Source organism: Acartia tonsa, chromosome 9 (assembly GCF_053477335.1).
Source record: "Acartia tonsa isolate MP-2025a chromosome 9, ASM5347733v1, whole genome shotgun sequence".
In the NCBI taxonomy this organism is placed as follows: Eukaryota; Metazoa; Arthropoda; class Copepoda; order Calanoida; family Acartiidae; genus Acartia; species Acartia tonsa.
In genome coordinates, this window is record NC_137268.1 from 15,388,531 (window position 1) to 15,452,476 (window position 63,946).

The 63,946-nt window shown below is 36.5% G+C and overlaps 2 protein-coding genes across 2 annotated transcripts; one reads left to right on the top strand and one right to left on the bottom strand.

The window, feature by feature from the left end:
* Nucleotides 1-451: 451 nt before the first annotated feature.
* Nucleotides 452-6,255, bottom strand: LOC145328305 (snaclec 2-like). The gene is made up of 8 exons (XM_080171932.1): nucleotides 6,212-6,255; nucleotides 2,159-2,215; nucleotides 1,658-1,712; nucleotides 1,434-1,582; nucleotides 1,129-1,368; nucleotides 1,004-1,065; nucleotides 791-875; nucleotides 452-606 (listed from the first exon to the last, which is right to left on the bottom strand). The coding sequence occupies exons 2-8, from the start codon at nucleotides 2,199-2,201 to the stop codon at nucleotides 602-604; spliced, it is 639 nt and encodes a 212-aa protein (XP_080028058.1). The 5' UTR covers nucleotides 2,202-2,215; nucleotides 6,212-6,255; the 3' UTR covers nucleotides 452-601.
* A 32,298-nt stretch (nucleotides 6,256-38,553) lies between these two features.
* Nucleotides 38,554-57,320, top strand: LOC145327737 (carbohydrate sulfotransferase 11-like). The gene is made up of 15 exons (XM_080171293.1): nucleotides 38,554-38,646; nucleotides 43,005-43,067; nucleotides 43,757-43,805; nucleotides 44,279-44,317; nucleotides 44,825-44,917; nucleotides 47,703-47,754; nucleotides 48,421-48,496; nucleotides 49,140-49,193; nucleotides 53,060-53,122; nucleotides 53,754-53,837; nucleotides 54,232-54,298; nucleotides 54,641-54,712; nucleotides 55,961-56,007; nucleotides 56,434-56,493; nucleotides 57,221-57,320. Exons 1-15 carry the CDS (start codon nucleotides 38,585-38,587, stop codon nucleotides 57,276-57,278), a joined length of 939 nt encoding a protein of 312 aa, XP_080027419.1. The 5' UTR covers nucleotides 38,554-38,584; the 3' UTR covers nucleotides 57,279-57,320.
* Nucleotides 57,321-63,946: the final 6,626 nt, after the last annotated feature.

Below are 63,946 nucleotides of genomic sequence, written 5' to 3' on the forward strand. Positions count from 1 at the left end.
GTTGGTCTATCTATTTTACAACATAAAGAAACTTTGGATGAATACAAATGTTTATGTGAGGCTAGTCACACTTCTAGGGTTGTATACCTACTTTATACCTTGTTTATGTCCTTCTATACGTGAATACACTAGTTTACAAAGTACATTACTCTATGTAAACTCTTTTATCAAAAGCCCGGTGCTTTCTCTCAATGTGCAATAAGCACATAACCCACTTAATTTAAAATAAAGAGGAAATGAGTGATGGGATAGTTTATTCTTTTTTCCTAATATATTAGGAGGGTGGTGGAACCCCTCCCCCCCCCTTAAAATAGCAATTACCTTCCCAGGACCTAAATTGTAAAGGATAACTATTACGGTTCAACAATTACTTTATCCTCGTTTCCACACACACACATATACATCTAGTTACTTTTATATTAGCATTGAAAATAATTATAATACGTTAATATTGTAGCTTTGAAAAATTTATTAAAAAGATTTAACGTTGCTTTTACAAAAAATAAAATAAATTCACTAATACAAGTTTTATTGGTGGCTGTTATCATGATCCATTTTCAATTCTAGGTCAGGCAGGGTAGTAGAAGACAAAGAATACAGTTTAAGCTAAAAAATACGATTAATATAAACAAAAAATATGATAATTATTCTAGATTTTGAATGCTTTTAAATGTTTTTAATGTTAATCAAATTAAAGTTGCTGCTTATCTTATGAAAATAATTTGTTCTTTTTCTACATTGTTATGATATATAAAAATAACAATAATAAAATGATAAAAAAAAGTATTACCTTCTATTTTGCATAAAGCCTGCCATACCCTATCACGCCAAGAACAGTTGACATTATTCCATTTCCAGCCATATACTCTCCTCCACTAAAAATATAAAAATTATATATATTTTGATTCATTCACTTTACTTAGTGGTGATTTCCATGTAAGTATTCAAATATTGATTATTTAAAAAAATATTGGTTTACAAAAATAGTTTTTTTAAATAATACCTCAATGCATCTTTCACCTCCAGCATTGTTTGGTTCTCCAGCTTGCCAGTCAGTGAATGTTACTAAATAATTAATACATAACATAACATAGCTAGCATTATCTCAAAATTTATTACAGACTTTACCTCTAGTGTTATCCAGCCATTCATAATTGTTAAGGGAATACAGATCAGTTCCACCATTCAAAACACCGATATATCCAAGTTGTTGGTCAACTTTGAACAGCCATTCCAATTGATACTTGAGGAAGTCATTTTCAGCTTGGTTGCGTACAGAAGTAAGTTGAGATTTTGGGTCTTCAGAGGCACACTTGCTTTTAGCTGAATCCCAGTTATATCCACCCCTCAACAATCTGTAGCAATTTCCTACAAATATTAATAATTTGATATTTGATTTGATTTATTCTTGATTTTACTATTGTTTTCAATACCTGTAGTCCTATCTAAAAACCATCCTTCTTTACAGAAACAGAAAAATTTGGGGCAGATTTGATAAGCATCAATGTTTTTAATGCACTGGGTTCTTGGTATTCCTGCAGGAGCCAAATCACATAAGAAACGCAGTGCCATGCGACAATTTCTAAAAAGATTGATCATACAAAAATATTATATAATATTAAGAATTAAATATAAAAGAATATTATATGCTACTTACAGAAATCCATTGTGATCCAGACAAGTACCACCAACAGTTAAATTAACCATGCAACCTTGTAAAAATTTTTATTGGAAAGATTAATTACAGTATGGATTGGAAACTGATTAATATCCATAGGATTAGAACCAGTTTCCGGCCATATTTTACACAACTTACTATGCATAAAAAATAAAACTAACTGCAGTTTTTTAGTATGGCTCCAAGGGCCTAACAAAACTGAAATTAATCTTATACTTTTTATTTCAAAATTCCTGGAAAGCTTTCAATACTACAATGCGATAAAAAATTGTTACAACATTTAATTTGGAGTTTTCCCTTGCAGATTATTAGAAACCTGTGCTAATCTTAGTGTTCTGGGGTGTAAAATATGAATTTTTATCTACTGTATGTCCCTCTAGTAGACAAAATATTAAATTATTAAATTTACATTCCAACTATTTATATAAAGATATATTATTAAAAGTATATTAGATATTTACAAAAATATCATGGTTTTACCTAAAAAGATGACAAGCAGCAAACACAACTTTTTGTGTGGCATTTTAGTACCAATCTCTTGAAATAATGTATAAATGTGAAAAGTCACTTAGAAATAAAATAAAATATAAAATAAACCTCATGGTTTTTAACCAGGGAGGAAGGGAGGGGACAATGGATCGAATATTCATATTTTAGGAGTCTCAGACTTTGGGGACTGGCTTTAAGGGAATGTGCATGAATTTAGCAGTTTCTGACTGACTTTGGGGACTAAAATATAAATGACGTCACGAGAAATCATGCAACATGACGGGGCATTCTTATGCTAACTAGCGCAATAATAAAAATGTAAACAATAAACAAACAGACAGAATAATATAATATTTGTATCCTTTTATAAATAGTAATACGTTTTGTATGTTGATATAGTTCTCCATTTTAGAGGGCATTACATTACAAAATAAAATTTAGTCTAGTGATGATTTTATACAAATTTTAAAAGCGAAGCTTTTTATAATTTAAGGGTCGGTCTGTCCGTACGTCTGTCCATTACGGTTAGCTCATTTTGTTAAATTAAACAGATTAGAATTGTCCTATCGATTTAAAACTTTACATGATGATTTCTATAACAATTAGGTATGACTTGGAAAACGAAGCAACTCTATAAGAATCTTTAATATTTTTCAGATGAAATCTTGTATAAAATGCAAACAAGCAGAAAATGTGATACTGCCTAGGTTTCCAGGAGAACAACAAAATGGTTACGGTATATATACATTTTTATCAAAACAAAGTTGACAACTACCAAAGCATAGAAATTTAAATATTAAGAAAATATGTTGTAATTAATGAAATGTTAGGAAGGGAAAGACATACAGATTGACATTTTTAATCATACTGTACCTTTGCCACTAATTATTAACAGTTAGAAGATTGCTTTTCGGTTATCATTTCATTCTTATTAGGTACCTAATTTTGAGAAAAGTAAGGGAATAGTGAACAGTCCCTTACGTAACATTGCCCCATATGGGGCTATTCTTCGTATTCTTAAAATGGCTTTTTATAGGTTATTTTGGTTAGGCTAGGTTAGGTTAGGTTATATTGGGTTAGATGATTGCCCCACAGGGTGAGGTAATGGCCCGTTGGGTTAGAGCCTCCCGCATGGGCAATAAATAGGAAAAAAGCTACTGTGAAAAATACAAAGAATCGCCCCATATGGTGCGATTTTACGAAAGGGACTATATCCAAAAGTAATTTCCAGTTATGGTTTTTTAACTAGGTAGCAGTAGGTAATAATTTCATTATCAGTAATATTTATATTAGTGCCGAATTGATATTTTGGCCTTTCAGTTCAGCCTATAATTACTAAAAAAAACATTTATTTCAGATGACTAACAAAGAGAAAATTAGCTTTCCTGAAAGAAGAAGTTATTGATATGGTGCGAACGTGCGAGAAAGAATTTAAGTTATATCACGGAGGGTATCTGCAGCGTGTAGGGGTGGTCCGTAGTTTGACATTTACATAATTTTTTTTTTTTTTAAAGCGAAGCTTTTCTATGATAACGGTCGGTCCGTCCGTACGTCCGTCCGTACCTCAGTCACAGAGAGTTAGCTCTTTTTGTTAATTTAAACAGGTTAGAATTGTCCTATCGATTCCAAACTTTGCATGATGATTCCTGTAATAGTTAGGTACAATTTAGAAAGCGTAGCAACCCTATAATCAATACCAGAATGTCCGTACATCCATTTGAAACATGTCGATTTTTAACTTTTTTAATAACAAATTATCCGATTCTTCAGATTTTTTGAAAACTGATTCCTATTACAACAAGGTATAATGTTATAAGCAAAGCATCTCTATAAACAAGTCCTAAAAATTTAAGTATGTCCTTAAACAGTATTATCTATTTATGCAGTTTTGCAACAAATTTACTTACAATATTGTTTGTAGTGAAGCATTAATATTCTGCTAGTTCAGTTCTGACAATCTACAAGTGTTTATATTCGTTTGTCCTTTCATTTCAGAGCTTCGCTTTTATGGATGTTGTCATCCTTGTTTAATTTTATTTAAAAGGGGGTCATTTAGAAGTTTATTTGGTACTTGCTTACATGTGGTAGACTGGAGCACCGAAAACCCCCCCCCCCCGCTTAGTTTTGACAAAAATCAAAAATAAGGGGGGGGTAGTTTTTTAATGTCTGGAAAATGGCAAGGAGGAAAAGTGCAGGGAAAGGCAAAGACTTTTTGTTCAAAACCCCCCCCTTAATTTTGAAGAAAATCAAAAATAAGGGGGGGGGTAGTTTTTTCACTGTACATTACGCCAGAAAGTTGAGTGAGGTAAATCAAGTAAATCTAGTATACCAGAAGGGAAACCTTATTACAGGGATATTCATGTTTTGGGGCATAATTTCCTTATTTATTTATTTATTTTCCCAGTAAAAGGTTTTAATTTTGTGCGCACAAAATTAAAACCTTTTACTGGGAAAATAAATAAATAAATAAGGAAATTATGCCCCAAAACATGAATATCCCTGTAATAAGGTTTCCCCTCTGGTATACTGGATTTACTTGATTTACCTCACTCAACTTTCTGGCGTGTTGTACAGTGAAAAAACTACCCCCCCCTTATTTTTGATTTTCATCAAAATTAAGGGGGGGGTTAAAAACTACCCCCCCCTTATTTTTGATTTTTGTCAAAACTAAGCGGGGGGTTAAAAAACTACCCCCCCCTTATTTTTGATTTTTGTCAAAACTAAGCGGGGGGGGGGGGGTTTTCGGTGCTCCGGTCTTCACATGTAAGCAAGCACCGTTTATTTTACTTTTATCAATTTGTTTTATCTGATACTTTCCAAAATATGTTTTATTAAGACTTTATCAATAAAAAGTAAATTTTTTGTAACTAGACCAAATATAATTAAGAATTAGAACCATAAATCTAAATACAAAACTAAAAATATCCTTGAGACATTCTATTCTGCAACCTTTTTTATTCATAAACATTTTTAATCAAGTTATTTTGTTTATACCTAGTGTGTGTAACTGTGTTGGTACGTCATAAACTGACAATTTTTTTAGATTTTAAAAAGTTAATCTAATTGATTTTATTTTTATTTATCATTTTGTTGTAATTAAATCAGGGTAGCCCCTTTCGTGACAACACCCCTTAAGGGGAGTTTCTTTGTATTTTCACAGTAGCTTTTCTCCTATTTCCAGCCCCAAGCAATTTTGAAAATACAACGAATCGCCCCTTAAGGGGTGTTGCCACGAATGGGACTATACCCATAAATCATTTTTGATTCAATTGTTTTATATTTACCTAACAATTCTAGTGTGATATGATATATACATATATGTATTATTTAAGTAGAATTTGTTGTTATTTTAATAATTTTTAATACAATTGTTTTAACTGATTCTTGTTTATTATTTATTACGATTTAGAAACCATAAAAACTCAATTGTTACTAGAAAATCCGTACGTCCATTTATAACATGCTCATACACATATAGTAAGCTGCGCTAATATCCAATAAAAAGTAGTAAGTTTTGTTTATATATAGCTTAAGAATTTGGTTACCGATCCGATTAAGTTCTACATTTAAGGGAAGATGCATAAAGGTCCTGAAATCCTTTTAGACTGTTAAAATCTTAAGATGGTTTTATGCTATTTTTCTACGCTAAATTCTAAAACTAATATTCTTTAATAAATGAATTGCTACCAAGTTCTTTATCTTGATAATCAGTGGCTTTTAGTAAAGTAGAATTTGGGGGATGGTGCATTTTGAATTAAAATTAATTAAAAAATGAATAAATTTCCAATAAAAGTTGCACTATCAGAAATTCTCGTTTTATCTGGAATTATTTGGTTTTTCAACCTTAAAGTGTCACAACTATAAAGTTGAATTAATTGCCCATTGTCCCCTCCCTTCCTCCCTGTTTTTAACAAACTGAACAAAAAATTTCAATTCAAATTCTTGATATAATAAAGGCAAAAACTGATAAGGAATTTGTTTAAAAGTCATATAAATGTAATAATGAATTTCTAAAAATGTTGTTATAAGATAATGTTTTGTTACCTCTAGGTTGAATGTATGATGAACTTAACTGATAAATTTTTGCACTTTTCTTCTTTATTTATACAGGGAAACAAGTGTTTCAACTCTTGTGTCATCATTATCATTAAAATTTATTAGAATAAAAAAATAGTTTCTATAATTAATTCCTTAACATTGTCGAAATTAGCCTTTTAAAAAAATATTCTCTTGACCATTGAGCATCTACTCTACTACCTATTATGTCCATTTGTCTGTCTGTTCGGTTGTGATGGAGCCGTTAAGGTAGATTTTCTAGGTTTTTAAGGTAAAGCCAAAAAGTGAAATAAATCTAAAATAATATTTAAGAAGGGCAGATAAAAAGTTAGCAAAAACATATAGGTTTCTGTGTCTTTATTTACTAAGTATATTTGCGAAAACTTTTATTTAATGAAATCTTCCAATTTTTAACCTGTACAAAACGGCCTGCTTAATTGCTTCAAGATCCATGTCAGATCTATATAGGAAATAAATGTCTATAAACGAGCTCAAGTTTTCCAAGGACTATTCGTTGGATACTCATAGTGCTCCAATAATCCATAATAAACTCTCATTGCCCAGAACGATAAGACCCATTATTTTACTTTATTAAAAACAAATTCATTTTTTTCATTTCATGTTGCTATTTACATTATAATGAAGTATTTAATTTCTAATCATAAAAAAGAAAATTTAAATTTATGATATAATAAATTTAAGAAAACTCTGTTTTAAAAGAATTCGATTGTGGCGACACTTTGTGTGTTCAAATATTGAACTAAAATTGTAATCATCATCATTAACCCTTTGGTGATGGTAATGTAAAGAAAAAAATATAATTTAAAAGATCTTTTTAAGATCATTTAAATTATTAAATATTTACTTCCGTTTAAATAGTAATGCCGGGCGAGGAAAATAGATTTATTGGGAAATAGATATGCATATAGAAAACTAGCCAATAGGGAGATAGTTATATCGAGCCAACTCTAGTGTATTATAGATTGCAGGTCAAATTAATGAGTTTTGGAGGGAAAAATTTGTTTGTTAACTATATAAATGATGGTTATTTCATAAAAACTTTTTGGTGGTTGTTGTCAAACCTTTTGTGTAAAGGGTTGAATAACTTTTCAATACAATATTTAGAAAAGAAAGATTACGAAAAGGCAACAAAAATAACTTTATGAAAGATATCTAAGGTTGCAACTAACAATGATACTTTTATTTAAACCAATGCAACGGTGACAGTAATGTTTTTCTCCAAAAGAAAATATTTTACTAGAATATCTAATAAAGTTTAATTTTTAAACTTTTTAAAGGATCCTAAAGTTATTTCGGAATGGAAATATTACTAACATTTCCATTATTTGATACAGAGTGAAATTGTTAAGCTTCAAACGGACAGGTAGATTTACAGACGGACAGAAAAAAACAGCGTTCTACTTTGTATCATAGATTGATAGCTGCATTGAAAAAATATTATCAAATATAATATTGAATAGTATGTAATAGATTCATTGAATTACATTAATCATTACTCGAATTAGAATTAATCTCTAAACCACATTAACTTTTTAATACATAACAAATAAAGATAAGATTTTTGAATTACCAATTAAAAATTCAAAGTTTTAATCTAATTAACATTTAAGTTGTTAGATAGTATATAGCAGTCCTTAAAAAATATCTTTGAAGATTTGTGAAGCTTAATTTTTATGTGATTCTAAGTTTCATAAATATTTTTCACTTTTTAAGTAGATTCTGTATGTTTAAGGTATCACAATAAATAATAAGGATAGTACAATTGTCAATATGATGTGTTACTATATAGGGAGGCACAATCTTTAGAACCAGTCTTACATCCAGTATAAGAGTCATTATTTTTTGGTTGTATTCATCTGTTTATTTGTCATATTTTCATTGTCTACTTTAATATACTAATTCTATGCCTATCCAGTACGCAGTTCATTACAGTAAACATCATTTAGTTTAATATTTCCAATCTTAACTAGACCAATGACATCTAGCTAAACAATATGCATAGATTTCATTTCTGGCAACTAATTACCAAAGAATTCTTCAGAAAATGAAGTGTGGAAATACAAATTTGAACTTAATCCCCTAGGAGCTCACACTTATTCATGATAATTAGAAAATTAAAAAAAATATTGTAAAAGTTTGCTGTTATCCTTTTTATTCATAAAACCCCCTTTTATATGATTTATTTAATGCTGTGTGACATTAGCAAAGCAATTGATAAAATGACAATAAATATATCCTTTTCATGGAGTGGTTTTCTGAAAACACATCATAAAAGAACTTAAAATTGTTAAACTTAATTTTCTTGAAACAAAAAATTTTTTGCCTGTAATAAAATCTACGCATAATGTTTAGCTATATGACATTGTTATCCATTTTATGTGTTTGATGGTCCTTAGCTGTTTGTTTCATTTTTATTTTAATACATAATTTAATTGACTTTTACCTTAATCCTTATGTTTCTTTCAAAATCTAAATCTAGATATTGTATTACTTTTTTAGTAGCGAAGCTACTCTATAATTCACTTTGTCCGTCCGTCAGTCAGTACGTAACGCTATGGGGGGAAATGGGATTTACTCAGCTCCTATAAAAGATAGAATGCTGAAATTTTTGACAACATTCCCATCATTGAGGAGCACAATTGACCATATAACATCATTGGCGTTCGGACCGATTTTTAGCAGGTTTTAGGCTATTTTTATATTTTTCACATTTTTCTCCATATCTTCAGTGTTTATGGTCCGATTTTCAAAATTTTTTCAGTTACAGATATTAAAATTAAATTTCCCGTCGTTTAAAGGATCAACCATGAAGGCCAGACTGCCTTTTAAGCAGGTTTTAGGCTATTTTTATATTTTTCACATTTTTCTCCATATCTTCAGTGTTTATGGTCCGATTTTCAAAATTTTTTCAGTTATAGATATCAAAATTAAATTTCCCGTCTTGTAAAGAAAACAATCATGACGGCCAGACTGCCTTTTTAGCAGGTTTTAGGCTGTTTTTTTTATATATTTAACATTTTTCTCCATATCTTCAGTGTTTATAGTCCGATTTTCAAAATTTTTCAGTTATAGATATCAAAATTAAATTTCCCGTCTTTTAAACAAAGTAACCATGACGGCCAGGCTGCCTTTTTGGCAGGTTTTAGGCTATTTTTATATATTTAACACTTTTTTCCATATCTTCAGTGTATATGTTTCGATTTTCCAAATTTTTTAAGTTAAGGATTTAAAAATTAAATTTTTTGTCGTTTTAATAAAACAACCATGACGGCCAGACTGCCTTTTATCAGGTTTTTGGCTATTTTTATATGTTTTACATATTTCCCCATATCTTTGTTTATTTTGATGCAATTTTCAAACTTTTATGGGATATCAGTATCAAAATAATTTTTCCCATTGTTATGAGCATCTTTAATATAATTTATTTTGACCATCGTCATCATGCAAAATAAAACAAGGTTTCGTGTTTATTTTATCCAATAAATCTATTCTTGATTTTAGTAAAAACCTTTTAAATCTACCTGTACGTATTCCAATCGACGATTTTTTATGCTTCGCTACTTATGGATGTTGTCATCCTTGTTTCTCTAAGCTTGAGTTTCAGGCAGGATAATCAATCAACAAAAATAACTAAAACACAAAAAAATCTTATTCAGTCTCAGAAATTTATTAACTATGCTAAGAATAATAATGTGAATGTAGTATGAAAAAGAAACATAATGTGTAATTTTATAAATCGTAATATTGAATAATAGTTATTTATCGCATTGAAGACACTTTTTTTGCGGATTGACGTATCGCGATAAATAGGATGAGAACTAAACACTAACTGAATAACTAACTAAATAACTAATTTGTATTTTTTACATGCATGAAGGAAGGACATTTCTGTTATTCATTATACAGACAACATCCTAAAATTTAAAGTTACAGCATGCTGAATTTTGTCCTTGTTCTCTTGCTTGTGCATTGTAGTTTTTTTATGAAGTTAATCAGGGATCTTAAGGGATTAAACAATAAATTAATGTATTGTACATTAAGATATATAAGTTTTCCGGAATTTTAAAGTTAGGGGGAGATTTGAAATCTGCATTAAATTTTAAGGATTTTTTATAAAATTCGTTTTTTCTATAATTCTTTATCTAAAAGCGGAAATGCATTTTAAGTTAATTAGTTTTGGCATCTGTGATTGGTGGATTTAAAAAATCTGCGCTCTGTTTGGATGTCGTACATCATTCAACCAATTAGAGCGCAGGTAGTTTTAAATCCACCTATCCTATTGGTCAAAATTGATTAACTTAAAATGCATTTCCGCTCTTAGATAAAGAATTATAGAAAAAACGAATTTTATAAAAAATCCTTAAAATTTGACGCAGATTTCAAATCTCCCCCTAACTTTAAAATTCCGGAAAACTTATATATCTTATTGTACATGCCCAATTATGATAATAGATTTAAGCCTTTCTGTAGATTAAAATGATTAATTTACAAGTTTGGATAGAACTAGTGCTGTAAACCAACTAATAAAAATTATCCGAAAATAAATTAGCTATTAGAATTTGGGTATGGTGTAATTAACACTCATATGTCCCCTCCCTCCCATTTGTTCTCTCTAACATTATGGTATAAGCAAGGAATGGGGGATGGGGGGGTTGAAAGACTTGAACTTGAAATTGAAATGGCGCTCAAAGTTTACAAACACGTTGTCTCGTATTTATTCGAATCCGGTGGATAGGAACCAGTTCTCATCCATACGAAAAAACTATGTCTAGCATCGTATTATATCCAGCTTTCTACGAATATAAAAATGTACAATCGTAAGATTGTAACCAGTTTTAATCTTATAATTGTACATTCTATAACCGTAGAGCTGTTTATGACAAGAAATACCTATTATTCATTTGCTTAAAAGATTTGGTTACTATTATTGTTAAACCCTATAGTATATGAGATATTGGAGAGGTAAGGATGAAACATCCAATCATCTTTTTACAACCCCCCTCCAACAATTCTTTTAAGGTCTTGCTAATTGCCAGATCTTTGGAGAATAATTAAATTGCTAATTATATAAAAAATCAAGCTTATATAACATTTATAGAAATTACGTAAAACTATCTATTATATCTTAGCAATAACACGTAGATTATAGATAATAAACTATATTTGGGAATAGTCCCTTTCGTGGCAACGCCCCTTCAGTGTCGATTCTCCGTATTTTCAAAATGGCTTTTGATAGATTATTTTAGGTTAGGTTATATTGGGTTAGGTGATTGCCCCGCAGGGTTAGAGCCCCCTGCAGGGGCATGAAATATAAGGAAAGCTACTGTGAAAATACGGAGAAACGCACCTTAAAGGGCGTTGCCACGAAAGGGACTATATCCCTATATTTGAGTCATTTTTCTTTTCAATGCATATGGCAGCTTATACAATGTAGATGAAATTTTTGACAATTTTTTTCACTTGTGCCTTTCAGATAATATTAATGAAAAGAAATGTCAAATTGCAATGTGCCGACAATAAACCTTTGTTGCACTTTTTTTTGTAAAGAAGGTGTATCAACTTTTTTTTTATAGCTAGCCGGTTCTTTTAGTATATAGTAGATGTAAAATTTTTCATAGAATTCAGATATGCAATCGGTTTTTTTGTAGACCTCTTATTTTTTAAGTAATTTAAGTTTCAAAAAAAAAATTAAGTCGATTTTAAGGTACTAAAATGCAACAAAAAAAAAGAAAGAAAATGGCCATTATGAACAAAAATAGTAAGATCTTTAATTTGACACCTTACTTTTTCAATTCTGTCAGGTAATTATTGAAAAAATCGATTTTTTAAAACCCACGAGAATAAAAACTTTGAACCTAATTTTATTATTTCACAGGTAAAAAAATATGGGTTCATATAAACCTTTAGAATCAGAAAAATATTACGAATTCATTGTAAGCAAAATTGAAAAAAAAAGTTTACAATATAGTATATAAACTACAATAAAAGGAATTATATGAAAATATCATATTATATTGTACAGGCAACGTCTTAATTCTTGAATTGAGTATAAAAATGGGAAGGGGGTAAAGAGGGGGTAAAGAGGGGGTAAAAAAGTGAAGACGATAGTGTTGCCTGAACAAAAAATACAATTGGCCATATGTTTAATTTTTAATTTTTTTACTTTTTTTCAATTTTGCTTACAATGGATTCGTAATATTTTTCTGATTCTAAAGGTATATATGAACCCATGTTTTTTATGTCTGTTTGAGAAAATATTCAGGTCTAAAGTTTTTATTAAACCGAGGTTAAAAAAATAGATTTTTTCAATAATTACTCAACAGAATTTTAAAAGTAAGGTGTCAAATTAAAGATCTTACTATTTTTGTTCTTACTGGCCATTTTCTTCTTTTATTTTGTTGCATTTTAGTACCTTAAAACCGACTTAATTATTTTTTTTAAAAACTTAAATTACTTAAAAAATAAGAGGTCTACAAAAAAAACCGATTGCATATCTGAATTCTATGAAAAATTTTACATCTACTACTTACTAAAAGAACCGGCTAGCTATAAAAAAAAAAGTTGATACACCTTGTTTGGCATAAGTAATAAAAAGGGCTTTCATATATTGCACTTGTGCACAATCACATTTTTTCAAAAACAAGGACAGTTGTACCCATTTGAGCAAAAAGCGTAATTGTTTTTTTTTTACGAAACAATCCAAATGTAATGAAAGTAAAACTAGTTGGTGTGTTGTTAGTAGAAAGATGGCCATAGTGATAATTACAAAAAATATGCACAATGAACCGAAAAATGCATTAAAAAAAGTCAATTATCTTTTTCTACATCTCAAAATTATCAGAAAAGAAGGGGATATGGGACTGCAAATTATACTGGTACCCAAAGTTTGATAAACATGTTCTTTAATTCTCTATTGGCTTAAAAACTTTGGGTTCTCTTATCAATTCTTGATTGTCTGGTTCAAACTGACAGCAGACAAACTTTGCAAGAAATAATAATAATCTAAAGAAAGGTTAATTTTGTTTATTGTCTTATCCTCTGAGATACCTGGGTTTTGAATAAAAAACATAAATTGGATGTGAACGCGCATCTTACAGGAAAGGTTGTCTAAAAAATTAATTAGATAGATAAACTTCGTGGCAAGGAATAATTTAAATTTAAATTATATAATCCTTTAGTACTTTTAATTTTTACTTTAATTTATTGAAGCTTGGGTGCTTTTTAAAGACGGGTTGAAATTTTAAAAGATTTTTATCGTAATACAAAAGATTTTTTAACTTTATTTTGTTTATATAGGGTACTAACAAATTATAATTAAGATAAATTAAACTAAAAAATGAATTCTACATTTCATTTATCATAAACACATATAAATGCAATTTATAAAATATTTATGTACATTCATTTAATTACATTAAGAAATAACCATTTCTAACCCATCCCCTTCCCTTCTACTGCACTGGATAAACGAAATGACCAATAAATGACAAGGCAAATAGGAACCTGAAGAGATGACAAGTTTTCCCCTGTCCCTGGGAGGAATACCAAGTGGGAAGAATCCAGTGTGGGAGGTATCCCGATGGAACCATTTAAAGGTGTTGTTAGACATAGCAGGCAAAAGAACATAAGGTACCCTCCCCCAAAATAGGCATAAACCCTCTGTGGTCCTACACAAAGCTTTACTGTAATAGAGATCTATATCGGTTCAGTGGTTAGCGAGATCCTACAATAATATTTTGTTTTTATTCAAATAATTCCAAAACTTTAGCTTTGTTATATTTCAGAAAATAAGAATATATGCGTTAATATTGCAACCTTCAGAAGTAAATGCGTTGTAAATCAGGAAGGTTGTTTGACAATGGGTTGTTTATTACACTAGTCTCCTAAGTTTCATAATTATATTTTTTTATTCGTTGGCTTAAAATCTTTGGGGACTTTTATTGAATGTTGACTAGTTGGTTTTTTAAGTCAGTGTCCAAACGTTTCAAACCAAAATTCAAATCTACAGAAAGGGTAATTTAATATATTATTATTGGTGATGTGCATCAATTTATTTGCCATTGTCTTATCCCTTTAGATCCCTGGTAGTAAATACATACATATTTACTCTTTTTTTACAGCAAAGCTTTTCTATAATTAGGGTCTGTACGTCCGTATGTACATAACGGATTACTTTATAATTAAGATTGTCTGATTTATTTTAAACTTTACATGAAGCTCTCTGTAGCATTTTTGTATTATAATCTATAATCGTTAGCTTGAAGTCTGTGCGTTCATTTAAAACATGCTTATAATTTTAACTCTTATGATAAGTTTATTGTATGATAATTATTGCTTTTAAATCAATAATGATTCATGGGAGGACAAAAATGTACAATCTTATAAGGGAATCATCTCTTTAATTAAAACCTAAATATAAGTAGGTCCTTTAACTGTATCCTTTAATTAAACAATTTTGAAACACATATTATGCAATTTTGACTTATAAAGTAATACTTTGCCTATAAAGTTAAAATTCTTTAAAGGTTTTGTTTTATCCTGTTATCTGATTTTAGAACTTTTCTTTTATTGATGCTGTCCTTGTTTTGTATTCAAACATATGGGCACATAAGGAATTTCTAGGCTTATTATTTCTGTGCTACCATTTAAAAAATCGTTATACAATAATTTATGAGTTTAATTTTGATTTTATATAATAATAGAGACACGAAATCAGTAGGCAAAGAAAGATCTTTGTAATGGCATTCGTCCTTCTGACTAAAACTATTGACAGAGATGAATCCAATCTTATTAGACGTTCGCTCAAAGCCATAAACTAATGGAATTAAAAGTGTATTAAACTGTATATAAGACATTTGCGAATATATTGGTACCATTAATTTTCCTCTGAGATAAAAAAAAGTATGTTTCTTAAATATTTTTCTCTTGCAACAAATCAAATCTCAAAATTGAGTCACCAAAAATGCTAAACTAATTTTTGCTCTAAAACAATTATTTTTTGGAGTTAGAAAGTGTTTAATACCTCATTTTAATCGCCTGGCATTGCTTTATAATGTACAGGTAATTACTTGGTTGTTTTTAGAACAGTTGACTAAAAAATCGAGGTTTTGTGATAAACCCACTCCATAAATGATATTTTTTTTTCAAAAATTTTTGGCTGTAATGAAGCTTTATATATCCATATAACATCCACCAATTTTGACTTTTGGTATTTTATTTATAACATCACCAGAAGGAATTGAATTTTGGAGAAAAAAATATCAATTTATATTTTGCACTGCTAAGCATTGTTCTCGTTCTTGTTTCTAAAAAATATTTATATAATTAAAAAGAGAATTATTTAATGCTTCTATAGATATGTTTATCATTTTTCTAGGCTAAATATAACAATAATTTCAGAATTTTTAAATATCATCATATTCAAGTCATTGTAATTTTTTTTAAATATCAATATCATCAACTATTAAAACAATTTTTAACATGCAAAACAAGATTTTATAAAGTGTAGGATCCCTCACACTATCTATCTGTCTATCTGTAATGCATTACACATGTAATGCTAATAGAGAGTATGCTATAAGAGTGCTCTTATATTCAATGCTATTAAAGTAATTAGAGTAGCTTTGCTACTTAAAACAGATAAATAGGATAATTGTTGTACACAAATTGATTTAAGCATGTTTTAAATGAACTTACAGAATCAAGGACATCCAAGCTTTTTGATTTGGGGGAAAGGAAGGGTGAAAAACTGAAAATTCAAAATTTGGGCACACCAAATTCATTTTGTGTGGGTAATCTTTATATCATAGAGGCAAGGACGTCCAAGCTTTTTATTTTTTTTTGGGTGGGGGGAGATTAAAAATAATAAATTTAAAAATTTATTACTAACCCTTTTACCTCCTCCCCCCCCCCCCCGCCTGGAATGTAATGATTATAAAGTACCTAACTGCTATAAATCATCCCCCAACGTTTAAGATTGATAGGACAATTCTAACACGCCTGAATTAACAAAAAGAGCTAACAGTGGCATAGGTACGTACGGATATACACACCATTATTATAAAAAAGTTTTGCTTTTTAAAATAGTAAATCAATTATTCGCAAATTGTTTTACTTTGTTTGTTTATAATGAAATGCAGCTGTTTTAAGGGTTGCCAGGTTAAACTGTTTTTAACCTATTTTTGAAAGGTATATCAAAAATATACTTGGACACCTGTAGAATCATACTGCAAAGCCAAAAATGAGAACAATTGCCCACGTCGATTTTTATTAGGATTTTAAAGTTTATTTTTTACTATGGATTAAATGAATTTTACTGAATCGTGATGTTTCTTTCCTTTGTTGGGAAAATGCTCAGCTTTTAGAGTGTCTTGCTTTGTAAATATTGTATGCTAGTATTCAGTAAAGTTAGGTCTTTTGATTTTATCTATCAAAACTAATCAAAAATTAATTCTTTACAAAATATCAATGAATTAACATAAAAATGTTTCATGTCTATTATACATTAAAACACAGAAAAATTGGTTGTAAAGGGTTGAATAATGTAAGATGACAACAAATGTTTATGCAATACAACAAATTTATTTTGTAAAATATACAAATATGATATAAAATTAGATTATTTTTTAAATTATTTTTAAAAAGCATGTGTCTTTTATGAGTATGGTTTTCATTCTTTTCATTTTTATTAAATAAAAATTATTTAACTATATTGGAAATAAGTCACTTTTTGAAGCCGCTCTTTCAGAAATTATAAAGAATTAAAATGAAAGAAGATTTCTTATTGGTTTGACTTTAGCATTAAGTTTTTATTGTATTATGTCAGATTTTTCAATGAAATTAATTGTTTTAGAAAAAAGAATATTTCCATTGGACAAAGTAACTTTTTTTTATTGTATCAGTATAAAGTGAATTATATAAAATTGTTCACTAAGTTACAATATTATGTGGTATCCGCCGAGGATAATGGCAGACACCGGAGTTCAATTAGATTACGGCAGTGTGACAGACGTGGACACCTTACGATAGAGAAGCTACGCTTCTCTAGCTTTCACTAGATAATGACCAACATCTATTTTCAGTTGTCACTTTATTGAAGGGGTAAGAGATACTGAAGCTATATACAACAAACAATAATTACATGGATAGGAATAAATAATCATAACATAAAAGCATAAATAATACATATACAATGGTCAGTTTGGGCAATAATGATTCCCCCATCCCTGGAAAGGGTGGGGGAGAATTAAGAATACAGTTAACCATAATAAACATGACAGATTCAATCATTAATTCTAAGCGTAGGGAGGGGGTCACTAGACCCCTTCCCCAGGACTCGGGGGAGGGCCATTGACCCTCCACCGAACCCCAGATCAGGGGTGCCATAGACATGGCTCACGGTTGCCGAATACCACAACTCTCCCCTCGGAAGGCTGGGAGGTGGTTTCCCTACCAGACTTCCGACAGTGGTTGAGGCCTTCGGCCCGCTCCTTAGGGCTAAAATATATACAAACGATAATGATTCAATGGAATCCTAGTGGTGAGTATCTTCTTAGGGTTGATGGGCTCCCAATGTGGGATAGAAGGCAGAGGCTGACTTGGGTTGGATACGTTGGTCAGCGCCGGCAGGTATCAGGTTTGCTGGTGGCACAGTTGTTGCTGGAACGGTCAGCAGTGGGGCCTGCTGGTTGTTGTTGGCAGCGGCTGGGGCACTGGCTGCCAGGTTGATTGTCTGAGCAGCGGCCTGTCCTCCTGAGGGGCCGCGGGGTCTGCCAGAGGGCGGTCCTGGCCTACCTGGGCGGTCATGCCCGCTGTCAGTTGATTTCATAGACACCATTTCCTCGGCTGCTTCCCTGCCGATGGGAATGGCATCCCAGTCCACTGAAAAGTCCCGGGACTTGGCATGGTTGAGCCTGGCTCTAGCCAGCGCTTTCCTATATAAAGCTGGATGGTACAGGAACACTTGTGATATCGCATTCAGGGCTGCCCGGACTCCTCCCTGTGCTGCTGCCAGAGAAATGATGGTTAGGTCCCCCAGCAGTTTGAGGATCAACAACAGCAAGCACAGTATGGCTGCGCCATCTCCCCACTCGTGGATGGCTTGTCTAAATCCCGCCCAGACATCCAGGGCTGCCTCTCCTTCCTCCGCCAGTCGGTCAATGTTGTAGGACACTATCCCATGGTCTCCTGTGGCCGAACAGCTGCCTTGCTGAACGCAGGAGCCATAGGATAGGCCGGTCAGCATGGCACTCTTGTATGCTGGGAACGCCAGCAGTTGTTGCCAGTCGTTCAACTCAGCCTGCAAATACAAACCACCTGAACTGAAGTCATCTAAGGGTTCTGTCAACAACTGCTTAGGCGTATCCAGCGGGGGTGGCCTCTTCTTGGGAGCAGGGGTCAACTCTATCCAGCCTTCCTCCGCGTGCACAGTCAGGGGGTAGGTGGAGGAGCAGGGAATCTTGGTGGCGTGCTCACTGTATACCCGTGTCACAGCGTCTACAAAACCTGTGGGCTCTACTGGCACTTTGTCCCAACACTCCTTGTGTTCGAGGACAACATACTTGTGCCTTTGGCAGGTCAGCTGTAGCAGGATGTCTCCCCTCAGTACCGAGAACGTGCTCCCCTGGACACGCACCGGGTGGGCCGGATCTAGTTGCTGGAGCTTCCAGCAGTTGGCCGCTACTTCTTCTGCTGCAGTGCTTTTCATGCGCGTTTCCAGGGTAAACCCAATATAACCTGCATGGATCTGTGCTTGAAGGGGAACGTCAACATCCCTGGCCGACACTCTGGGCAGCGCAGCCGCGGCTGGGTCAGCTGCCACGAACAACGCTGGATGGTTGGTGGCATGGGCCTCGAAGTCGCAGTTCACAATCGAGGTGGGGTTGGTCATGTTGATGAAAAACTGGGCCTGATGGTCAACCAGATATGCATCCCTCACCAGGCTGGGCTGGAGGCTGCGGATCAGCCTCAAGGGGCAATCTCTTCCCAGGTGGTCCCACACGTAGGTTGCTTCCCCAGTGATGCAGGACAGCTCAGAATGGGGACACTCTAGGGTCAGGTGGTCAGACTGGGACTCCACCCGTCCATCCTCCACCACATAGGTCTCCTCCTTGACCAGCAGCCGCCGCTCCTGGAGCACTAATTCGTTGCGGTATAGCTGGCCCTCAAAGTGGACGTCCTCCCCCTCGCAACCCACCCCCTCGGGGCTGTTGACGAGGGCGCCCACCATGTCGATGGTGAAGAACAGGGGGTGGTTCAGCTGGAACGTCAGTGGCTGGGTCTTGCCTGGCAACGTGTATACTCGGTTCCTGGCCAGGTCTCGGCACGCTTCTGGGTCTATCTTGGTTGGCCTCATGAGGGTGGGGACCGAGGTCACCTTGAGGTGACCCCATACCCCACACCTGAATGTCCACTGGGACACGGTGAGCTGACAGCTGAACCCAGTGGTTTCCCTCACCTTGACTTGCTGCAGGACGTGTACTTCATGGCCCAGGGGCACCTCCTGGTGTAGGGGCTCCGTGTCACACATCTTTTCTTTATTGTAAGACGTGACATGGGTGGGGTTGGCACAGTCCCACCCCACCAGGACGTAGCTGGTTGTAGGCCACACGGCTGCCAGCAGGAGGCCCCACAGGACCATCCACCAATGGGAGAGGCTTCCAGGTAACCATCTTCCTCGTACACGCGGCTGGGGATCTTCAGCTCTGGTCACGGCTGCTTCTTGGGGCTGGACACGGTTGGGCTGCTCCTGGCTAGATACAAATTTCCATTGAGCGTTATCTGTATGCGGCCGAGGCACCCCAATACCCTCCCCAATGACAGACTGGCAAGCGACTGGCACTTGCCTGGGTGTCGGCTCCCCTAGCCCTAAGTGCTCCCTTCCCTTGTCCAAGGCATGCCCAGTGGCATGGGGCTGAAGTGCATGTGGCACAGGCTCGCCCTTACTCACTGCCCTCCCCTGCCCTAGGAACTCAGGTGCATGTGGCACAGGCAAGTCCTTATTTTCCCAAATTTCAATCTCCCCAGCCTCAGGTGCAGGGGGCACAGGCAAGGCTGGGTGTTTACAATATTTTGGATACAACACATTTAACAAATTCAACTTATCCTGATGTTGAGCAGCTGGGTTCCCTTGGCTGGCAGGGGGCTCTGGATGGCATGTAGCTGGACTCTCCCTGCAGGCTGGTGGCGCTGGCTGGCATGTAGCTGGGCTCTCCCTGCAGGCTGGTGGCGCTGGCTGACTGGGGGTGACGGGTGTCACCCCTTCCTCTGGGACCGCTGGCTCGTTCCAGGACTCAGGTCTCTCGGTGGCGGCGACGGTTGTCGCCCCAGACATCAGGTTGGAGGCTGGCTCGTTCCAGGATCCAGGTATCTCGGTGGCGGCGACGGTTGTCGCCCCAGGCACCAGGTGGGAGGCGCTGGATAGCACCCCCCCATCATCCCAGGTGGCGACGCCGGGTGGCGTCCCATACATCGATGCAGAGGTGCTGGCTAGCACCTCCTGCCTCTCTCGTTCAGCGGCTGCCAGGGCCTCCCCATACACCGTCTCAGGGACGCTGGGCAGCGCCCCTCCACTCTTGCTGGGTAGGTTCAGTCGGGCAGGTTCCATCATGTTGAGGCTAAAAGGCTGGGGCCTCAGCACCTCTGGCTCGGCTATGTTGTTGGGCTGTATCAGCTCTGGCCCCAGATGGTTAAGACTGAAGCCTAGGCCAACCCGGTTGGGTTCAGCCGCGCCGCCCAGTACGTTGATCCTAGCTGGGACAGTCCCAAACTGCGGCATCCCATCGGCTCGGTCCGCAGCTCTGGGGGCGGCTGCTTGCTGTGGTGGTGCTGGGGGCGCGCTCCCTTCCATATGGGCCACTCTGCTGGGCTTCCCTGGAGGGGCACCCTTGTCGGCGGTGCGCCTGCGGCTGGCTACCTGGGCCCAGTCGGCTCTACAATCGGCCGCCGTGTGACCGTCATAGTGGCAACGCTCACACTTGGCAGAACGGTCACGGCGTGGCTGGGTGCGTCTCTCCTCTAGGCTAACTTCCACAGGCGTTGGGCAGTCTCGAGCTCGGTGGCCTCTCCCCTGGCAGCGGTAGCAGCGGCCTGGAACCTTGTCATCTGGAGCGACCTTCCCCATCTGGTGGAGACCCGGAGCCAAGGAGCCAATCTCCATTGGCTCCGACTCGTCATATTGGGGCAACTGGATGCAGGCAGATCCAGTCAGCCCGTCGGTCGAGTCCACTAAGCACACACCTTCCTTCAGCTGCTTAGTAACCATGGTCACGGTGAACATGGCCTTACGAGTGTACTCAGGTACACTCGTAATTTCATGGTTCATCATGAGGCGTTTTACGTTGGCGTTACGAATTCCACGATTTAATTCGTCCACCAACAACTCAAGATCCTCATGGTTGTAGGCGTCCCTATACAAGGCACACTTAGTTGATATGTACGCTTGTATAGGTTCTGTCGAGTGTTGCTTGTAATCCCTAAACGCTTGTTTAAGCGTTTGGGATTCAAAAGCAGGGCGAAATAGCAACTCACACTCGGTCTTGACCTGTTCGTAGGTCAAGGCTTGGCCTGCCTCGCCAAACAGATGGGACGCCATTTCCGCCGCTTGCCCTACCAGTGACAGTAGTAGGGCGTTGCGGCGGTTGAGGGAATCATGAGGTGGTACGCGGTAAGCCGCCCATGACATCTCAAGTCTGCGGATATGTGCCGACCAGGATTGCTTGGGCGGCCCTCTAAACTCCGGCAGATTGCTCAGCATCAGCTTGCGGTACTCGGCTGGGGCCGGCTGAGGGTCATCCTGGAGCCATCCTGGGGCTTGGTCACCTCCTGGGGCTTGATGCTGGTCCATTGGGTCAACGGTGAAACGGCGGGCACAAAGTTATACAGTACTAAAATTGAATGGTTTGTCACTTGAGGCTTCCTAGCCTAACAGCCAACACTGTTTGTATCACTAGGTTGGGAGTTTAGTTACAAAGATATAACTTAGCTGTACTTATCACTAGTTAGGTGTTGAGGTTGTAGGGTAGGCTGGTAGAGGTAGATAGATGTTGAGGGTCTGAACTGCTGTCAGGAACTGATTGGGTTTTCCCTTATCACACTAGAGCTAGAAGGAAAGAAACTTGCAATTCTTTATTTGCTAAAAATACCCCTGTTAAATGCTATGGAGTAGCTCCGCTCTGGTGTGAGTGTGTGTGTGTGTGTGTGTGTGTGTGTGGAATCTCCTGTCCTTGTAACGCGCGTTCGCGCCGTCAAATCCGCGCACACGGGGAAAACGCGCTCTCACCCCTCAACTCGCTCTCTCATTGGTCCGCTTCGTCCGTTGGATTTATGATATTTTCCGCACTCTGTTGCGCTACCCGTGAATGGCGCTCTGTGTATCCGATCGCTAGCTCCACACTACAGACGGACTTAGTCTAGTGTGGGTAGGAAGGGGGAAGCGCGTGAGGGGACGGGGGTAACTCCGTCCGTTCCCCCTGTGAGGGAGGGGGGTAACTGTGTGCTGGTGTAATAGGGCCTTTTCTTCTTAATCTTAGGCTTATCTATTATATCACCCTGATTGTATTTGCCTTCAATGGAGAGGGGCCCCTCCCTTTCCCTTGGAATAAGGGGTGTATTGTTGTTGTGCTGTGGGCTTGAGATTGTTTTGATTATATTACATCTAGCTTCTATTTTTGTCCTTATCACAATTGCATAACAGATTTGTTTACCAACTCTGTTCTATTTTTAGCTGTTATCACAATACACAGTAATCCAAGCCTGTTCTATTCTTAGATTTATCACAACACAACAATTTGTTTGCCAAGCTTTGCTCATAAATCTATTGTTTGGCCATCACACTAGGGTGGTAATCCCTGCAAATGTGATATAATATCTGTTTTCTAGATGGGTGGCTGCGTTGTAGCTTCTCAGGATACTCGGGGTTGACGTAGTTTTTCTCTGTTCTGGTGCACTACACTCGTATGTTAGCTCGCAGCTTGCAGCTATGTGGCATGTTTCAGCCTATCGGCGGCAGGGAATGTCCCGTCCTGCTAGCGCCGCTGATCCAAATCCGGCTGATGGCGGCAGGGAATGTCCCGTCCTGCTAGCGCCACTGGTTCGGATCCTGCTATTTCTTGCAGTAAAGTTGGCCTATTTCCAGCCGTTTACACTTATTTGGCTTGTTTCAGCCGGTCCGCAGGCCTGTTTCAGCCCTTTTGGCGCTCAATTCTCCGTTAGATATCAGCGCTGCTCGCGGTTATTCGTCAGATTTTGCTGTCTCGCTTCCACAACTGCCAGATGCAGAGTTAAACTTTGCTGTCCAGGGTGGGTAATTCAGGTTGCTTGCGTCAGTTTTGCCAGATTCACTGCTGGGAGTACCTTAGCCTCAGATGCGCGTCTGCTCTACACTTGTGGTTCACCGTAATCTCACACAGCTGTCACCAAAGTTGTGGTATCCGCCGAGGATAATGGCAGACACGGAGTTCAATTAGATTACGGCAGTGTGACAGACGTGGACACCTTACGATAGAGAAGCTACGCTTCTCTAGCTTTCACTAGATAATGACCAACATCTATTTTCAGTTGTCACTTTATTGAAGGGGTAAGAGATACTGAAGCTATATACAACAAACAATAATTACATGGATAGGAATAAATAATCATAACATAAAAGCATAAATAATACATATACAATGGTCAGTTTGGGCAATAATGATTCCCCCATCCCTGGAAAGGGTGGGGGAGAATTAAGAATACAGTTAACCATAATAAACATGACAGATTCAATCATTAATTCTAAGCGTAGGGAGGGGGTCACTAGACCCCTTCCCCAGGACTCGGGGGAGGGCCATTGACCCTCCACCGAACCCCAGATCAGGGGTGCCATAGACATGGCTCACGGTTGCCGAATACCACAATTACATAAAGTAAAAAAAGACCTTATGAGCAACAGTAAAAATTAATTTTTAAATCCCCCCAAAAAAGTGTATTAGGGACTTAATTCAAATTTGGGCTCTGCAGTCTGATTCTATAGGTGTCCTTGTGTATTTTTGACCCCCCATTCAAAAATAGGTTAAAAACAGTTTAATAATACAGACCGATTCAATAATTGCGTTAATATGTTATGATGTTTAACTTTAAAATGGTGTAATTATAGTTATATTTAGCCTAGAAAAATGATAAACATATCTATAGAAGCGTTAAATAATTCTCTTTTTAATTATATAAATATTTTTAAGAAATAAGAATTAGAACAATTATTAGCAGTGCAAAATATAAATTGATATTTTTTTCCAAAATTCAATTCCTTCTGGTGATTTTATAAATAAAATACCAAAAGTTAAATTTTGGTGGATGTTATATCTATAATACAAAGTAGAATGATGTCTGTCCCTCTGTCCGTTCATCTGTCCGTCTGTCTGTCCGTCCGTCTGAAGCTTAAGATCTCGGTAACCACTGAACCGCTTGGATTCTACTCTTCAGGGTATATACCTACTGGTCCTGTGGTGGTTTTAGGTTATTTTCTTGGGGGGTGGGACACCCCCAATCCCCCCAAAAAACAAAAAAATCCCCCCCTTTTTTTTTTTCAAAAGATTTCCTTGGTCCTTAATTTATTTTTTGCAGAAGATTTCCCTGATCCTTTGTTTTTGCAGAAGATTTCCTTGGTCCTTTTACGAATTTCACCTTAATTTTTTTTTATCACCTCTTGGGGCAAAGCCCCTACAGGCTAGGAGCGAAGCCGCTAGTGAATATATAAAGCTTCTTTACAGCCAAAAAAAATTTTTTTAAATATCATTTATGGAGTAACAACAAAAGTGGGTTTATCACAAAACCTCGATTTTATAGTCAACTGTTCTAAAACAACCAAGTAATTACCTGTACATTATAAAGTAATGCCAGGCGATTAAAATGAGGTATTAAGCACTTTCTAACTCTAAAAAATGATTGTTTTAGAGCAAAAATTAGTTTAGCATTTTTGGTGACTCAATTTTGAAATTTGATTTGTTTCCAGAGAAAAATATTAAAAAAACATACTTTTTTATCTCAGAGGCAAATTAATGGTACCAATATATTCGCAAATGTCTTATATACAGTTTAATACACTTTTAAGTCAATTATTTTTGGGCTTTGAGTGAACGTCTAATAAGATTGGATTCATCTCATCAATAACATAACACTACCATTTGTAGAAAATTTCTTAAATAAATATTTCTGATACATAAAATTTATCCTCATTGCTTGTGCAAAAAATAAAGGAAATTGGTAGCTATGCTATATCTTTCAAAGATAAAAGAAAGCTTTTCAAATTCAAAATAAGGATACAGTTTTTTGCATGAGAATTTTGATTCAACTAAAATGAAAAGAGCGGACAATATTTCTACGAACTTTAAAGTTTAATTGGCATAGAATAATCTCAATAAAATTAGGTATTATAATATATAGGCTTTACTGACAAATTTATTAACAGTTTATTTTTAAAATATAGTACCATTGAAATTTTATCCTTAGTCAGAATTTACACATCAAAATTGAAAATCTATATCATTATATTTACATAAAAGATACTAATGATTTATAGATTTTTTTGTCTTATTCTTGTACTTAATTATGTTAACCAATAGATATTTTGGCTAATTTAAAAGATTTAAAAGTTTTTGTTTATATTTAGCTGTTATGCGTTAATCAATATTACAAAGTAGTACAATGTCTGTCTGTCTGTCTGTCTATCTGTCCGTCCGTCCGTCTGAAGCTTAAGATCTCGGTAACCACTGAACCGATCAGATTCTACTCTTGAGGGTATATACCTATTGGTCCTGTGGTGATTTTAAGCTATTTTCTTGGGGGGTGGGACACCCCCAACCCCCCAAAAAAACAAAAAATCTTCCCCTTATTATTTTTTTATTCACTTTTTTTTCTTTACTTTTTTGTTTTTACTTTTTTTGTTATTTTATTTTTTTTACTTTTTTTTTCTTTATTTTTTTTTTTACTTTTTTTTGTAAAAGATTTCCTTGGTCCTTTCTTTAACTACCTTACTAAATAATTAAAAATCCCACGGTGGCTTGGGACAACAAAACCACTTTTCCAGTATATTAGGTAGAAGGAATTTAGTCCAAAGCATATCTAATATGTAAAGTAAGGATTTTTTGTCGCTTAAGATTTCAATAATACCTGAATCTCCATTTGAATGAAGATTAACATGGCTTCATGGGTTGTTTCAAGCTATTTTTTTTATATTAGAATCTTTGAATAATATTAGGCTGTAATTATGCTTTCCAAACAAATTTGAAAACAGAGCACCTATATGCTAGGTGCACAGTTTATAGAATAGGCCAATTCATGCATTTAGAGAAGTATTTGTATTTGTCCAAGTCGTAATATAGACTTGATATAACTAAAATACAGGTTTTAGGTGCATTTTTAGCTATAAAACAGATAATATTATTTTTAAAATTTGTAAAATCACGAAACCTTGTACATTTTAATTATAGTAAAATATAAATCCATTTGCTAAAATCAATTTTTATTGTACAATAATTTTTTTTTACCTAAAATGTCTATTTAGGCACAGGTTACAAGGTCCGAATGCCTGCACATTGAATTATGCTTAAATAAAAAAAGTAGCTTGATTTTGGGCCAGACTAATGTATAAAGAATAATTTATATGATTTTAATTTAGAAAATAATAAGTTATACGTGAAAAATGTAATATTTTGGAGAAACAAGTGAAGATTATTGATTATGGAACTTGGAAGTCGCATTTTTTTTTCTTTTCAGCTAATATGACAGCTAATACAAAGGCATGACAATTTTAGCCACTTGTTGCTGTTGCAAAATATTAATGAAAAGAAACAGTGGCGTGCGAACCGAAGTGGGCACTTGGGGCAATCGCCCCCCCCCCCCCCTAGCGTCCAAAACGCCAACCCCCCCTGCCCCCCCCCCAATGTTGAAAAATGCCCCATTTTGCCCCCTCCTTTCTCAAAAAAAAAACTGTTTCACTTTTTCCAAAAGATCAAGAACAAACCAAAATTTTTTTTGCGCTTCGCGCCACTTTCAAACTTATTAATCAATTAATCTTACCATATTTGGAAATTCAAAATTATGATCAATATTTTTTTTAACTAGTGTAGAAAAAGTTAGACATTGATAGTGGGATACATGATTTTCTCGGCTCCTAAAAAACATAGAAGGCAACTATTATCAAAGAGCATAATCACTAATAAAACATCCATGGCGGTCGGACTGTATTTAGCAGGTTTTTGGCTAATTTTATATTTTACATATTTCCCCTTATCTTTGATGCTTTTGGTCAGATTTTCAAACTTTTTTTGGATGACAATATCAAAATAACCTTTTCCATTGTTCTTGGCATCCAGTATTCAATTTACTTTGACTGTCGGTCAAACAGTCATCATACAAACAAAATAGGGTTTTGTGCTATACTACTTATGCTATGAAAAGACAATGGCTGATTAATTGATGTACAATACATCCCCAATGATAATACACAACGTTAATCATTATAAAGATTAAAATTAGAGGATTGAACGTATGGAAACTCAACTTATTACCCAACAAATCAAATTCAATCAAGTCCCTAAAGTTGGTGAGTCAATTAATAAGAAAACTATAAGAAAAACGAATATGAAACTTTTGGGACTAATAAAATAAATAGCCCAATGTCCACTCCATCCCTACATATTTGAAAAAGAATTTGCACTTTGCAGCATTTCAAATGAGTTCTACTTTTCTTCACATGGTATATTTTGTTGTTATTTCTGTAAAAACATTTGTAAACATCAAATATTTAAACAAAAAGTTATTTTATGTGAAAAAAAATTGCCCGCTTTGCGCGCCAATTTATGAGTACATTTCAAACTGCTTTGACAATTATCTAAGTCTTTTTCCTCAAAACTGTATGTCTGTTTAAATGTATAACAATACATATCATTTTTTTGTGTATATTCCCTTAACTATAAATGCCATGTTTTTTCTAGCAATTTACATTAAAAACCCTAATTAAAGCTCACAACACCCTATATTCTTGACTTGATAAAATAACACAACTCTTATTGTCTTTTATTGATTTTAGTTTGAAGGTGGTGTAAAATTTTTTGGTGCGCTTCGTGCACCAATCTAGCAAATCCTTACAATTTGCAATCACAACTTTATAAAAAAAAAGTGAGATTTTTAAAATGCCATTTAAAGAGGGTGGGAGATGGTGATATAACTTTTAGCTATCTATAATACAAAGTAGAACGATGTCTGTCTGTCCGTCCGTCCGCCCGTCCGTATGAAGCTTAAGATCTTGGTAACCACTGAACCGATCAGATTCTACTCTTCAGGGTATATACCTATTGGTCCTGCAGTGGTTTTAAGCTATTTTCTGGGGGGGGGGGGACACCTTCAACTCCCCCTTAAACAAAAAATCCCCCCCCCCATTTTTTTCTTTTTTTGCTGAAGATTTCCTTGGTCCTTTTTGTTTTGTAGAAGATTTCCTTGGTCCTTTTTGTTTTGTAGGAGATTTCCTTGGTCCTTTTACAATTTTTGTCTCAATTTCACCTCTAGGGGCAAAGCCCCTAGAGGCTAGGGGCGAATCCGCTAGTAATTTAATAATTCACTATGTCTGTCAGTCCTTAACAATATGGGGGAAATGTGATTTTCCAAATTATTTCCTAAAAGAGTTTTCTCCCCCCACCTAATATTTTTATGCTGGGTTAATCCATTTTGGGGGGAGGGAGAAGGGTAAATATTCTTTTATTTTTGCAATATGCCTTTTAGCTGAAGGGATGGGGATGAAGAGATGGGGGATAGGGATGGGGGATGGGAGGGGGAAGGGAAAGGGGAAGAAGGGATAGGGGTTAGAGGGCCCACCCCCTTAAAACGCCCATATTAAAAATAGGTATATATTATCAAAATTTAGGGGGGGGCAAAATTTTGCAAATTGTTCAAAATGCCCCTCCCCTAGACAAAGTGCTTCGCACGCCACTGAAAAGAAACATCAGATGTAAAAGGCAGCTCTGTAATTGCCCCCTTCCCTTACTTACTCTTACACTTTTTGGCAAAAAAACTGTTCACAAGAACATGGACGTTAAAGTTCAGAGGCAGTGCAGTCAAAGAGATGTTTGTCTTCTGAATACTACCTAACTTAATATATTTAGATGGTGATTGAATAACACGTTCAAAAAAATGTATGTGGTCATACAGTACTTGGAGATCACTTAATTTTTTTTCTTTAATAACTCACTCCACTGATGATTACTTTATAGGATAACTCAATAAGTGTATTATATTAGCTTTCACTAATTAAAAGACTAAGTAAACTAGTCAAAAGGACAGTATTCGACCACCAAGCATTTTACATTGGGCCAATCTTTCCTACCTAAAAGGGCTAAGGATAGCTCTTTAATCAGCGCATCTCTGGACGCTTGGCTGCCTTGTTTGGCAGACACAGGGATAGAGGATATCCAAACAATAACTTTTTGTTGCCTTTATTTTTGTCAATTTCGTCTGACAATTTGACTTGAATATTAACAAGGATGACAACATCCATAAGTAGCGAAGCACAAAAACGTGGATGGGAACGTGTACATGTAGATTTAAAGTGTATTTTTTAAAATCAAGAATAAATTTATCGGAGAAAATAAACACGAAATCTTGTTTTATTTTGTATGATGACGACATAAAAAATGCTAATAACAATTGGAAAAATTATTTTGTTACTGATATCCCAAAAAAAGTTTGAAAATTGAACCAAAAACACCAAAGATGTGGGAAAATTCGTAAAACATATAAAAATAGCCCAAAACCAGTGGCGTGCGAACCGAAGGGGGCATTTGGGGCAATCGCCCCCCCCCCCCCTAGCGACCAAAACGCCCCCCTGCCCCCCCCTAGCCACCGCCCTCCCTGCCACCCCCCCTAAATGTTGAAAAATGCCCCATTTTGCCCCCCCCCCCCTAGTCAACAAAAATGCCCCTTTTTGCCCCCTACCCTACAAAAAGCAAAACTATCCCAGTTTCCAAAAAAAGATCAAATACTAAAAAAAAATTTTTATATTAACGCCAAGTAGACAGTTACTGTTCATTTAACCTTACCAAATTTTTTAATTAGTGTAGAAATTAGGTTATAATATTTTTTCACTGAACATAACAAACCAGGTAATAGGAAGTATTTTATTTTGTATAAAATAAACTTTTTACCAAAGAAATTTTGTACATCCCCAATGATGATACACTAAATTAACCCTTATATAGATTACAATTAGTGGATGAAATGTATGGAAACTCGACTTAATTAACCAACCAATCAAAATTCCATTAAAGTCCCCAAAGTTGTTGAGCCAATGAATAAGAAAATTTTATATGAAATATTGGGGACTAGTGTAATAAATAGCCCAAAAACCCCTCCCTCCCTGCATATTTGAAGAAAAAAATTTGCGCTTCGCGCACTTCCAAATGGTTTCTGCTTTTTATCACATTGCATTGTATATCAGGGAGTAAGGGAGGGGACAATGGGCAATTAATTCAATTTAAGAGTTTTTGAAGAAAGGCCATGAAAACCAGAATAATCCCGAAAATATGGTTGAAATTGTAAAGTGATTGTTGATCAAATCTAGAAAACCATAAACTAAGAAAAAAGTTCCAAGAAAAAAAAGCAATCATTTGAAAATTAGATTACCAGTATTACAGACTGACATAACCATTCTGTAATTAATTACTAGTAATATCTCCCTGGAACTCTCCAAATGACAGGGAAAGAGAAAAGAGATTTGGGGGCAATTGATGTGAACACGGAAAAAAGGGGCAGGCAGGCGTGTAGCTGGAGATGGGCAAGTATATGACCCACACGCCTTCCTGCCCCTTTTTATCCTGTTTATTTCCCCCACCTCACTTCTCTATTTCCCTTTCTCGTCTACTTTTAAAAAGGAGGTGGGGATGAAGGGAGTGAAATATAGTATGGGAGGGGGGCCGTGTATTTATATTTGAACTACTCTCTGTCTGCAAAACTATATATATTCAAAACTAACAAAACGAGTAACGGCATTTCTTGCGCAAGTCCCCAAACTCAGTCAGAAACTGCTAAATTCTTGAACATTCCCTTTAAGCCAGTCCCCAAAGTCTGAGACTCCTAAAGATTGAATATTCGATCCATTGTCCCCTCCCTTACTCCCTGATTGTATATTTTGTTTTTATTTCTATAAAAACATTTGTAAACAACAAATATTTAATCAAAAAGTTATTTTATATAAAAAAGAAACAGCGTTGATATTTATCTAAGCCTTTTTCTCAACACTATATGTCTGTCTAAATAAATAACTATATATGATGTCATATTATTTTCAGGATAAGTTTATCATTTTTTTTGTGTACATACCCTTACAAAAAGACATGTTTTTATGGCAATTTTCATTAAAAACCCTTAAAACTAACTACACTCTATATTCCTAACTTGATAAAATACGCCACTCTTGTTGTCTTTAATTGATTTTAGTTCAAAGGGGGAGTAAATATTTTTAGGTGCGCTTCACGCACCCCCCTTATAAATCCTTGGAAACACCACTTAATGAAAAATTAACAGAGTTTTAAAGTGCCATTTAAAGAGGGTAGGATATGTTGATATAACTTTTTAGCTTCTCTATATTTCACTATGGCTGTCAGTACGTAATGCTAAGGGAGAAATGTGATTTTTTCAACTGCAATTAAAAATAGAAGGCTAAAACTTAATGTTAACATTCCCATCATTATGGAGTATAATTAACTATTAAAAATTTATGGATGTCGTACTGCTTTTCAGGACATTTTTGGCTATTTTTGTATCTTTTAAATTTCGGGTATAGTTCCTTTTGTGACATTGCCTCTTAAGGTGCATTTTGTTGTATTTTCACAGTAGTTTTTCCCCTATTTATAGCTCCTGTGGGGCCAATTGCCTAACCCTGCGGGGAAATCACCTGACCTAACTTAACCTAGAATAACCTATTAAAAGCTACTATGAAAATACAACAAAATGCCCCTTAAGAGGCGTTGCCACAAAAGAGACTATACCCCAAAGTTTTCCATATTTCTAAGAGATTTTTATATCTGTATATGAACGGACAAGTATTTTTTATATTTTTTACATAGTTCTTTATATCTTGGGTTTTTATGGTACGATAAATGTTTTTGTGAACTATAATATTAAAAAAAATAAAATTTTTCGCTGTTTCAAGCATCCAGTATGTAATTTACTTTGACTGTCATCACACAACATACAAGAAAAAGGATTTGTGACTTTTTCTACCTAAAATATATATTTATTTAAACAGATGCTCTTTAAATCTACTTGTCTGTATTCTTATTAATGATTTTTTTGTGTTTTGCTACTTAAAGATGTTGTCATCCTTGTTTGGTAAATTATTTCCAAAATTAGTGTTTTATCTCCCCCCCCAAAATTTTTTTTAATGGGGTTATTCATCCTTCCTGCTGAGATTTTATAACATCTCCTTCCACCCATAAAAAATGTTATGTAATGTGGGGGGGGGGGAGGTTAAATTATCTTCTGTACTTTTTTTTCGAAGATGCTTTCTAGCTCCCTTACCTTTGGTCATTGCAGGGTGGGGAGAAGGGATGGGGGAGAAGATATGGGGGGGGTGAAGAGATGGGGGATATAAATGGGAAATAGGGATGGGGGAAGTGATGGGGAAGAAGGGATAAGGACTAGAAGGCCCATAATCAAATAATCCCACCCCTTAAAACGCCCTTATTTAAAATTAGTATATATAATCAAAATTATATTTTTGGGTGCTTATAATAGATAGATGAAATTTTAAGGAAGTTTCCCTGTACGCATCTAGAATATAATGTACTTGGTCCGTCAGTGTGTTGGTTATGGTTTAAAAGACACCATTTATCATAAATCATACAGTCATAAAGAGAAACTTGTAGTTGATTAAAATAACGATTCCCTCCAGAAACCGGGAAGGGGGGGGGGGAGGGGGAGTACCTTGCAGCTCCTAATAAACCCCATTATTATTACAGATTTTGTGATTTTCACCGAAATATAGATATATTAAGTTTGAAATAGTGTGAAAGCCATTATTAGTAGCGAAGCTACTTTATAATTCGAAATGTCCGTCCGTCCGTCTGTCCGTCCATCTGAGACAGAATAGGGGAAACGTGATTTTCTCGGCTCCTGTTTAAGATAGAAGGTTGAAATTTCTTGTCAACATTCACATTAATATAGAGCATAATTAAGTATAAAACATGGATGCCAGTCGGACCCCTTTTTAACAGGTTTTTAGGCTATTTTTATATTTTTCTAATTTTTCTTCATATCTTTGGTGTTTATGGTCCGATTTTCGAAATTTTTTCAGATATAGATATCAAAATTAAATTTCCTGTCGTTTTAAGAAAACAAACTGCCTTTTAGCAGGTTTTGGGCAGTGGCGTGCGAAGCACTTTGTCTAGGGGGGGGCATTTTGAAGATTTTGTAAAATTTTGCCCCCCCCCTAAAGCAAAGTGCCTACCCTTTTCTTTACGGACAGACAGACAAAGTGAATAATAGAGAAGCTAAATATTATCTTTCCTCTACTCTAATTACTTTAGAATGATAAGCAATTATTAAAATAAGTTTATTCATCTAACTATTGTTTTACCATGGTGCTGTATAAAACAGTTTAACAAGGATGACAACATCCATAAGTTGGGAACAATAAATGAAAAAAAAATATTATTAAAATGTTAAAATTAAAAATTAAGGATTTACCTTCAGCAGGTAAGTAAATACAAGTCCACCCCCCCCCCCTCCCCCCCCCCCCCCCAGAAATCATATTGTTCTACATAGCATTTAGGGTCGAACGCAGGAGTGACAAACGTCGGAGTTTTAAAAACAATCTTAAAGATGCTTATTCGTATATGCATACCTTAACCTTACCTAACCTGTATAGGAATTAGGAATACCTAATTAACTTAATATTTAGACACTCCTGTTTGTTCACTCCGACGTTTGTCACCTCTGCGTTCGTTCAGGAACTGTTGAACATACTAACAGAAATACTAGAGTTGTCGCCTACTGTCATAGATAATATTCTAATGAATTTCAGCTTCTTATCTCTAATAGGAGCCAAGTAAATTATGTTTTATAGAAATTCCACTTTCTGCTTTACTAACAAAGTATGGTGCTTATTAGTTAAGCGGAATTTTATCTCTCTATCTACACCAGCAGCTAAGTAGATTCCATATCTTCTATAGAATTGCCAACAGACTGACAGAACAAATGAGTTGGTGCGCTGAATGCTGAATTATTGGCAATAGTTTTACATTGTATAGCATCCCGGGGCTTTGCCCCCAAGAGAGGAGAAAGCTATAGGCAGACATCTTACGACTTTTGATATAGACTAGCGGCTTCGCCCCTGGCCTCTAGGGGCTTTGCCCAAAGAGTTAATTTAAAAAAAAAAAACATTCTGGTGCTGCTAATTTATATAAAGTAAATGCCTAAAATAAATTTTGTTTTGGAGGGGGGGGAGGCCCGGGGGGTTGGGGATGTCGCGCGTCCAAGGGGGGGGGTAATGGGCCATTTGGCACCCCCAAACGATTTTGGGGGTGCCGTAGGCACCCCCAAAATTTTGTGAACAATACCCCCCCCAAAAAAAAATTACCCCTACCTTGGGGGTGCCGTAGGCACCCTCAACGATTTTGGGGGGGGGTATTTACCCCCCCAAACCATTTTAGGGGGGGTATTTACCCCCCCCAAACCATTTTGGGGGGGTAATTACCCCCCCCAAAATAATGTTCTTTAAACAAAAATTTTGGGGGGGGTATTTACCCCCCCAAATTGAATGTTCTTAAAAAAAATTTTTTACTGTCCAACCAGTTAAAACAGTTCTTAACCATGATAACAAAAAATTTAATAGTTTGATCATGTTTTATTTGCTTGGGCCTTTATAAGGGCTAAAACCATCCCGGGGATCTATGATGTAATTGTAAAGCACTGAAGATTCCATAAAATAGATACCTAACTAAATTAAATATTTCATTAAATAATGAAAAAGAATTTCTATAGGCGATTTCTTTTGGGAGGATGTCAGGGTGTCTCAAAACTAGTCATAAAACTTACCAGGACCTATAAGACGCTTCACTTTAAAGTATAATCATATTGGTTCATTGGTTAGTGAGTTAATTATTGTATTTTTATGTTCTAAAGAATGAGATACTACTATATATTTGAATAGTAGTGGCGCCCTTAGCATCTAAGAACTCGTGTTTTCTAAAGGGTAAAAAGGGAGGAGAAAAATAGCCTAAAACCACTCAAAGGATTGACCTATAATAGTGTGGAACCATCATGGGATCTATGTGAAGCTTTCCTAAAAAGGAGAACTCAGTATTAAAAGTAATGAAATCTGAAGCTATAGTCAAATAAACCTTACTTACTACTTTATGTTATAAGATAGTACTTATTAACTTAATAGATTAGGTAGGTGCTTTTTTTACATAATTAAATTACCCCCCCCAATCAAATTTTACCCCCGGGGTAAAAATTTTTGGGGGGGGTAAAAAAAAATTTCAGCGAGCTTCGCGCGCCATTTTACCCCCCCCAAACACGAATTACCCCCCCCCCCCCTAAAATTTTTTACCCCCCCCAAAAAAAAAAGCTTGGACGCCCCTGATGTCGCACCCCAAAGAAAATAGCGTAAAATCACCACAGGACCAATAGGTATATACCCTGAAGAGTAGAATCCAATCGGTTGAGTCAGTGGTTTCCAAGATCTTAAGCTTCAGACGGACAGACAGACAGACATCGTTCTACTTTATATTATAGATAGCTGAGTTTAAGGAACTGTTGAAATTTATAATTTTTATGTATGTATATACAGTAACTTTAAAGTTTGTTTGAGTTGAATCAGTTTTTAAAGATTTTCATAAAATGTATAAAACTTTTATCTGTTTATATCTAAAATGTATAAATGATAGATAAATAAAGTCTAGATTGATAATCTATTAATTTGACTCATAGAAACCAAACGACATAATTGGTTAGAACATATATAACAATTCAGCTCAAATAGGGAATCGTATTATGAAATAGAATAACAGATCTATAGTATCCTTATACTAAAGTAACAGGATGTCTGTGTGTTTGTACCGAAGGATCTCGCTAACCGCTGATCGATCGGGTTCTCCTTAACAAGGTAGCTTATCATAGGTCCCGGGAAGGTTTATAACTATTTTTGGGGAGGGTACCACCACCCTCCCAAGAGAAATCGCCCCTAGAAAAAAATTACCCCTCCAGAAAAAGAGACTTGAACGAAACATAAACTAATTATTTCTCTAATTAGATAGTTTGAATAAAAAAACACTCAAAGTGCCACTAGAGGCCTCTAGGGGCGTAGCCGCTAGCAGATGTGTATACTGATAAATACCTTCCTCCCTTTTTCAATGACCTTTTTCGGCTAATAGCAAATTATTTTCTACCACTTGGCTGTGTTAATTCAACCGACACCATTGGTTGATTTTCGATTACCCGATAGAGAGACGGCACAAGGACACTGCGATGGGGAGATACAATTATTTCAGAACTTTATAATAAAAATTTGCCAAAATTTTTAAGCAAACGAATAAAAAGAAACGTTCTAAATCTTTGGGGACTAGTCTAATAAACAGCCTATTGCCCCCCCCCCCTCCCCCTCTCTCTTTCCTTCTCTCTGTATATTAAAACCTTGTGCGTGCAAAAATTAATTTTTTGGTGTTCCATGTATGTATGGAACTAAATATTTTTAAATATAAATTAAATAAAAAATGGAGTGGATACAAAACCCAGACAAACAAAACCGCGACAGTTACAAAACAGCCCCATAACAAAACCGCGACAGTTACAAAACCGCCACATAACAAAACCGCGACAGTAACAAAACCGCGACATTAAAAAAGACAAAAAGTCTTAATGCTAGAAGGTCATGGCAGCAAAGCTCGGCCCCCTGGCCTGCCTAGCCGCGGGCGATCGGCCCCCTTGCCAATAACCTAACCTAACCTATGTATGAATGTTTAAAATGTTTAATGTACATTAACTTATTTATAGTTTAGAATTTCGTGGATTTTACAAAAAATGGTTGGTAGATTTTTTTCAAATTTTTAATATTTTTTTACAATATTTAGGTAAGGTTAGATTAGGTTATAGGCAAGGGGCCCTTTTTATCCCCTTTTTTATAGACAATAAATTTAAAAACTTTAGGTCGAAAAATCCCGAATTATGTCACATTAGAAAAATAAAGTATTCTAATATGACGTCATTTTTATAGGCACTATAAAGAGCTTCGAGATAAATTCTTATTAGTATGCCTTATCTCAGAACATAAATTACCCCCTCCCTTTCATAAATGAATTTAGATACTTTAATTTATTTTTTTGGCTGTTTTGTATACTACATATTTTTTGAGCTTTTTTATAGGTCTTCTCTTAGTTTGTTTATGCACAAACCATGTTCAGTTTGTGGTTAGTCTTTTTAGAGAGCTCACCTACAAATGTAGTTTTACAGTATGGCTCTGAAACCGATTAATATCCGCTGGATTAGAGCCGGTTCTCAGCCATACTGAAAAATTATGTATAACATCGTATTACAAACAATTTTTCACGACTATAAAATAAAAATAATAAAATCAATACCAGTTTCGTTAGCTTAGGCTTTCGGCCGGTCGGGCCTAACAAAACTGGTTTAATTGTTTCCTTAGGGATGGAAATGGGGAAGGGGGTAAAGAACGACCAAGCTTTTTTATTTTGAGTGGGCTAAAATAAAAAAGTTTCAAAAGTTGAAGGGGGCTATCTAATGTACTTTTTTTTAATTTAAGGGAGTAAAATATTTTCAAATAAGGGGTAATTTACACCCCTTTACCCCCATCCTTTGACGTCTTGGGGGGGGGGGTTTGTTTGAAACTCTGCCTTAAAATGTTTCAGACTTTCTCTTTTATATTACTTATATACTAGCGGCTTCGCCCATAGCCTCTAGGGGCTTTGCCCCAAAAGGTTTAATCAAGATAGTGGCACTTTAAATGTTTTTTTTTTAAACAGACATTGTTCTACTTTGTATTATAGATGTACAATAGACAGTAGACACTTCAATGCAAAATAACAGACATGTCTAATAATTTGTCTCATTTTGGGATGCTAGCTGATTTCTAGCATGGAGCACGGGACATTTGATTGTAAATTGCACTGGTACCCAAAGTATTATAACCAAGTTAACCTATGTGTTGCATAAAAAAAACTTTATTGCATATTTGTTGTTTGGTTCCAAACTAGAAGTGTCAAAACTTTTTAACCAATTTATTATTTCTGCAGAAGGGGTAATTTTGTTTATGATCATTTGGAATGTTAATTTTTATCTAAATTAATAGAAAATAATATGAATAAATGTATATTTATAATGAGAGATATTCCTGCATGTTCTAAATCTTTATATTTCAGGTTAAATCATTTTAAATCATGACTTTCAATAATCAGTGCTTGTCCGTCTGTCCGTAACGAAATTTTGTATTTTAATTTTTGAAACAGTAAGGTACGATTTAGAAAGCATTATAAAGTCTTTAATCGTTATCAACAAAGTCCATTTAAAACTTGTTGATTTTTTTCCTGTAATTTCATTTGATATACATAATATGTTTATCCTATTCATATGATCTTTTTTTGCATATTGATTCCTATAATAACAAGGTGCAATGTTATGAGCAAACTTAGGGTTGGGCCGGATACTTTTTTGGCCGGATACCGGATACCGGATATCCGGCTGATTTCAAACGCCGGATATCCGGTAACCGGCCGGATATCTGGCAAATATCCGGTTATCCGGCCAAATTACCGGATATTTGGCCGGATAACCGGCCAAATTACCAGATACTAAATTAGCAAAAAAAAAATTTCTTCAGAAATCTTATATAAATTTACATAAAGTTAAACTTGTTCAGAAAAATGTTCTTCTAGCTTCAATAATAAGAAAATTATAGCCATTTAAAATTTTTAAAAGCAGAAATTTTTGGTGTAAAGTATAAAAAATTATAGAGCCGGATATCCGGCCGGATAGTTTCAATGTCCAGTATCCGGCCGGATATTGAAAATGGCCGGATATCCGGCCACACCGGATATCCGGCCCAACCCTAGAGCAAACCATGTCTATAATTTAGTCATAAAATTTAATTATGTCCTTAAACAATATCCTTTATGCAATTTTGCAACAAATTTACATGCAATTTTGTTTAGACGTAAAAAAATAGTTAGAGCTGAAAACCCATTTTTATGGGGGGAGGAGGGGGTGGTTGGTTATAGTTATAAACCTTCCCGGGACCTATGAGAAGCTACCCTGTTAAGGAGAACCTGATCGGTTCAGCGGTTATATTGAATCTTAGAGGATCTTTGCTGCAAAAATATTTATTTAAAATTTTGTAAACCTTCTTAGGTATTTATAGAAAGTTTGAGTTTAAAAGTTTTCTCTGAAAAATCTTTTTAATGGCTTTGCAAAATTTAATTTACAATCGTACATAAATGTCTTAAAATCAGCAATTGAGGGAAGGGACATTGGACTATAAATTCCACTGGTGCCCATAATTTGACGCGCCATTGTAATTTAATTTTGTTATTTCAATGACGACAGTGACACAATATTCCAGTATGGCTTTGAAACCGATTAATTTCCGCTTTATTAGAGCCGGTTCTAAACCATACTGAAAAATCATGTATCCTAATATATCCATAAAATAAAAATTATTATATTAAAACCAGATTTGTTAGCCCATTTCTCCAGCATCTCGGGGCTAACAGAACTGGATTTAATCTTTGAATTGTTCATTATAATATCCGCGGAAACCTGTATAAAATACGATGCGACAAATGACTCACAATATGCCTAACCACGGTATTCATGATTTAAAATGCATTCAATTTTGGTAACACAGGTTTTTTTTTCATGCCTCGAAAGAGTTCTAAGGTGTGTGTGACAAGGAAAACCAAGATTTTTAAAAAAGAGCAATAAAATAAGGATGACAACATCCATTAAAGCGAAGCACTGAAACGGTGGGACAAACGGACATTAACATTTGTATAGTGTCAGAACTATATAATCAGAATATAAATGTATAAAAGTCGTAGCAAAATTGTAAGTAAATTTGTTGAAAAACTGCTGGATACAGGATAATGTTTATGAACATACTTACATTTTTAGGACTTGATTATAGAGTTGCTTTGCTTATAACATTATACTTTGTTGTCCCAGGAATTAATATTCCAAAAATCAGATCAATCGGATGATTAGATCACATGAAAATTTATTGTTAAAAAAGTAAAAAAATCGACATGTTTAAAATGGACGTACGGACATTCTGGAAATGATTATAGAGTTGCTACGCTTTTTTAATCGTACCTAATTACTAAAGGAATCACCATGCAGTTTGAAATCGATAGGACAATTCTAACATGCCTAAATTAACGAAAAAGATATCCGTTACGGACGGACGGACCGATCCTAATTATAGAAAAGCTTCGCTTTTAAAAAGAAAAATTTAAAAAAAATAAGGATGACAACATCCATAAAAGCGAAGCTCTGAAACGGTAGGACAAACGGACATTAACACTTGTATAATGTCAGAACTGAATAATCAGAATGCGAATGTATAAGAGTCAAAGCAAAATTGTAAGTAAATTTGTTGAAAAACTGCTTGATACAGGATAATGATTATGGACATACTTACATTTTTAGGGCTTGATTATAGAGTTGCTTCGCTTATAATATTGTACTTTGTTGTCCCAAGAATCAGTATACCAAAAATCAGACCAATCGGATAATTAGGTCAAATACAAATTTGTTGTTAAAAATGTTTAAAAAATCAACATTTTTAAAATGGACGTACGGACATTCTGTTAACGATTATAGAGTTGCTACGCTTTCTAACTCGTACGTAACTATTACAGGAATCACCATGCAAAATTTGAAATCGATAGGATAATTATAACATACCTAAATTAACGAAAAAAGCTATTTAAAAAAGTAAAAAAATCAACATGTTTAAAATGAACGTACAGACATTTTGGTAATGATTATAGAGTTGCTACGCTTTCTAAATCGTACCTAACTACTAAAGGAATCATCATGCAAAATTTGAAATCGATAGGACAATTCTAACATGTCTAAATTAACGAAAAAAGCTATCCGTTACGGACGGACGTACGGACGGACCTACCCTAATTATAGAAAATTATAGAAAAGCTTCGCTTTTAAAAAAAGAGAAAAAAGTATAAGAAATAATATTTTGTAATAGTCATAAAGTCAACGCAGTTTTCAATAGAAAATCAGGCAAAAAACACAAATAGAGTAGCTTTGATACTAAAAATTGATATTCTTGATAAGTCAAAAGATATGAATATTTTTTTAAGCGGGGTTTTTCTATAATCAGGGTCGCTACGTCCGTCAGTAACGGTTAGCTCTTTTTATCAATTTTGGCATGTTATAATTTTCCTATCGATTTTAAAGTTTGAATGATGATTTCTATATCAGTTTAGGTATGATTTAGGAAGTCTATCAACTCTATAATCGTTACCAGAAATTCCGTACGGCCATTTAAAAAATTGTTTTTTATCTTTTATATTAACATTTTTTATATGGTACAATTATCCTTTTAATCTGATTCACTCTGGGAGTTATCTGTTATTGTCAGACATATGAACACAAAGACACACCCGTAGTGTAAAGTAGTGCTTTTCTCGAGGATCTTCAAATATAAGACAATAGACGAAAAATTGTTATAATTTCCCCTTCTGTATATTTCAATAAGTGGTTTAAACGTTTGGACACTCAACTCAATAAACCAACCAATACAATTTCTTTCAAAGTCACCAAAGTTTTTAAGCCAACGAATAAGAAAACGTTATTATAATACTTTGGAAACTAGTGTACTAAACAGCCCAATGCCCCCTCCCTGGTTTTTCTATTAAAAGCATTTTGAATGTATTTAATCATGTAAGTGTCAGTATCAAGCCAAGATTTTAAAAAGCAGGCTTTTAGTATGAGAGTAATATCCTTTAACCCACGATTGGAGCATAAACCCGCTCTCCCCTTTTATATTGTAAATGCGTGTTTATATTTCTTTTGGGACTTTTTACCCCCTACATAAACTGAAAATAAGCATTTTAAAAAGTTTAACTTGTTTCGTGGTCAAAAAACGTGAAAAAATAATATTTGTGTATTTTGTAGCATGGTCGATAGACCGACGGACCTTTTGTTTTGTATAATGGATCTTTATCTTCCCTCATAATGTCAGCAAAAGACGTGCGGACTGACAGACAGACAGACAAAGTGAATTGTATAAGAATAAAAAATGTATACAAACTTGATGCCTGTAAAAGAAATTATTCTTATCATCATTTTTCAATGTTATGCTTAATTAGTTTTTATATAGTTAATCTAGTTAGGAGCGATGCTACTCTATAATTCAAAATTTCTGTTAATCTAATCTAGCTCTTTTTGTTGATTTATACATTCTAGAATTGTCCTATTAATTTTAAACTTTTCATGATAAACATGTTTATTTTTAATTTTTTTTTTCAAAACTTTTTTTTGTGTCAAAATGATCTTACTGGTCTGATTTTTAGAATACGGATTCATTGGACAACAAAGTTCAAAGCATCTCTATAATCAAGTCCTAAAAATATAATTACATCCTTAAATTTATGATTAAAGATTTTCTATTCTGCTTATTCAGTTCTGGCCCTCTTCAAGGGATAATGTTCATTTTTCCTGTCAGTTCAGAGCTTCGCAATTAAGGATGTTATTTTTTTAGATTTTTATTAGCGCTTTACTGTGTTTTATGGACAGGATACTTATTTCTTCACCTTTATTATTGGTAAAGTTTTTAAAAGCAAATACTTTCTATAATTGGGGGCTGTAGTCTGTAAGTAACGGTTAGCTCTTATAGTTAATTTAGGCAAGGTAGAATTGTCCTATCAATTTCAAACTTGATATGATGGTTCCTGTAAAAGTCAGTTACAACTTAGAAAGCCAAGAAACTTGATAATAGTTTCCAGAATGTCCATAAGTCTAACCAAAACATGTTCATTTAAAAACTTTTTTAACTCTAATTTTTTATGTGATTTTATTAATGAATTATCCTATTGATTTGATATTTAACAGAACAGTCCAAGCATTTACGCAATTTTAAAAAGTCCAATTAACTACAAAAATACAGATTTTGAGATTTGAAATAATAATTTATAAATCCTTAGTTTTTAGTACAGTTTTTTTTAAAATTAAATCGTGGACACCCTCAAAGATTCCAATTCAACCTTTGAAAAACTTTTCCTTACCCTTCTCCTGAAAATAAAAAGATTGAATTCCTTGATTAATATGAATAGTTTTTGTACCTGGACAAAGTGTCTCAAAAATCAGCCATGTGACGTCATAAAAATTAGGGATATCCATCTCTTTTTGGGGTTTTTCTTTTCCATTTCTCCTCTCATCTCCCTCATGTTTATGACGTCACATGGTTGATTTTTGAGACCAGTTACATAGTTTTTTATTTAAAATATATTTTAGGCCCTCTTTAGAAGACGAAAAATTTCTAGAAAGCTGGCTAAAAGTGCAGGTATAAGCAGTAGGAGCCGTACCGTGCCTTTTCTTATAGAACAATGATGAGATGATTAAATCATTTTTAGATTAAAAGAGCTAGATAAAAAAATAGAGAAAAAAAAAGAAAAAGTGAAAAGATATAATAGTGAAAACAATAGTTAACTTTATCTATATCTAAAAGTAACAGGATCTTTGTCTGTCTGTCTGTAAGGAAGGATCCAGCTAACCCTTAAACCGATATGGTTCCTTTTTAAGAGTAGCTTCTGTGTTGGAAAGGTTTATGACTATAAAGAGGGAGGGTATCACGAGCCTCCCAAAAAGTAATGTTCCTTGAAAACCCAACCCCCCCAAAAAAAATTTTTTTTTATTTTTTAAACTATGAGGGGTGGTCGACTACCCGCCAAAATTATCTTTTTAAAAATCTAAAATGAATAGGGGCGTAGTTGCTAGTAATCGTTAAATCATTAAAACAATTCTTCATTTTTTTAGACAGAACGACAAGCATTGGTTGAAAAGACGTGTTTAAACAAGGAATTCTAATTTATATTATAACCCTTTAAACTAAACAAGGACAGTCTCATCCAATAATTGAAATAATATGAAAATATACGGCCAATTATATTTACTTGGCTTTTGCATCATATTTTCCTAACTACTATAATAAAATTGTCCTCTCAGTTGGCTAATATAACAATCCCCTCCTATTCACCCCTTTTATCCAACCCCCTCATAATTTACTGGAGTGAAGTACTAACCAATAAATAAGGACTGAAGTAGCAACTTTAATTGACGACAAAATTTCCCCTGTCATAATATCCACGCATATCATATCCATTCTGCAAATTCTTAGATTGTCACTAACTGTTAGAGAGTAGCTGTGCTCCTAAACAAATGGATATATAATATGTGGATATCTGATAAAATGTTACTTCCAGCTGGCTAATTAATAACAAGTGGTTGAGAGGGTTCACTTTTCTTAGGCTCTCTTTCATAATGACACTTTTTGTAATCATAGTTTATAGAATTTCTGAAAAAAAGGACGACCTTCAATTTGGAGTTCCAGAGATTGACCTAAAGAATTTTGTGTATGAACCTCACAATAATTTACTATACTGCTATCATCCCAAGGTATCTATCTATCTATCTATCTATCTATCTATCTATCTATCTATCTATCTATCTATCTATCTATCTATCTATCTATCTATCTATCTATCTATCTATCTATCTATCTATCTATCTATCTATCTATCTATCTATCTATCTATCTATCTATCTATCTATCTATCTATCTATCTATCTATCTATCTATCTATCTATCTATCTATCTATCTATCTATCTATATATCTATCTATCTATCTATCTATCTATCTATCTATCTATCTATCTATCTATCTATATATATCTCCATACTTATTAGTTCTAATAGTGTGTCGAGAACTCTGCATTTTCTCCGTTGCTGATGTATATAAAATACATCTATTACGTGAGTATTCTCCTGGTTTTACAGTTGAGATCTTTTTACGTGGAAAATCAAAGCATAGAAACTAAAATGCAAAAGTTTCATTTTAACCACTCCCTGAAGAACATTCCCTTGGGTAACAAGAAGCAGTATCAGTCTATCATCATCGCCAAGGTAGAAAGTTTTATTCAAAGAATGAGATGGAAGCTATTTGCTGTCAAAGAAAAACCAACCAACAACAACAACAACTATGGATTCAAAACTACCAACAGGGCTCCCCAGATGGACGAGCTGAAAGCCTTTGAGGAAGATGTTTACAAGCTTATTACATCAATTGAATTCAGGCAAGTCAACAATGAATTCCAAACATCTTTACAAAGAACAATCAAAACAATTAAAGATTCTAAAGACATCATCATTGAATCTGATAAAACTGGAAACTTGTACACAGTACCTATTAATGAATACAAAACAATTCTTCATAACAATGTGACAAGTGAATACAAGAAAGCTGACGAATCTGATGTTGACAATGTAAATAAAGAAGCTGCTGAACTTACATCTACGTTGGGTATAGCTGATAGGGTTGATGAATACATAAAACAAGAAGCCTTTGTAACTGTTAAAGATCACAAACCGAATTTTCCTGATAGAAAGCAGTACAGACTTCTCAATCCTGCTAAGTCAAATGTTGGTAAAGTCAGTAAAACGATCCTTGAAACTGCAGTCAGCAAAGTTAAAACAGCAACAAATCTCAACCTTTGGCAAAATTCTGATCAGGTTATTGAATGGTTCAGTGGCCTACGAAATAAGACAAAGCTAACATTTTTCAAATTTGATGTTGTCTCTTTTTACCCTTCAATCAGCAAGGAACTTTTTGATATTGTTATCAACTGGTCAAAGCAGTACCATAATTTTACATCTGTGGAACTCAAAGCTTTACAAAACACTAGGAAATCATTTTTGTACCTGAATGAAGATCCTTGGATCAAAAAATCACAATCAAACTTTGACATAACCATGGGAAGTTTTGATGGTGCTGAATGTTGTGAACTGGTTGGTCTCTACATCCTTAGTAAGCTGGGTGACATCATTGAACAACCTCAAATTGGTCTGTACCGAGATGATGGTCTTGCTGTCCTTGATGGTTCTGGTCCACAGGTTGAACAAGTAAGAAAACGAGTTTTTCAACTTTTTAAAGATTTAGGACTGAAAGTAACAATAGAATGCAATATCACAAGCACCGAATTTTTGGATGCCTTTTTTGACTTGAAAGCCAACACTTTTCGACCTTTTAAGAAACCAAATACTGATCTCAGCTACATAAACTCGAAATCTAACCATCCTGCTAACATCAAGAAAGAAATTCCCAAAATGGTTTCAAGTAGAATTTCCAAACTTTCAAGTTCAAGAGAGATCTTTGAAGCTGAGAAAACACCTTTCAAAAATGCATTGAATTCAGCTGGCTACAATGATGACTTCACCTACTCACCCAACCAACAACGTCATCCTACTACAAGGTGCAGGAGAAGAAAGGTTATTTGGTTTAACCCTCCTTTCTGTCAAACAGTGAAAACTAATGTTGCAAAGAAATTCTTACTACTGATTGATAAACATTTTAAGAACACACCTCTTCAACAGTACTTCAACCGTTCTACAGTTAAAGTGTCTTATTGTTGTATGCCTAGCATCAAAGCCATCATAGCTGGACATAACAAATTCTTACTTAAAGATACAGCTGCTGCAAACACTCAACCTGCAAGATTGTGCAACTGCCGTGGTGGCCAAGCTGTGTGTCCCGTTGGAGGCCAGTGCTTGAAGTCTTCCTTGGTCTACAAAGCAGAAGTCATCAATGCAGTCAAACCAGCCACATACATTGGCCTGACTGGTAACACTTTTAAAGAAAGATTTACTGGTCACAAGTCATCCTTTAACAATGCCAATGCAGAGCACAAAACCAGCCTATCATCCTTCATTTGGTCATTAAAACGAAATCAAACTAATTTTGATGTTAGATGGTCCATCCTGCAGCAAGCACCAACCTACAACCCTAGCTCCGGTGCATGCAAACTCTGCAACCTAGAGAAGGTGAAGATCATGTTCAACAATGACGTCACCATGCTCAACAAGAGGTCTGAGATCAACAGCAAGTGCAGACACAGAGATAAGTTCCTTCTGATTGAACACCTGGCTGCTAATGATACCTGATACTGCCGTTTCAAGATAGTTTTTTTAAAATTATGTTTATTTGTAATTTCAATATTTTTTTAAAATCCTCTAAATTTAATTGAAAAAATCTATTAATTCTTATATTATCGTCAGTATTAAATTGTAACTGAAGATTGCTTAATGCATGAAACATGATGTTTTACAAATAAACTTTTGTTCATTCTATGTGGACTATATCTATCTATCTATCTATCTATCTATTTATTCATCTATCTATCCAGGTAAGCACCTCCACGTGGTTCCAGCAGATCCTGGTAAACTCCAACGCCCCAGGTATACTATTTAATTTTTATGCAAGGGGTTTGAAGAAGTCAAGGACGCCAGAGAGGTAGCGTACATTGGGCTGTAAAATACACTAGTCCCCAAAGTTTTATAATAACTTTTCTTCGTTGGCTTAACAAATTTTGGGACTATATTGACTATTCTGATTGATGTGTTCATTAAGTTGGGTGTCCAAACGTTTCAACCACTTATTGTAATCTAAAGAAGGGGTAATTTTTTGTGTCACTTTGTTAATATACATCAATTTATAGGTCATTGTCTTATTCTTCCTTGCAAGGATGCACTAGAGAGGGTTACCGAACCTCTGAAAATAATAAAGCATATTTTTTTTAACTATTTAATAGAGTCAAAATTGCTACCCCCCCCCCCCCCAAGAAAAAAAACCCATTCCCAGTAAAAAATATTTACTAAGGTATAATCCTAAAACGTTGGTGTAATTATTAAACTAACGTTTATGTAAGCTATGTACGTGCATGATATGATAGTAGATATTAAATTATCTCTTGTAACGTCACATCGCTGCAATGTCAATTATGATCACTTTAATCAAATGCAGTAAGTTAAAAACAAAAAAAATGCTACTAGAATTAAAAAGCAACTCACAGACAGACAACCAGCCGTCCTATCTTATTTAGTTGTTAACATATTTTGTTTCAGATGAGGTAAAAAGCAACACAAGTTTGCATACAGTAATTCCAAGATTATTTACACCAAAGAATTTAGCGTATCTTAGGTTATATCTTAAAAAATTTCTTCAAGGCATTTATTAAAAGCGAAGTAGGGTGGGTCCGTACGTAACGGTTAGCTCTTTTCGTTAATTTAGTCATGATGATTCCTTTTTTCCATTTTCATTTTCATACTGATTCCTATTACAACAAGATATAATGTTATCACACCCTAAAATGTAAGTATGTCCTTAAACAGTGTATCTGGATTTAAATAGTGTTGATGTTCGTTTGTCCTACCATTTCATAGCTTACCTTTTATGGATGTCATCATCCTTGTTTTGAAAAATATTGCGCATTGTCAATCTTCCTTTCAAATTGCCAAGAAATATTTCGGATTTTCTATTTTATACTTTATCGTAGATCGCTGAAAATCACTATATAGCTTCCTTCAACAATAAAAAAAAACTATTGACAAGAATAAATCAATGTAGCGATACCTGAAATTCGTCAAAAATAAGCAGGAAAATTTTATCAAATACTACAAATAAGTCTTAAATATAAAATAAATTTATTTTCAGTTTAGCCAGATTTTTAATATAGGCTAAAATTAATTGGTGACGTATGGATTTAATTTATTGCTCTTTATCATATCCTTTTCCCTTTTACAGAAGCTAAAAAATGTATCTTAATTTAATAAAATTGATTTAGAAATCATGTTCCAACATCCATCTCTTTCACTATGGTTAGACATCCTTTTGAGAGGTAAATTTTAATAGTTCATCTACTCTACAATTTAGGTCTGTATGTCTCAGGGGACATTAGATTGTAATTATTATATAAAAAAGGTATAGTCCTTTCACTGACAAAGCCTTTTAAGGGGCGTTTCATCGTATTTTCACAATAGTTTTTCTACTATTTCTATTTATCACCTAATCTAACCTAAATCAAAAGCTTCTGTGAAAATACGACGAAACGCCTCTGAAGAGGCGTTGTCCTGAAATGGACTATACCCTAAAAAGAGTTATCTTCGTAGGATCAAAAATTTTTGATATAATCAGTAATTTAGTGGTTATTTGCCCTTTATTCTTTGGGATTCGTAATGCACTAATAATGTGACAACAATCAGAAAAGTAACTGTCTTGGACTTAAAGGGGGAGGCGGCTACTCTCATGCCAACTTGGAATAAAGCCCCGAAAATTGTTGAAATACACTAAACAAAGAATGGGTGGATCTTGTAACATGGGAATTTAGGTTGCTATTTAAGTCTTCAGATACTGGTCAATATGTTTTCACATGATCATGGGAGGGGATTGGGTAATGTCATTAAAGGTGGTTAGGGGGGGGGGATTATTGTTATATCAGCCTGTTGGGAGAAACATTTTATCATGGTATTCGAGAATCTCTCACAATATGCACGTATTTTTGTATATCCATTAAACAAATTTAAAAATGAGGCTGATTAATCATAATGTCGTCTAATACAGAATTTTACTTACAACTGCAATCTTATGTGGTGTTAGATACAAATTTTAATAGCTAATTGGTATGATATGTAAAGCCCTTAAATTAAATGTAACCATGGATGACAACATACATTAAAGCGAAGCTCGGAAAAGATAGGAAAAAACGAACATAAAACACTTGTAGAGGTATTAAAAACAAAATACTGCTTAAGGACATACTTACATTTTTAGAACTTGACTATAGAGATGTTTCATTTATTACATTGAATTGCGTTGTCCTAGGAATCAGAATTTCAAAAATCAGATCAAAAGGATAACTTTATTACATGAAATTTTGTTTTAAAAGTTAGAATTCAACATTTTATTCAAATATTAAATGGACATACGAACATTCTGATACACTAAGACACCTATCCGTCACGGACTGACAGACCGAACCTAATTATAGAAAAGCTTTTAACCCTTACATATCGGGGGGGGGGGGATCCAAGAGCCCCCCCTCTAGCTTTTTCAATCTCATTTTTTTGTAGGTAAGATGGAGAGCTGTGACTTCATGACTTTTTAAGTTTAGTAATTATACGTCGGCACACCGGTGTCCTGGATAGGAAACAGGTTTTTTTTTGACATACGTCTCACAAGACCTATGTAGCTATGACCAGGAGACAATGACGGTTCAGTACATGATTTTCGTTAAATCACAGCTGATCATATTTGTGGATTTTTTGAAAATTACTTTTATACCCAAATTTTCATAGTTTTTCCCCAAAAAATCACAATTTTCTCACATTTGCAGCTTAGTTAACCTAAATTTACGCAAAAAAAGTATAATAAATACAGCTGAACTAAGGACTGTGTTATCATCAATAACAAAATCTTTAAGAATCTTAAATAATCTAAGATTTGTAGTCTAGAAATGAAATAAGAGTTATTTGAAGTAAATATTTGAATTGATGTCTAAACAGCTCTTGTAATTAACTTTGTAATATTTTATGTCCCTGTTGCATGCCTCATGACATATTATATTGTTAAAACATAGTTTCAGACTGTGAAAAGACCTCTCTCTGAGGTTTCTAATGAAGTTAACACAAACCTGCTTCAGAAACAGCAATGATTCTGTTCCAAGTTTTCCTTGAAATATTTACAAGTTTTCCTGCTCAATATTGGTTCTTGGCTGATTTGATGTCTCAACATCAAAGCAATATCTTGGGGTATAACATATATCCATAACCACAGTTGCCATGTTCAAAGTCCTATATTACATATATACCAGGCTACAATTGAATATACAACCAGTCCCTGGTTTAAAAGAACTTGGCAGAAGGTTAATATATTTAACAAGTGGGATTATCACTTGTAAGTGCTTGACATGAACTTGGAATGAACCTTTTGTACACACTGCTTGTCTTTACTACTGATTAAATGTCATAGTGAGAACCATGGAAGGTTTTCATAGGTGAACCTACAGAATGATTATAGATACAAATTGGATTCTAAGCTGGATGGATAATTTGCAAGTTAGTGTATTCAAACATTATGTTGATATGACTCATAAATGTAAGAGCAGCTAACTGACAGGAAAGCACTTGGCTCGTAGCTTGAAGAAAATAATAGTAGCTTATCACTAGAGTGAATGTGAATGCTGGTTACATGATCATAACTGGATTTTATTCAAGTGTGGGTTCCAATGGCGACTTTAAAATCCAATTCGAAAATAAACACAGGCAAGTTCTTTGTCCTAAGCAGATCAATACTACCCTTCCTAAAAGCTACCAGTAGTAAAGGGACCTAGGAAAGTGTTAAACAGGAATACCAAAATGTAGGATTAGCAAAGCAAAAAAAAGGGCAGTTTGTCTATCAATTGGTGTTAAATTTGGAATCATAGACCCACCTGACTTTCAATCAGCAGAGTAGGCGGAACCCATGCTGAATTTCTGAGTAATAGAGAATGAGAGGATATGAGCTCTTAGCTGAAGTAACTAAGGCAAGGGAGTCTAAAAGACCATGTAGCTAGATGCATGGCAGTCTAAGCTTTCACTCATGGAATTATCCCTTTATATGGCAAAAGTCAAGCCACAAGTTCAATAGCAAACAAGTACCATAACAGGAATGACCCAAAGTGTGTGACTTTGTTGATTAACAAACAAGGTCAGAATTCTAAACTGACATCCATCAAGATTTATAGGCTGGGTGAAACATGTCAGCCAGCTAGAATAGAGGTCTGGCTATACCAGGGTGGGGAGAGGAGAAGTACCCTGTTTAGTGGACAGTATTATGAGGCATACTTGTTGAAGGACAGGGATGGTAACTTCCACATCTTTGAACAAGAAGTTTATCATAAGGATTGATATGAGAGAATGTTTTTGTGAAACAAATTTGAGGGCAATAACTTTATGTTGTGTAGTCAAAGGCAAAGTCAGATAGATTGAATCATGTTAAAGCCAGGTGAAAGCCTATGGAGGCCAGAAGCAGTTCTGACGTGCAAATTTATTGTTGAACATTAATTCAAAATAATTAACTCTTACTCAATTTCTAGACTATAAATCTTATTCCATTGATTCTGAAAGATCATATTATAGGTGATAGCACAATCTTCAGTACAGCTGTTACTTATTATACTTTTCTAACTAAGCAGCAAATGTGAGAAAATTGAGATTTTTTTTAGAAAAACTATGAAATTTTGGGAAAAAAGTAATTTTCAAAAAAATCCACAAACATGATCAGCTGTGATTTAACGAAAGTCATGTACTGAACCGTCATCGTCACCCAGTCATGACTACATAGGTCTTGTGAGACGTATGTAAAAAAAAAAAACCTGTTTCCTATCCAGGACACCGGTGGGCAAGAGTTGATTTTATTAGGATATCTGGTCTGTGTCGGTCGTGGTGTTCGGTCAAAGTCGGTTGGGTAGCACCAAAATTAGAAAAAATTCTATATAAATCTTAATTTCTACATTATGACTTTTGTGTATAAGGTAGAAACCTAAATTTTTTTTGTGCAGACTTAGAAATCAATGACCACTTGAGAAAAGTGGTGTTATTAAAAAAAAAATTACGTTTTTATCTATAACAGGAGCCGAGATAGATCCGATCTGATAAGGTGGGAATTGGGGCCCGATCTGTAAGGGTTAACAAGGATAATTAAATAAAATAATTATTTACTTTTAAGGTTAGTCTCAGCCTACAAAGATAAAATTCAAATTTTCTGGGATAAAGTTTATGATGATAAAAGGTAAAATTCTTTAACAATAACTTTAATTTGCAAAGCTACTCTATAATTTGAAATGTCAGTCCGCCTGTCCGTAAGACACTGAATAAAGGGAAACGAGATTTTCTTGGCTCTTATTTAAGAAGGAAGGCTGCAACATCTTGTGAATATTTACCTTATTGAGGAATATCATTAACAAAAAAAACTTTTGAGCAGCTTTTATATTTTCATATATAAGCCCCCCGCAGGGGTTAGGCATTTAAAAGACCTAAAACATGGTTTAAAATAGGTTAGGTTAGGTTAAGGGTCCACTCCTGCGTTTTTCCACTCCGACGTTTGGGACTCCTGCGTTTGTCCTAGGACCTTGGAGTCAACTTCCCAACCCCCCTTTCCTCATGTGCCCCAAGAGACCTCAAATGGGGGATGTAGTCCCTATATAGAAGTTACATGATGTTTGTGTGTGTGTGTCTGTCTGTACTTCAGGATCTCGCTAACCGTTAAACTGATAAGGTTCTTCTATACAATATAGCTTCCAAGGTCCTGAGTAGGTTTATAACTATTTTTCTTAGGGTACCACTACCTCCCCCCCCCCCCCCCTAAAAAAAGTTATTTTATTTTAGAACAAAATGGAAACTTAGTAGTAGTTTTTGTTTAGAAAAGAGATACTGAATGAGTATGGAAATCTAAAATTCGAATCATTTATAGAACATGTTTTACATGAGGCTGAAAAATCTTGCACGTAAGTATTTTACCTTATAGAAAAGTAACAGCATCTGTGTCTGTCTTCCCTTTTCTCTAAACGCTGAACCAATAGGGTTCTCCTTTACAGTATAGGTCCTTGGAAGGTTTATAACTAATTTTCGCTGAAAAAAAGTGGGTGGTAGTTTTTCGTTTGTTTCCTTTTTACTTTGGGTTAGGTTAAATAGGGTACTGGGTAGCACTAGCCTTGCAGAGTAACTCCCTTTAGTCATTAGACTTAGTAGAATCTCTATATTACAATTATTGGTTGAAACATTTGGACGTTCAACTGAATGAACCAACCAATCAAAACTCAATTAAAGTTCCCAAAGTTGTTAAGCCAACGAATAAGAGAACGTTTTTTAAAACTTTGGGGACCATGTTGTTAACTTTAGTAGGATTGATACATGTATATTGGACCGACACTGGCAACCTTTCTTTTCCAGATGTGCTTATTGTCAGGTAAATACAGAGGACATTGACAGGGATCTAAAGGGATAAGACAATGGCCGATAAATTGACACATAAAATTACCTTCTTTAGATGCAATTGGTGGTTTAGACGTTTGGACGCTCAATTGACCCTAATTATAGAAAAGGAACACAGTAAAAGTGTCGGACTGATTATGACGTAAAAAAAAATTTGCCAATGAGAGGCCACTATAAATTTTACCATTGGTCAATAATGGCCTCTCATGGTTAATTTTTTTTGTTACGTAATAAGCAGTCCGACACTTTTACTGTGTTTTAGAAAAGCTTCGCTTTTAAAATGTTAATGGTTAAAATTATCAAACCATTTATTTAGATTCCTTACTCATACCTTTTGAAGCATGAAACTATTGAGGAGGATATGAGAGCTATGGCTTTAATTACTAAGGTAGAAATAGAGACAGATTCGTAATACTATTTATATACTATGTTGTAACTTGTAGCTGGCTATAGCGCCCTATCAAAATGGAGATAGGTGTCACTGCTTTTGGCCTACCTATTCTATTGACGTCAGGAAATACCCTGTATCCCATCTCTTTTCTAGGGGGTTTGTTTCCCTCTTCATCTTTCCCTCTACAATGGCGTCAATAGAATAGGTAGACAAAAAGCGATGACATCTACCTCCAGTGTTCTAAGGCACTAAACACAGCTAATTCTATTCTAAGTTGTTGTATATATTTCTAAATAGTTTTATGGATAGAAAGATTATTAGTTCCAAAGATAGATAAATAGATAAAGAAGAAAAATACAAATTATAAGTCCAAATAAAGCAATAATCTTACTGACTTAATTAAAGTAACTGAAGGCTTTTTATAATGCCAATAAAAAATAACGTCATACTGGCATACCATTGGTCAATCAAAACGTATACTGGCCTGGCATTGGTAATTTTGTCTGTGTATTGGCTTATAAAAATGGTCATTTGCATTGTTCAACGTAATTTTTTATTGGCACTATAATTGATTGCCATTAAATAATACTAAATGGGTTAGATAGGACTATTTACTAATTATTAAGCGGTACACCGACAAACGTCCTACTACGACAAACGTCCTAATGCGACAAACCTCCTAAAAGACAAACATCCTAAACGACAAACGTTCTAATGCGACATCTTTTAAGTAAAACCTCCTAAAATTTTTTTAAAAATTAAATCTTCCAAATTTGATTTTAAAATTAAAAATTAAAAAAGAATTAAAGGTCAATTTTTGTAAAGCAAGGATGTATCGGGTTTGAAACTATTTTGTTTAATAGCCAACACAGACTTTGGGAAAACTGTCGGACAGATTTTTTAAATTTAGCCTATGGTTAAAGTTATTCAAAAAAATAAATTTCAATTCAATTTTGCCTGTGTTTTATCGCCATTTTGAATTTTATTTTGTGAAATATTTTTACTGTTAGAGGATTTTGTCCTTAAATTTGGAAGATTTTTTTTATTTCATAAGTTTTGAAAATTTTTAGGACGTTTTACTAAAGAGATGTTGCATCAGGACGTTTGTCCCTTTAGGGGGTTTGTCTTATTAGGACGTTTGTCGTGGTAGGAGGTTTGTCGGTGTACCGCTTTTAAGAGTATTTAAGAGTGTTCTTTATATATTTATGCAAGAATTTTACAATTAGCTCACCTCTCTTTTTTTAGATACCCTTTAAGTCAGTTCATTGGAATAAAAGCAAGGGAAATACTAGGTAATAATCATTATCCATTTAATGCTGGGGGATTAACAGAAGCTCGTTTAACCCTTAACTACTGAACAAGGATGAAACGAAGCTTTGAAACGGTAAGACAAATGAACATTAAAACTTGTATAGTATTAGAACTGTTAAGAACATAGAACTTGATTTTAGAGATATATCAGTATTTCAGAAACTAGATAAATTATTATATTACATAAAAAATGTTTGTTAAAAGGGTTAAAAACAAAATGTATTGAATGGACGAACGGACATTCTGTAACGATTATGGTCGTACCCAATAACTACAGTAATCATCATGCAAAGTTAGGACAATTCTAACAAGTCTAAACTAAAAATTATGACGAACCCCTAAGTCCTGACTAATTTTAATAACTACCACCTAATTTACACATAATTTTTGTACTTTAACATTTTTAGAGATTTAGTAAAGGAGTTTTTTATGAGGCTTAATCAAACTCAAATAGATGCATTAAAGAGGTATTTTCTTTGTCTTTTTTATCTAAGCTTTAAACCACTAGGACAATTTCAACAGTAAGTAGTGCAGCGCCATATGTTTAATTTTAAAGTAAATTACATATTGGATGCTCAGGACAATTGAAAAATTATTTTAATACTGTCATACAAAAAAAGTTAAAAAAAAACGTTGACCAAAACACCATAGATATGGAGAAATATGTAAAGAAAATATAGCAAAAAAACTGTTAAAAAGGCATTCTCACCGCCATTGATGTTTTTTCAAACGACGGGATATTTGATTTAGATATCCTTATCTAAAAAATTTTTTAATCGGACTATAAATAAAAAAGAAATGGGGACAAATGTGAAAAATATTTAGCCAAAACCTGCTAAAAAGCAGTCTGACCGCCATGGATGTTTTATAGTTGATTATATATATATTATAGTTTATATGCTCCTTACTGATAGAAATGTTGTCAAAAAGTTTTAGCCTTTTATCTTTTAAAGGAGCCGAGAAAATCAAGTTTCCCCCGAAATATTTCAGACAGAGGGACAGACTGACATGCGAAACTTTTAAATTATAGAGTAGCTTCACTACTAATAAAAATATTTTTAATATCATTGAAACAGAAAAAATTGGGGAACAACGACTGCCAGACTGTCAGTCCGACCAACATACATAGAAAAATATTAAAATACCTATGATAAAAAAAGTCAAAATAAATCTAACAAAATAAATATTTTTCAGGTTATATGAATCAGATTTTCAAATGTTTGATTATAATCCTGATTTCTTACTTTATTAATTATTTACTTTTTAAATTGAAAAAAAAAGTTTTGAAAATAAATTATTATATTTTCTGTATTTATTTTATTTGTTGTTGTTGTTGATGTAGTAGCCCTGATTCTCTGAAGTTAGGATTCAGATGCAAACGGAGATTGGTCGTGAGAATCCTGTGGCCAATCGTTGGATTGATGACATCTCCATTTGCCCCCAAAATATTATTTTAGATTTATTTCGCTTGTTGGTTATACCTTATTCCTGGTTTTGACCCCATTTATTGTTCAGTTCGTTCGTCCAGTAGGAGGGGAGGGTTTCAGTAAAAGTGGTGTGATGCCCCCATCATCGTTATTTTAGCCAGCTGGGAGTAACACTTTATTAGAGTACATGAAAATCAGGTGCAACATCTAATAAATGAAAAATCGACTATTGCTTTCATTATTGTGTGGTATCCGCCTCGGTTAAATGGCAGATACCCAAGTTCAAATGATTACGGCAGTGCGAACAGACGTGGACACATATAATTATAGAGAAGCTGGGCTTCTCTATCTATCACTAAATAACAAACAAAGTCTATTCAGATGTTACTTTATTCAGGGTCCAAAGGTTACTAACTTATAATACAACAAATAATAAATACACAGATTGGAATAAATAATACTAAAGCAAAATCAATATAAATACATATACAATAATCAGATTGGGCAATAATGATCCCCCATCCCTGGAAAGGGTGGGGGAACCAAACAATGCAGCTTAACCATAATAAGGCTGTCAAAATCTATCATTAATTTTAAAGCATAGGGAGGGGTCAGGCTGACCCCTTCCCCGGTACTCGGGGGAGGGCCCTCGGCCCTTCTCCGAACCAAGGTCAGGGTTGCCACAGAACATGGCTCAGGGTTGCCGAATACCACAACTCTCCCCTCGGAAGGCTGGGAGGGGGTTTCCCTACCAGACTTCCGACAGTGGTTGAGGCCTTCGGCCCGCTCATTAGGGGACTGTTATTTACAAGGGTTAACGATTCAATGGAATCCTAGTGGTGCTTTTCAGAGTTGATGGGCCCCCAACGTGGGGTAGAAGGTAGAGGCTGGCTTTTGTTGGACACGTGGCTCGGCGCCAGTGGGTGTCAGGCCGGCATGGGGCGCAGCCGCTGCTGGGCCGGTCAGCAACGGGGCATTCTGGTTTGCGGTGGCAGCGGTTGGAGCACTGGCTACCAGGTTGACTGTCTGGGCGACAGCCTGGCCTCCCGAGGGGCCGCGGGGCTTTCCAGAGTGCGGCCCAGGCTTGCCTAGGCGGTCATTCCCACTATCGGCTGATTTCATGGACACCATTTCCTCGGCTGCTTCCCGGCCAATAGGAATGGCATCCCAGTCCACTGAAAAGTCCCGGGACTTGGCATGGTTGATCCTGGCCCTGGCCAAGGCCTTACGATACAAGGTTGGGTGATACAAAAATACTTGCGACATCGCGTTCAGGGCGGCACGTACACCTCCTTGTGCAGCTGCCAGGGAGATGATGGTTAAGTCTCCCAGTAGCTTGAGAATCAACAGCAACAGACACAGTATGGCTGCGCCATCTCCCCACTCGTGAATAGCTTGTCTGAACCCAGCCCAGACATCCAGGGTTTCCTCCCCTTCCTCCGCCAGTCGGTCAATATTATAGGACACGATTCCATGGTCTCCGGTGGCAGAACAGCTGCCTTGCTGGACGCATGAGCCATACGACAGGCCGGTCAGCATGGCGGCCTTATACGCTGGGAACGATAGTAGCTGCTGCCAGTCATTCAGCTCGGCCTGGGAATACAACCCTCCCAAGCTAAAGTCATCCAAGGGCTCGGTCAGCAGTTGCTTGGGTGTATCCAGCGGGGGCAGCCTCTTATTAGGTGCTGGGGTTAGCTCTATCCACCCTTCCTCGGCGTGTACAGTTAGGGGGTAGGTGGAGGAGCAGGGAATCTTGGTGGCGTGACCGCTATACACCTTTGTCACGGCATCTACAAATCCTGTGGGCTCCACCGGCACCTTGTCCCAACATTCATTGCTCTCCCTTACCACGTATTTATTACGCTCCCCTCAAAATAGAGAACGTGCTCCCCTGGACACGCACCAGATGGGCCGGGTCTAGCTGCTGGAGCTTCCAGCAATTGGCCGCTACCTCTTCTGCTGCTGCGCTTCGCATCCGAGTTTCCAGGGTAAATCCGATGTAGCCCGCGTGTATCTGGGCCTGGAGGGGGACATCCACGTCCCTGGCCGATACTCTGGGCAACGCTGCCGCGGCTGGGTCGGCTGCCACGAACAATGCTGGGTGGTTGGTGGCATGGGCTTCAAAGTCCCAGTTCACTATCGAGGTGGGGGTAGTCATGTTGATAAAGAATTGTGCCTGATGGTCAACCAGGAACGCATCCATCACCAGACTGGGCTGGAGGCTGCGGATCAGCCTCAAGGGGCAATCTCTCCCCAGGTGGTCCCACACGTACGTGGCCTCTCCAGTGACACAGGACAGCTCGGACTGGGGACACGCTAGGGTCAGGTGGTCGGACTGAGACTCCACCCGTCCGTTCTCAACTACGTAGGTCTCCTCCTTGACCAGCAGCCGTCGCTCCTGGAGCACTAACTCATTGCGGTACAGCTGGCCTTCAAAATGGACATCCTCCCCTTCACAACCCACCCCCTCGGGGCTGTTGACCAATGCTCCTACCATATCAAGGGTGAAGAACAGGGGGTGGTTCAGCTGGAACGTCAATGGCTTGGTCTTGCCTGGCAGGGTGTAGACTCGGCTCCGGGCCAGGTCCCGGCAAGTCTCTGGGTCAATCTTGGTTGGCCGCATGAGGGTGGGGACTGACGTCACCTTCAGGTGGCCCCAGACTCCACACCTAAATGTCCACTGGGACACTGTGAGTTGACAGCTATATCCCGTGGTCTCCCGGATCTTAACTTGCTGCAGGATATGCACCTCATGGCCCAGAGGCACCTCCTGATGTAGCGGCTCCTTGCTACACATCTGCTCTTTGTTGAAGGCGGTGACATGGGTGGGGTTGGCACAGTCCCACCCTACTAAGACATAGCTGGTCGTAGGCCACACAGCTGCTAGCAATAGGCCCCACAGAACCATCCACCAATGGGAGAACCTGCCAGACAGCCACCATCCTCGCGCGCGCATCTGGGGATTCTCGGCTCTGGCCACAACGGCTTCCTGGGGCTGGATACTGCTGGTCTGCTCCTGGCTAGATATAAATTTCCATTGAGTGTTATCTTTAGACGCCCGGGGCTTCCTGATACCCTCCCCAATGACGGACTGACAGGCGACTGGCGCCTGTCTGGGCGTCGGCTCCCCTAGCCTCAGGGTGGCCCTTCCCTCGTCCATGGCATGCCCAGTGGCATGGGGCTGTAGTGCGTGTGGCACAGGCTCGCCCTGTATTACATCCCTCCCCTGCCCTAGGAACTCAGGTGCATGTGGCACAGGCAAGTCCTGATACCCCCAAATCTCAATCTCCCCAGCCTCTGGTGCGGGGGGCACAGGCAAGGCTGGAGGGTTACAATATTTTGGCTACAATGCATTTGTCAATTTTAACTTATCCTGGCTCAGTTGAGGGTTGTAGACAGCTGGACACAGTTGAGGATGAGGGACAGCTGGACTCTCCCTGCTGGCTGGGGGCTCTAGATGAGGGACAGCTGGACTCTCCCTGCTGGCTGGGGGCTCTGGCCGACTGGGGGTGACGGATGTCACCCCTCCCTCTGGGGCTGCGGGCTCGTTCTGGGGTCCAGGTCTCTCGGTGGCGGCGACGGTTGTCGCCCCAGGCATGGATAGCATCATGTCCCATCATCTCACGTTTCACGTTGGCATTGCGGATGCCGCGGTTAAGCTCATCAATGAGCAACTCCAGATCTTCGTGGCTGTAGGCCTCCCTGTACAGGGCGCACTTTGTGGAGATATAGGCCTGGATGGGCTCCATCGAGTGTTGCCTGTAGTCCCTGAAGGCTTGCTTCAGGGTCTGGGACTCATAGGGTGGACGAAATAACATTTCACACTCGGCCTTGACTTGTTCGTAGGTCATCTCCGCCGCTTGCCCCGCCAGGGATAGTAAAAGGGCGTTGCGGCGGTTCAGCGTGTCATGGGGGGGTACGCGGTAAGCCGCCCATGACATTTCCAGCCTCCGGATGTGGGAGTTCTAGGACTGCTTGGGCGGTCCTCGGTACTCCGGCAGGTTACTCAACATCAGCTTGCGGTACTCGGCTGGAGCCGGCTGGGGATCGTCCTGGAGCCATCCTTGGAGCTGGTCACCTCCTTGTGCTTGTTGTTGCTCCATCGGGTCAAAGGTTCAGCGACGGGGCACTAAGTCTAAGTCAATACTATAGGCTGCTTACACTTATGGTTACTATTCTAGCAACCGCTACCGTTTATCACTTGGTTGTTAGTTTGAACTACAAAGGTATAAAGTAGGTGTACACTAGGGTACTTTTCACTAGCTTCTCAGCTTTAGGGTAGGCTGGTAGGTGTAGAGAGTTGTTGAGGGTCTGAACTGCTGTCAGGAACTGATTTAGTTTTCCTTATCACACTGTAGATAGGGGGGGAGGAGCTTTGCAAGTTTTTTTTCTAAAAATATATCTGTTGTATGCTATAGAGTAGCTCCCCTCCTGTGTGTGTGTGTGTGCGTGAAATCCCCTTTCTTGCAATGCGCCTACGCGCCGTCAGAGTGCGCACACAGGTAAAACGCGCATCTATCCCTCAATCTGCTCTCTCATTGGTCCGCTTTATCTCCTTTGTCCGTCGAATTTTCGTTGCGTTCCGAGCTCCGCTGCTCAACCCGTGAAATGCGCTCCGTTCTCCCGGTCTCTGTCTCCCCACGGTAGACGGACTTATCCGAGTGTGGGGAGAAGGGGGAACGCGTGAGGGGACGGGGTAAAGCTGCCCTTCCCCAGGTGGGGAGGGGGGTGCCGCAGGCTTGAGGTGACTGGGTTGTGAGGTAATTGGGCTTCTCCCTTAATCCTTGGCTTATCTTATGTCACCTCAATTGTATTTGCTTCAATTTATGGGTGGCCCCTCCCCTTCCGTTGGGATAAGGGGGTGTATTTGCCATGCTGCAGGTTTGGGGGTCCGATTGTTTACCAATGCATTGTTAGCTTACATCTAGGTTCTATTTTTGGCTTATCACAAGTTCTATTTTTGGCTTATCACAATCCACGGCAATTATTTACCAAGCCCTGCCCATAAATCTATTGTTTAGCTTTCACACCAGGGTGGTAATCCATAAAATCTGATATAATATCTGTTTTTCTCAATGGGTGGCTGCGCTGTAGCCTCTCAGGATACTTGGAAATCTGATATAATATCTGTTTTTCTCAGTGGGTGGCTGCGCTGTAGCCTCTCAGGATACTTGGAGTTAACGTAGTTTTTCTTCTGTTTGGTACACTACACTCGTATTTCCGCTCACAGCTCGCAGCTATTTTGCTTGTTTCAGCCAGTCGGCGGCAGGGAATGTCCCGTCCTGCAGCGCCGTGGGTCCGAATCCGGGTGGTGGCGGCAGGGAATGTCCCGTCCTGCAGCGCCGTGGGTTCGGATCCCGCTATCTTTTGCAGTAAATGGTGGCCTGTTTTCAGCCGTTTGCAATTATTTGGCCTGTTTCAGCCCGTCCGCAGGCCTGTTTCAGCCTTTGAGCGCCCAATCCTCCACTAGATTTTGTCGCTCTCCGCGGTTCTCCATCGAGTTTCGCTGCTCTCCGCGGTCTCTCGTCCGATTTCGCTGCTCTCCGCAGCTCTGGTTCCGCCACTCTCCATGGTCTTTCGCTAGGTTTCACTTCCACAACTGCCGGATACAGAGTTAGACCTTGCTATCCAGGGTGGGTAATTCAGGTTGCGTGTGTCAGTTTTGCCAGTTTCACTGCTGGGAGTACCTTAACCTCAGCTGCGTGTCTGCTCTACACTTGTGGTTTGCCGTAATCTCACAGCTGACACCAATTTGTGGTATCCGCCTCGGTTAAATGGCAGATACCCAAGTTCAAATGATTACGGCAGTGCAAACAGACGTGGACACGTATAATTATAGAGAAGCTGGGCTTCTCTAGCTATCACTAAATAACAAACAAAGTCTATTCAGATGTTACTTTATTCAGGGTCCAAAGGTTACTAACTTATAATACAACAAATAATAAATACACAGATTAGAATAAATAATACTAAAGCAAAATCAATATAAATACATATACAATAATCAGATTGGGCAATAATGATCCCCCATCCCTGGAAAGGGTGGGGGAACCAAACAATGCAGCTTAACCATAATAAGGCTGTCAAAATCTATCATTAATTTTAATGCATAGGGAGGGGTCAGGCTGACCCCTTCCCCAGTACTCGGGGGAGGGCCCTCGGCCCTTCTCCGAACCAAGGTCAGGGTTGCCACAGAACATGGCTCAGGGTTGCCGAATACCACAATTGCATGCTCTATATATATAACTAGCGACTTCGCCCCTTGCAACTAGGGGCGTTGCCCCAAGAGGTGATTTTAAAAAAATAAGGCGAAATTCGTAATAGGACCAAGAAAATCTTCAGCAAATTCTTTTGAAAAAAAATTCGTGGGGGATTTTTTATTTTTGGGGGGGTTTGGGGTGTCCTACCCCCCAATAGCCTAAAACCACCAAAGTACCAGTAGGTATATTCCCTTATAAGTAGAATCCGATCGGTTCAGTGGTTACCGAGATCA

What these genes read in the sequence shown, in the direction of transcription:
- LOC145328305 (XM_080171932.1), bottom strand. Translation starts at nt 2,201, where the DNA reads ATGCCACACAAAAAGTTGTGTTTGCTGCTTGTCATCTTTTTAG. An exon ending in GTTTTTAGATAGGACTACAG is followed by an intron (nt 1,369 to 1,433) that starts GTATTGAAAACA and finishes TAATATTTGTAG; the next exon opens with GAAATTGCTACAGATTGTTG. An exon ending in ATGGCTGGATAACACTAGAG is followed by an intron (nt 1,066 to 1,128) that starts GTAAAGTCTGTA and finishes TTAATTATTTAG; the next exon opens with TAACATTCACTGACTGGCAA.
- LOC145327737 (XM_080171293.1), top strand. Translation starts at nt 38,585, where the DNA reads ATGAATAAATGTATATTTATAATGAGAGATATTCCTGCATGTTCTAAA. An exon ending in TATACTGCTATCATCCCAAG is followed by an intron (nt 44,918 to 47,702) that starts GTATCTATCTAT and finishes CTATCTATCCAG; the next exon opens with GTAAGCACCTCCACGTGGTT. An exon ending in GTTAGACATCCTTTTGAGAG is followed by an intron (nt 49,194 to 53,059) that starts GTAAATTTTAAT and finishes TTTACTTTTAAG; the next exon opens with GTTAGTCTCAGCCTACAAAG.